Here is a 72,089-nt window from a genome sequence, read left to right on the forward strand (position 1 = left end):
TCGTTCATTTATTTTTCTCTCACCATCAGTAATCTAGGAAACAGATCTCTTCCCTCTCATCTTGGGTTGTTCATCCTCAGGTGGAAGAGAGATACGGCATGCAACGGGTGTCATCAATAGCCGTGTAGCATACATCATAGGAATTAGCTCGTATCATATTGCGTACACATAATTACAAAATATGGTTTAAAGTCCATATTCAGTCAATACAAGGGTCGACTCTTGGACATGAATGCTGCCCCGTTGTTGCTTTATTCTAAAATATCCAATTTATTTGGTTTTGATAATAATAGGTTACGAAAACACAGATCAGCACCTTGCAGAGATTCTACAGATTACCCGTCATTGAATAGAAAATACTCTACACTAGGTAGCTTAGATATGCGAATGTCTTGCTACATTAATTTTTAGCAACTTAATCACAGAAAAATAACAAAAACGTTTTGGAGCTTACCAGAACCCATACATTCTTTTGGGACTGGGATGGTTGGGGTGGGGATGGGGGGGGGGGGGGGGGGGAGTGCCACTCAATCCTACTGTACGCCCATTCTAGTTATATTAATTCAATAAGGGGGTTATGCAGGTTTCACCCTTAAGCTGGATATGCATGCCACTGAACCTATATAGATGCAAACATAATGTCTTCTAAGTTGCACTTTGGTGCTTCATATTCTTACTCTCGTGTCGTGTGCATGCGTGTGCGTGTGTTATTTTTTTCTTCATTTGAGGGTGATTTTGTTTTGTTGCTGGTTCGGGGTAAATTATGGTGGCATTTATGTTCCGTACTAATGGCTGTTATCTTTCAATAATAAAAAAAAAATCAAAATCCAACGAATCCATTTTTTTAACTGGTTTTTCATTTTGATCATTATTTTAATGGGTCTGAAACCATGGAAACGGAATGGTTAAAGACCTCTTAAAATGACAAATGATAAAAGTCACCTACTGGGTAGACGTATTAATGCCTTTCTCTTAAAAATGAAGATGAGCAGAATATTTCAAGGAATTAAACTTCAAATTGTTTAAATCAGATTTGAATTTGGATTTAAAAATCGAGGCACTCATTTAACGTGGAAATCTTGTAAACATTGTTGTTGCTGTTTCTCCGCTATAGCACTATGAAGTATTTGTTCGCATACAGGAAAACCTTTTCTTCATGAATATTATATACACATATAAAACATCAAATTACAACATCAATTAAAGATCACTCAAATCATTATTCATATAGGCCTATATACATGTATATAATATCCATTATATTTTTCTTTCGTGTGATCTTTACCGTTAGTATAAAAGAAGGTCGAGTCTGAGTACAAGATTAGAAAGACAATGTTGTTAATTTGCGTTAAACCTTATCATCCTTCAACCCTTTCCGCTTCCATCACTTAGCTCAAGTACAGCGATCAAAAAAAGCAGAACACAATTTGAATACATGCAGGAATGATTGGAGTAATAATTACTTGAGCTTCTATACCCACTCCAACAAGCATCAGTGTATATCAAATTAGGCGATTAGTTTCATGCTTGAGGGACGCCTGAAATTGTTTTAATCATTATGCTCTGATTAAACCTATCCCTATCATTATTGGTGCCGATTGGGATGATCAAAAGCTCACACTTTTATATCTTTATTCGCTATGAAAAAGTCAGATATAGGTTACACAGTTTTGATATCCATAACAATAATTACTTGGAGAGATATATTCGTTTATTATCTTGTTCCGTTGTGCCCTATAATTGTACTGACAAAATGATGAATAAGGTACGGTTAGGTGAAAGTGGTCGTGCTCTATCAAAATTGAAAGGAATTCAATTTTGCGATTCAGCTTTTTGTAGCATGATTTATGCTATCCATTCCCTAGCATAATTTGATGAATTATGTAGGTAAAGCCGTGACACCGAACGAATTTTCTTGACAAACCGTGTTGCAAAGAGACGTAATCTTGTGAATTATCTGATGGGTTGAGAAATAAGTGACCTCCATCCCCTGCTTCATGTCTTTATACATCCACATTATTCTCTCTCTCTCTCTCTCTCTCTCCTTCTCTTTCTTCATCTTTCCACACTAACATCTCTCTTTTTCACGCTGCATCTCTACCTGAATCTCAACAATCTCCCTCCTCTCAATTCATTCTCATTCTTTCTCATTTTCTTTGTACATGTATATCTCTTTTTCTCTGTTATATCTTTTTTCTCTTTAATATTGAATCGAATTGAATTGATATCTTTATTTATACACGGTTTAAAAAGCCCAAACAGTTACAAGACTGATTTCCATTGGGGCCGTGTGAAACAATGTAAATACATCGAATTAACATAAAAATGACAATGGTACATCAAATGACATATTTAAAACAAACAATAAATAATCAAGATAAATATCTAAAAATATCTCTCTTGCATATCTCTTCGTCTCCCTATCTTTATATTTCTATTATTTTGCGTGCCAAAATCTCTCTCTCTCTCATATCCATCTTGATCTCTTTCACATGTCTTTATATCTCCTCTCCCTTTTCTCTCTCTCTCTCTCTCTCCCTCTCTCTCTCTTCCTCTTTGCTGATTCCCCCCACGCACAATATAATAAAAACTCGCGGTTGAGAAATAAAGTCCTAAACGGAACTTGTAAACAGACCAACTTAACTATAAAATTAATCTATATTTTAGCGTAACAGGTTATAATCTTTTATAAATCATATAATTGAATGTTCTGTGTGCATGATCATTTTTGTGGGTTTTATGTAGTTCATTATTAAATCTTTGTGCAGAGAGCAGAAGAGCATCGAATCAATGTAGGCCTACACTCTATAAAACAAACTTAAATCACCATAAACAAGGGCAGAGGAGTGACCATGTTTCTAAAATGTCAGATTAACACTTTTAACATGCTAGATCCAACCTTCACAATGTTGGATCCAGCATGTTCAAAGTCTTAGTCCACCATTTCGAAAAAATGGTCACTCCTCGGGCCCTTTTAAATGGTTATTTTTACATTTTTAGTTTTTTTTATATAATGTAAGCCTTCATAAGTTATCTACGATGTGTTACCTAGTTTATATTACTGTTATGATTTACCAGACGTACATGTCATTTGAAACAAACTTCCTTAAATGTCTTTAAACTGAAATTTATTTTATGGGGGGGGGGGGTCTAGTAATCATAAAGACGGAATACGCCTTACAAACACTAAATTGACACTTTAAAATATAGATTGAACCTAATCTTTTGGAAGCTTCTTGTGATTCCCTGATACAAAAACAAAATGTCTATTAATTTAATAGGCCTATTTTACATTGGCTAAGACTGGAATGGAGGTAGAAAACGGCGAACGACGCTCACCCATTTGTTGCAAATATATTTAACGATAAAAGTTCATATGACCATACTTTTGCGTTCGTCTTCCGTAGAAAGAAATAAGCGAGTGGCGTTTGTAAATTAGGCCCATCGTTGGAAACGGCGTCAAAACTTACTCTCCACACCAAGGGAATGTGCACCGCCCGACACCATTTCACCCCTGACCAATCACAGCGAGGTGAAGCTAACGTGAATATTCATGAATCAGCATTTTAGCCAATCAGAACGCCCGTCTAACTTATCTCTCAAAACACCACGAAAGTGGAGTCCATTTCACGGCGTGCATACCGTACACGACCCAGTGAAAAGCGCTATACACACAGAGTGTGTTTGCTCGCGCGCCGACGGTAACTCAGTGGCGTACAGTAATAAGGGGCCCTCGAACGGACACCTGTGTTAAGTAGAACTCCTTAACAATACACCATCATCGATTGGTGCGTAAGAAGGGACGCATCTCTGTGGTATCCACACAGTTTTTTTTCTTTTTGACATCTATCCCATTCCCGCATCCCTTTATTCATCTATAGGTTCATTTTTTCCCTAAACAGCGACTGGTTTATGATTGAGGCTTCGTCTTGTGCGCTTCAGTTAAACCGGTGTGCACTTCCAATCACGAAGCGCATTGGTAAAGGGTAATACTATTTACTTAACAAGAGGGTAATCGGCAAAATCTGCTTAAAGCGTCGGTGACTTGTAAGCAGTGATCCAGTGTCTAAATAGACGTGGACCAAGAAACATCCATTCTCTGCTTGTTAACTCATCATCAAAGTCTTGTTAACTTGGAGTCACTTAATTTCATTTGTCATCATCTGAATTTTAAGTCGGAAAATAATGTTTTCTGTACCGACTTTTTAAGGGCTATTTTCAAGAGTGAATATCGCATTTTGATCCTTGAGGTCATAGTGTGACAAACTTCAAGTTTTTTCTTAGCTGATTCGAAGCAACCTTTACCAATTTTCCCTTAAGTGTGTGTGGATTTTGGAGGAAAAACAATGCCGAGATCTTTTTGAAGACAGTCAAAGTGAGCAAAAGGCCCCAGCGCTATGCTTTGTCACCCAGCGAATACTCAGATGAGAGCTCCCCCGCATCTCCCGGGATAGCTGTCACTGCTGAACCCAGGACTGGAAGTGCCTTCACTCCCGTAACTCCCAAGAATAAAGGTAAATTCGTGACTTTACTTTTCTCTTTTTTAATGTTACAATCGCTAGTACAATCTTTATATTGTTGTTGAAGAGTAAATATTCTGTAATTTGTTATGTAAATTTTTTATCAAAACTACTTTGAAACTTTTTGTGTAAAACTTATCACTTTTGGATAAAGCATTATATTAATCTTAAGAATAGGATAACTTTTCATTGTTAATTGATATACTCGTGACTTTTCTGCATTTATGTGAAACATTGAATTTACCCCCTTTCATAATGTGATATTATTTTTTTTGTAATCAATTGCTTTGCCAATTAAGTGTACAATTCTGTATACGCAAAAATAAACGAAGTATACATAATATTGCAATATAAATGAATGATGTAGGGACATAGTTATATTGCCATGTCGGTAACATCTAGTTAAGTCATTATCATTAATGTCTTTAATGTACATGAGGTTTTAACGTCACGATAATCTAGTGAAATTATACTTATGAAAAGACCACTCATAAAAAAGCATTATTATATTTTTTAAACTATACCAAAACTATGTATTCCCTTTAATGGCATAAGCATACTTCTAATACGAATAAAGAAGTCAGTGCATACCTTATTTCCTTTGGTATCGCATATATTCGAGTAAGTAAATTCTAATTGTCTTTTAATCATAATAGCAATTTCATAATTCCCCCACCATGCGGTCGAAACATGTAAAAAGTTCTTTTATGTCGCAAATCGAAGCAATTAATAATAAATATCTAATTACTTAAAATAACATCTAGAGTGTGATCTCCCTCCTGCAAACTGTTTCAAATTAAGCTGCCTGCATTGTTGCTATCCACTGGCAGGGGCGAAACACCATACCCGTTCATTATCAAGTCAGGTTGCGGTTGCACGCCCAAAGACCCGGAGTTATTAGCGCTATGTTCAAGTTCGTGCATGCGTAGACTTCCCGCAGGCAGGCACGCTGTAAACCCGTTGAGAGCTATCGCTTGTTCTCAGCGTACGACACTACACATTTTAGTCAAGCGTGCATCATTTTTTACCCTTATTATCTCAAACTGCCAGTCTCCTCTCTTGTGAATGCTTGCCTATTCAGTCACCAAAACAAATCAGTCACAAATCACGTATGCTGCACGTCTAAAGGACAATTTTTTAAACACACGCTTCGATAATTTCTCTACTGGTGCTATGTATAACATTACTGCGTCAAGCTAAAATATAAAGTAAATATTTCATTCCTTGTTGATATTATATCTTTCAGAGGAGCGATGTAAAATGATTACGATTGTTCCCCCTCCGAATATTATTTCATTCCGAGTTGTGAGTTGTTGAATATAATTTGCTTGACTGGGTCAACGCGTAGTTCTAATTAGATTGCAAGGAAACACAGTGTACACACGACTTGTCAAATAAATGCGCTAATTGTTTCGAGCAGTGCTGGTGCTATATTTTTTTTCGGCGCTCTTTGGTTAGACGAGAAAGAACGCTTGAATTATAGAAAAATGGTGCATCTATAAATGCAAAGTGAAAAGAAGACAGTTGTCGAGATAATTTACACCAAATCGTTATAATTTCCACCGACGGAACTCTTTGCTTTAATGATTGTATAATTACATCCATTTCTCTATAATTTCAAGTTACGACATCATGTTTATTATCGTATATTACTTTGAACAGACAGAGAGTGAAGACGAAACGAGAAATTTAAAAATCTTAAAATGTGGAGCAAATTCAAATAAATTTATTCAGAATCATCAACTGTTGATAACAAATAAAAAATGATAGGTTATGCAAAAACCAGGGGAGAATATGATCACAAAATCACCAAAAGATTTACATTAATACTTCGCAAGAAAATGCAAGTAAAATTTGAGGAAAATGCGAGTTAATAATATTTGGATATCGAATCTCTTCTGATCACTATCATTATTAGAGGAAATGTATTTGATAAAGAGATGAACGGTATGCCATTAACAAGTAATGTTTTCTTTTAAAAAGTACTAAAACACAAAGGACATAGCAAAGATTAGTCTATGAAAACTATAAGTGGAATATTTATCTTCTCTAAGATCAATTTTTTTTTTAGCTGAGAAGCATATAGAAAATGGAAACCAAAATATAGATGAATAAGGAGAAGACGAACAGTCAATAAAAATCAAAACGTTCGAAAGTTTTTTTAATTTTCCCCAATAATAAAATACTGTACATAAAAGGTAAAAATGTAGGCATATCATTAAAGGAAATGTGGCAGTTCTATGCCTACAAATTTAATAAGAGATAGTGTGAGAGAGGGTGTGTGTGTGTATGTGTGTGCGTGAGTGCGTGTGTGTGCGTGTGTGTGCGTGTGTGTATGTGTGTGATATAGACAGGCATATACAAAAGGAGACAATTTCAACTCAATTCATGCGCCTAGACATAAATAATGTAGAGATGTATCATCAAAAGAAAAGCAAGGAAAACGAAAGAAGCAAGAAATCTGACTGGGAGAATGTTAAAGAAAAAAATACGTAGAATACAAGGAGGTGCAGACAGTAAAAGGGAAAAAAATGTGTCTAAAGTAAAGCATCCGAGTTTAATTTGCTCTTAATTGGCGCGATGCGGTCGGGCAGCGAACGAAAGATGACGAGTCCGTAGAGAGAGGCGCTCCGCATCGCACGTGTAATGTATCCAACAGAAAGTCTGCTTGCCTGGGTTTGTACACCAATAAGGCAACGCACACGGGACATGTGCGCGAGTAATGAACTCGAAATGGCAAAAAAAAAAAAAAAAAATAGTGTGGGAAAGTAGAGAAATCAGTGCTTTGAGGCGGGATGGGAATGGAATGAAACGATACCAAATGAAATGGAATGAAGCAGAACTTCAATAACTTTCTAATTTTAATCGCTTCACAGAAAACGAACCAAGTTAGTGTCAGTGATTGGGATGGTGGGAAAATCGCTCAATTTGACTGACTCAGGAAATGATCTCGATATAAAAAGCACGAAATATTTAATATACCGGATAAAAGGCTCTAGTTATATTCGGTTTACTATAATTAAGTAATGAAAAACACATCATCCATGTCTATAATATAGTTCTTTTAGAAAGGAGGAGAAGTAGCAAATAAATGATATCAATACAACATTTAATCACGATTTATATTGTGTCATGATATAAATCATTTTCTATTGCTTACATTTTTATTCTAATTTTTAGTTACATTAGTATCAGAACTATTGATTTCTTTGAATCCCATAAGTATTTCAAAACCATACAATTGTGTTGTTGACACGATTAGAATAGTGCTAACTAAACATGATCTGATCAATAGCCTTATACTGTGTGTATCGTCAGTTATAGGTTTCATCTCGTTACAACATTGTACTCAATGAATTTTTATAGAATTACTAAGGCATGCATGCGTCATGAATAATTGTGCTATAGCTATTTTCCAAATCATCATTGATTCTGTATTCTTAAGGGGGCATAAAGCGCCTTTCTAAAAATAACAACCAGTATAGACTTTTCAAATAATTATTATCCAGTGATCATATACGAAACCTCTGCTTCATGCAGACGATAAATGTAACTTATTCAAAATTCATTTTTACTTCATAAACTTAAAAATGAGTCGGTAAATGTTCTAACCTTATTCGAAACTTGACGTTTACAGTATCCTGATACACGAAAAGGGGAAAGAGTTTACAGTAGTTAGATTATGGAAGCTCTTAGATTTGAGGTATCGAGAGAACACTTAGTTTACGATTCCGAGGTAAAACAAATATGTTATGAGGAACAACTACGAGAATATATCACAGCATGGGAGGTTAGGTTAAAGGTGGTATACTTTGTTATTTAGATATAGTCTGCATTCATGTCTCAATTTTACAAGGATTTTAAGTCATTGAAATTATAGATTTAAAACATGTTCTGCATTTATTAAAACTAAATGATTTCAGAATGGAATAGGTACGACGTTACTTATAGGGAGCCAGGCAAGGAAGGATTTTTACAGAAAACTTATTATAAATAACATTAATGCAATTATTTGTGTTGAGCCTCTTTGAAGAATAAATTCAACATATCTCTTTTAACTTAAACTGCAACTCTAAAAGGGAATAATGCGAACATTATTATGAATTGATCATAGTGACCTGACAACCAGTCACTGGACAAGGAAAACCTTAATGTACATCAGCTTTTAGGGAAGTTAGGAAAATCGTTTCTATCGTGTCATATATACAACCGATCAATCAAAATCAAAATTCAGATTTTTGTTTTGTTTGTGGCTCTAATTTCAATTACCAAATCATTACAATATACACATTTTCCTTGGCATCTAGTAGCATTATATAGACGCGGACTTCGAGTAGATAAAACTCAGTCAAGGTGTCGACACGGACCTCGCCCACAGGGATCATACACCCCATCATCGTAACTATACACACCGTGGTCGCATACACTCAATCCGTGTCTGAGTCGTCAAAGACTATTATCCAACAAGATTGACACCATAATTTTGGAGTTATCTAAATCATGTACGCGTGTGGGTCGTGTGGCGTAGATCCCACAGGCCAATCAAAACCGTTGTGTTTGCTAATCTCGGTCTAGTTTCGTTGACATAACGAGCCCTTGTGTTCCTCTCCTTCTCTCTCGCTCCCCCTCCGTCTCCCTGTTTCTTTCCTCGTCTTGTTCGATAGTTTATACACCTTATCTGGTATTGATAGGCTATATGATGTGTGCATAACAGGCAGGTGTCTCCTAAGCTACAAATTCCAACTCCTTATAACCAATATTGTACCAAGGAAACAAAAGAGTTCGGTTGCTCTTCCGTCAATTCAACCCATCCTTCTGTTTGATACACGCGAACATTATCGGCTGGGGAAGGGGCGGGGAGCCAACAGGGGTCGTGTACCCCTGGGAGTAAGCAACCACTTCTTTGCTTTCATTGTCAATTCTAAATTCTTATTATCACCTCGTTAGGAGCACGTACACCATTTCTTTCAGATAAACTACGTTAATTATTTTGCTAGTCAGATATTGTGCCCCTACAATATCTCGTATGATCCTGGCTACGCCATCAGAGATAGCCCAAAAGTCTTATCAAGAAATGGCTACGTGATAAGAACTAAATGCGTCATTACCTTCAACTTGCAATCTGCGCACGCATAATCATTCTGTTTCGCATGCAGCTCCAGTATTTATCATTCAGAAATAAAGAATCCTTCTTTTGATATTGATTTTAGGAATCCAAAGAAAATGAGAAGCTGTAAACTTTGATTTCTCAACTATACGTTGTTGACAAAGGTTTCGTCAGCGAGGCTCGAGTTGTGTGGGTTTTATCAACAGGTGGTGGGGAGGATGAATGAAGGCTATCATCGCTGTATTTCTTGACTTTGGGTATTGTGACGTGTACCGAACAGCATGTGCTAATACCACTGTCACACTAACGAGACCGATACCAGACTGACAACAGGCCGAGACAATATAGGCTAGGCATATCACCCCCAATTACCAAGTTTGGAGTTGCGGTGTAGTCGGCTTGACGGTGTGACTGAGCTATAATGACTCTCTATACAGGCTTTACAATATAGCCTACATCGCGTTTGATTTATGATATGCAAATATACAAATATCCCTATCAGGCCTTGCTAAAGTAAAGACATTATTATCCTCCTTTCGGCCTAGCATTGTGCGCCTCTCGAAATAGATATGAATGATTGTCGAAAAGATAGAGTAGGCTTTGGGCTTTGTTAAATATCCTTTAATCAGTGCAAGTATTGATTCAATCTGTTCTCATGTTAGTAAGATAATACTCAATCATTTTCCTTTTTCCTTTTCTCTCTTAAGACGGAGGAATCCTTTAAAGCAACTACGAAATCAAAGCTGCATTTTGGTATCCGCAAATGCTTTTATCAAATGCTTATTAATGAAGTATCTTGTAAATTACAGCCATGTATATCAGGCGAATCTATGTCTGCCTTGAATATTGAATAAATATTATGTTTTATTACAGTTATTATAATAATCAGTACTTGTAAATTTGCACCAGCATAATAATTATAAGGAGTCAACTATTCTGCTGCAATATGTTCCAGTATTCTATACACTGGTCACTGGAAGTTCAAAGTATTATACCCAGACTTGTGTTCCTAACAATCGGTTGGACGGGATATATAAAATGATTCATCCACCCTTCCCTATAATTCTAAGAATAATCGTCTTGACACTTGGTTAAAAAAAAAATGTTTGAATTGTTCATAGAAAAATGATGAAGCAGCAGGGTTCTTCTAGTCATGAATTAGATTATAAATCGACTTCAATGACAATAGAAAGGGGGAAATAATTGATTGAAAGGAAGACGAAGATTTGTATTTTTAAAATTAACAAAGCGAGAATCAGAAATCATTACGGTTGGCGGGAATTCTACATAGTTGCAGCAGGCCTGCTCAACACACTATTGATAACAGCCCACGCCGAGTCGCGTGCCGACCAGCCTTCCGTAAACCACAGTGTCGGAATTTCCTCGCCCGCCTCTCTCTCCCTATCTTCGTTTGTTCTTCTTTGTTATCTTTTCATAGCGATACTGCCATAGACACCTTTGATCTGATGCTAATGAAGTGCAATAAATGATTTTAGAAGAGGGAGAAAAAATACATTACTAATCTTTGAGCGTGCTTTGAGGTTATAAACACACTGCAGACATGCGCTGGTAGTGTTTGCATGAGAGAGAGAGAGAGAGAGAGCCAGAGAGAGGGGGTCTGCTGCCAGTTGCGCGCGTGAGTCAGTGATTTTGAATAGCGCGGGTTGCATGGCCCGAAGTACAAAAGAAACATTTCTTACTTCGTCGATTTCTGATAAAGCAGCGTGAATGAATTAGATCAAAAAGAAATAAATCAACAAAAGGGGGGACGTTAACTTTACAGAGTTTCGGGAGGATAAAAAAAAACGGTAGAGAGTTTGAAACAAGCAAGGAAACGCGAAGCAGATGAGAAATGCAGACGACGCGTTTGGGTCTACTTCACAAGTTTTCGCGGGAAAATGCAATTGAAATAAGACAATGCTCCGGTCATTATGGAAAGAGTGATGCATCAAAAAGACGATAAAATAAGTAGTTGCTTCGCTTCTATCGAGGTTATATTCTTCAACAGAATTTGTTATCCGATTAGATTAGAGGCACAAATCTCTGTAATCGGATGCTTCTTGTCTGTAATTTCAATGCGAATCCAATCCCCCTTTTAACCGCCTAATCCGGAAAGGCCTTTAAATAAAATGGCACAAACAATCGACAACAAAAGGAACGGATAAATAGAATGGATACCAAAGTGATGAAAACACGGAGCAACAATGTTAAGAACCGTTGAATATTAGCTCTTCATCTCGTCCTCTTTGGCCGTAATTACAGTGGTTTTTAAAACTTCTGCACTGATTGATTCTAAGGAGGGTCATCCACCTTGAATCAGTTGTTCTGGTGTGTGTAAGGGTCTTGGTATGCAGGGGAAGTCCCCTTGTGGTGGCATCAGACGATGGTCACACAAAAGAGACATTCCACTCTTATGACATCTTTGATTTAGTTGAAGAAAAACATCTTTTAGCCCTCCAAACATTTTGCTAAGGATTTCTCAAAGCAGAAACGGTTTATAGGCTTAGACATAATTCATATAAACGTACAATGTGTACTATCATTTAAATCTTAAATCTGATAAGTTTGATCAAACATTACAGAGAAGAGATGAAAATGACTACCAATGAGATCAAACCAAAAATAAAGTTATCCTCAAATGATAAATGTTGACACTGTGGAGGTAGGTTGTTCAAAAGACGTAAAGCGTATGAGACCAGTCGCGGCAATCTGGAATAAGTGGCTCAGTCAATCAGTCCGTGTTAATACCGTATGACAATGTTTGGAGTCACCATCCATCAAATCCCGTGTTAATCATCTATTTTCTCCCAACAACCCCTCTCTCTCCCCCCCCCCCCCCCCCTGTTCTTCCCTTTCATCTCCATCGTTCTCTCTCTCTCTCTCTCTCTCTCTCAATTTACCATGTTTCCTGCATTTGTCTGTGTCACTATGGTCATTAGTTAGTAAATTTACCTTTTTTCGTTCGTTGCAATTATTATATTCTTCACTATCAACTCTTTGTCCGTAAACTATACATTTATCAGTTGTACTCTGTCCATCTATATCTTTCTCCAAATTTTGTCTTTATACTTTTTCATTTCATTCTCATGCCTTTTCATTCCAACTAATCACACCCTTTCCACCTTTAACCTTCAATGGTCATTCTCTCGCTTACCTCACTCCATCTCACTATGGACCTACTACAAAGATCTCATCCTACTCCTCTCTATCTCTTCCTCCTTCGTTCGCTCCCTCTCTGCTCTATCTGTCTCTCCCACCCTCTATTTTCCTTTTCATTTTGACCATCTCTCTTTGTCTCTCCTTTTCCCTCCTCGCCCCCCCCCCCCCCCCCTCCCTCTCAGCTCAGCCCTCCCCTTCTCTTCTCCCGATTGCAAGCTTTCTTTCCGCCTCTCTGAATGATGAAGAATCACTCTTCAAGTAAATGATCTCTGACTGCCCTGTTAGTAAACCCTCTTCCGCTCATGAATAATGTGTGTACACGGCACACATCGAAGCATGGTCGAATCAAAGTCATTAGCAAAAACGGTTTCGTGTAAGACCTTAAGGTGGGATGTTATAGTATATATTTTGTTAGAAAAACTGTATATTTATAGGATCACGAGGTACATCCAAGCAAGACAGAATCAAAGTCATTAGCAAAATGGTTTCGTGCAAGCAAAAGATTCTATTCATATCCTTGTATACATTGTACAGGCTTTATATTTGTTACTTTATTTTCCTCTCATTTATTCAATTCTCAATAGAATGCATGGCAATGAAAACAAAATTTATAGCGTTTTTGCGAGGAAAAAACAAACAACATACACAAATTAATAAGAACTATGTGAAATAATCTTAAACATCTTTTGTAATTTGAAGACTGGAATTTGTTTAAAAGATTGACCGTGTCTCTAGGAAATCTAAACAGGATTTATTTTATTAAAATAATTCGATACCGCTATGTACTCGTATGTGTCACTTAAGTCTGCCATCCCTCTATTTATTGCCTAATATAAAAATGTGCCTACATTCCCTCGTTTTATTTGCCGTTATTTTTCGACGACATTCTAGATCGATTTTAAAAATAAGAAAATGTTTATGTTGTCTTAGTTCCAGCTGAGTGTTTCAAATATCATAACGCCCCCCCCCCCGCAAAATGGAGGGCAACCAAAACACATATTTAAAGAAATATTGTAATTTAAGAGTATACAGGAAAAGAGGGTATAAGACAAGAATAACAATTTTAGAAAAGTATAAAGTATGCCCGCTTTGGGACGCAAGATGCATCACTATAGCATGTTGGACGGGACGTGTGCGTCGTTGCATCGCCCGGAACTAAATCCTAACCACGATGAATAAATAAAGAGAAGATTGAAACAATCATCCCCCATCTTTCTCCGTTGCATTCCAAAATGGCTTGTGGCCTGAAGTCGAAATTTAAATGACCCTATTATCGCCGTGATATATCCTCGTCTGTTGATTGAATATCATAATTGCGAGGTTTCGAGCTAGATTAATTGGTTTAATCAATTATCAAGGAGCTGGGCCGCCCGTGTCGAGCGCTCGACGACCGGCCATCATTCCTTACCCAGTCCCACACCTGTCAAATTTTGTTGGGTATCACAAGAAAAAGGCCAACGATGTGTTGTCGCACTTCTGGGACGTGTAGACTGAGGCATTCACGGGTGGACGTAGGGGAATTTGAGATTGAAAATCTTCATCGAATGCTCAATCATATTCAAAACACCTGGGACCAATCGAACGGATTTGGATACCGGGCATGATTCGTCATTTCGGTTCACAGGAATCCTCACACTTTGGGTAGATGAATGCTGAAAGAAAGAAAGAAAAAAAGTTCCCTCCAAAGAATTTTTTTTCTCTCTTGATACTCTGGTGTCATGTTAGGGACTCTATCTCATATGTCAAAGGAACTCTGGTCTGGAAAGTGAAGCGTAAACATGTTTCTTTACCATCAGTCAAAGCAGTCTGCCGGAGGCTAAGCTCCTAACAATCCACTATTAACATGAAAGTATAGAAACATGAATTTGTATGATATTAATCATGGTAATATCGTACTCCGACCTACATGATTATATGAAATTGAGCAATCAGTTAACCCAGTTCACCTATATCATGACAAAAGTATATTTGGCATCTCATGTTTTAAAGTGAATGAACTTCTCTGATATTTTTATTCTTTAATATTTTTGTTAAAACTTTTGTTCTTAACATCGTGATTTTCCATCGACTTTTTTTTGCAGATGCGTTGGACCTGAGATTGCCAACCAATGGCGACATCAACCCTCATCACCGGTACCTCCTCGTCCAACCTCCCCAGTTATCATCACGGCCCTTCCCGTTCACCGACTCGTCGACGGCAGCCGTCCCGACCAAGCAACACAGTCCCACTCTCAGCATCGAGCAACGCCTCGCCGATCTCACCAACGCTCGTCGTCATCCAGGCATCCCTGTCCCGGCCAGCACAGCCGGTAGTCCACTCCCTGGTCGGCCGTCGTCCGCCGATGTCCCTTCTTCCGCGGTGCCGCTGACGTTGACCGTCCCGAAGCTGCACACCAATACGGCCAGTCCGAGGCTGAGGCCGGAGATGGCCCCGTTGACCATCGGCGATGTCAGTCCAACCAAGGCGGCCGGTTACCGGTTCCAAGGAGAGATTTCAAGCTATGATATTCCTTCACCTCCATCAAATGGTAAGCTTCGAGCTTTATGGAAATAATCTAATTTAAATCCTGTCTCGTCCCACTTATCTCCTGCACCGTTACAATTATAATTGCATCATGCACATTCCACCTCTCTCTCTCTCTCTCTCTCTCTCTCTCCCTCTCTCTCTCTCATGCTTCTCCCTCTTCCTCTCTCTCGTTTCTCGCGCTGTTTTCTCCCCTCATCATTCCATTTTCACATGATTTTACCTTGCGAAAGGTCATTGAATCTTTAATGCGTTAACATTTTTTAATTGCGAGCATAATCACATAATGGAAGTGAAGATGTTGTTTTAAAACGTAGTTGACAGAGTTAGCAAAGAACTGATAATTGGGCACACAGGGTGAACCCCCTGCATGCAATCATTTCCTAGGGCTAGGGTAGACAATAATCTCATATAATAACCATAAAGTGTAACGTGAGAGGCAGGCCCTTTGCGCTCTGGTTACCGCGAAATCAAACCTTATTTGATGATGCTTGTCAAATAAAGATTGCTCCCACCATTTCCATCTTGTCTCAATACATCTTTCTCTCTTCATTTACTCTACCCCCCCCCCTTCCCTTCCCTTTTACCGCCACAAGGGGAGTCACTTTGATTTCAAATTCCGCCACGCTTTCGCGCCCTCGCCAAGGCCTCGGAGCTAGCGTTTGCTCAAGGGAGAAAAGAACATCGCGTTTCAGAAGCAAGAAACAGCCGATAAATTTTTATCCTTTTTCATTCCAATTCGTTACCACACTGATTAGTTCCAAAATATCAGAAGCTGTGACGGGTGGACAGACACTGAATATATCTCAACTCGACGACGAGCGGTTTTCAGATTAAATCGAGGGAAAATGAGGGAGGAATAATTTCGGGTGCTCTTTATTTTGGGATAGGTCAAATGACTTAAAGATGCACTCCTAATCGTTCCCGTCACTATGGACTCTTAAGATAAAAAGGGCAAAAGGAATACTTAAAAAGGGATGATCAATGATGATGTAGTTCATGATCAAATCAGATAGATGGGCTAGAGCATATTGATGTGACCCCTTCAAACAAGAGGTATATTTACACAGATGGGGCAAAATTACATTCTTGCAACCGACATACTTATAAATAAATTGTACAGATAAGAGTACATCGAATGTCTTTTTAAAAAAAATAAAAAAATAAATGTTTGTCAACAGCTTTGAATTATATACGTTTACTGATTTCTGTGTACATATTTGGGAGAGTTATAGTAATCTTAGCATTTTTATGAATTGCATCATAAAATCCGCACTAAAATGTTCAGGATACCCCCCCCCCTCCCCCCCCCCCCCCCCAGGCACCCCCTCCTCCTTCGGAAAAACTACGAGTCTTAAGTACGTTCTATAATCCACCCTTAATGATGATGGGATGCATATATTATTATTTAAGTTTATGTTTTCTGAATTCAACTTCACACACTTCCAGTCAGAAAAATCTCTGCCATTTATTTTCGAGTCGGGCTATTTGGGGATGGCACGAATCAACCCTTTAAGGCAAAGAAAATTTATCTCTAAAAAAGAGTGGAAAAAGTGGGGAAGGACAGGAGGGGATAAGATGAACGCGCGTGAAAAATTGTGAGTTGGCCGCAGCGCAATTACAATGACAGGCCCGGCCGTTCCAAGCGACTGGACACGGCTGGTACGAGAGGGTTAGATTGACTTGTCTCGGAGCTGTCAAACCCTCTCTTTCTCGGCTCCCATCCGCTCCTTTTCTCTTTTCGTAATGGCGCGAGGACACGGAGAAACAATATTAATTGATTCGTTATTCTTTGGTTTCCATTTCCTTGATTTTTCCATCTCCCATTTGGATCCTCCTCAATACGCTAGTAGAGGTTAGACTATATTGCCAGGAGGGTGCAGCGTTATCTATTATTCATGGTGACGATGCAGGCGTGCGAGCATATGGGTGGGTGGACGAAGTGTGCGTTTGCTGTGTCGATGTCACATTTTCCCGCGCTTTAAAGATTCAGTGTTGTGATGACAATGATGACGATAATGATGATTGGAGAGGCGATTGATAATCGTTCATGATGAATAGCAGGTTAGGTCGAATGTTTATTCCAATCGCTAGTTGTTAATTATTGAAGTATTGATGACCTCCAACCGAAAGAAGAAAAAAAAACGACAAAACATATTCAGAATATTGACGAGAGAATAATGCATTTACTTAATCAGCACCATGCAGTAAGTCGACGGAGGAAATTGTTTGATGTACAATATTTCATGTAAAAATGAGCATGTTCACTTCACAACAAGATATCGATACAAAAACTGTATCTTACAATTGCCAAAGGTGTGTTTTTAAGAAAGGGAAAGTAATGAAGACGTACCAGTTTCGGCTTGCTTGCTTTAAACTTAAAGTCAATCACAATCATTTACATCTAAATCAAGAGAATCCAGTGGCAGACTCCTAATTAAATGAATCAGTGTATAATGACATCCGGGATCGTCTGGGGAATACTCGGCGATCATCGGCAACCATCGTTAGCACTCGGGGCACGTAACCGTCGCAAACTCGCAAAGTGTGAAGGTGCTAGGGTAATAAAGAAGATGACTTCATCATGCATGATAGCAAGAAACGGAATCGGGAAGATGAGCGGGGAGGAGATGAGAGAGAGAATGCAGAAGGTCCGTAGAGATGTATCGCTTTACTTATTGCCTGTAATGTGTCCGACGATGATGTTGAGTGGTGTTTTGGTATCCTCCGTGGCCATGCCGTGAATGAATACGGCGATGAAATCGGAGCACAAAGAGGCTCCTGTATTAACCATACAGTTGAGAATATAATATTGCCTCTATGATATGTATGCCAAGGGCATGCAGTGCGAATGCTAACAAAATGAAGGTGTTTTTTGTATCAGAGCTTGGATATACGATGATGAAATTAGAGCACAAAGAAGCCCCCATATCAGCCATAGGCCTATATTGCATCTATGATATTTGCAAGTTTAAACCCAAAGCACATAGTGTAAACTTGAAAAAACGAACGGTGTTTTCGGCATCCCTGGAGCACAAGAGGCTCCTGTACACACCCTCTAAGATATAAAGCGCATGGTAACGCAAAGTTGTACAGAATGGTCACTTATGGATTACAGATTTATTTTCTGATAATGTAAATCTATGGATGATTTTTACTTTTCCGATTGTAAAAACAATTTCATATTTTAGTGATCAACCTAAAATGTATCTACAACCATCCTTTACTGTAAGCTGATAATTATTTTCCAAATTTTTTGACGAAAGAATCATCATGATAAGATAAACTGTATCCATGCGTTATGAGTAAAATTCAAAAAGTTTTAAATCTACATATACAAGCTTCTGGTTATCAAAGAAATAATAATAATAATAATATTTAATTTTTATATAGCGCTTATTACAAATGTCTCTAAGCGCTTTACAAATATACTATTACCCCGGTCATTGGATTCAGTGCTCCACTCCCTGGGGAGCATTCCAGCCAGGCGTTACATAAAACCCCTCAAACACCTCAAAAAGAGCTAAACAGTACCAAACTCTATCTCATTTGATGGAAAGCGAAGAGTGCATGGTGTGTCCTTTCTATTATTCACGACCAAAAGAAGATTTTTGATTGCCTCGTATAACGTGAAATATCGGCACAAAACACTCTTAAAATCACTCCCTTCAATCTTCCCAAAACAAACGAAATCTGTAATAGTCACGATTCGCCTGGCAAACGATTCTTACCGTTTTCTTACCATGCTCATCATTTAAACATCGATTTCATCATCAGAGCTCAATAAAAACAAACTCACTGATTATTCTTTTTCGAAGAGGCTTTAGTACTGATAGAAATAGAAAATTATTAAGACGATGAATTCATTTTCCTGATAAATTTTGAACAGGGTATCTTTTTAATTTCGAAGTATACTAGAGTTCTCATTGTCAAGCTGCAGATTGTTCATCATAGGAGTAAACCGTACCAAAGCACCAGCACTTAAAGACACATACGGGACTATTGGTATGCCCAGCATTTCTCAAGTCTGCTCATTGTTTTCCCTTTTCTTTTAGGTTGTCCGTTTTTAACTTGTTTACGACTGAATTCTCTCCTTCCCATAGGCTTAATACAGCGTCCAACCGGTTCCAGTAGGCAATGAGTTAACAGGATGTATGTAATAGGCATGATATGCAAACTGCCGTTCGGTTATAAACTATCATAAAGTCACAAATGTAAACGCCTACATAGATCGAACGTATTGATAATTAAACATTTCTGATCATCACTGCAAAGGAATATTTCCTAAACAATCCTTGCATCAATGTTCAATACGTGTACTGATGTATGATAATTATGTTGACTGCTAACGAATGCATCGATGTTTTAAGCTATGAGTGTAATCAAATAATTATTATTCTCACAATCTGTACATTGATGGCCAACACGTCTGAGATATCTTCTTTGTGTAGAGTGCAAGAATAGGATTCGTACACAATAATGAAACCTAGAGAAAGAGACAAAATTCTCATTAGTATAATCATCCTAATTCCTTTTTTTACCAAGCCGTGCAGACATTAAAAAGAAGGCGTTACCATAAACAATGTTTTTGCCATCTTTTCTGAAAGATGTAGCGCATCGCAACTGTAAAGATTTGGTAGTCTGTAGTGCATGCCTTGGGTGAAAAGTGCGCATACGAAAAAGACGTCATGGTACGTCAATTCGGAGCTCAATATTCTCACATTTCTACTAAGAACCCACCTTTTCCGTCTCACTTAGTAATGTTTATAATACATATCCTTACTTATGATATCAGTCATTATTGTAGTTATATGTAATACACATGTAATGATATCACTTAGTTAGTCTAAGTTACATTTACCTTTGCTTCGTTGTAATGTAAGTTGCTCATGACTTTTTTTTTGTTTTTAATAAAATTGTACTCTCCCTTGATTAGTATTTCGTTCTTTTTAATGGGTACTATGTTGCTCATTTTGCTCGTTCAGGTTATAAAGAAACTTATCATGCGCTTTATAAATATTGTATTATTATCATCCTTATTAATATCAATGAATCTTGATACGTAGGTAAAGGGGCTAAGCCTTTAAGGATGGACACTGATAATTACATTTCAGCAGTGTTAACAGACCACTAATGTACACGAACGTCACGCTTCGAATTGGGTGTAATAATAAAAATGCATGAAAAATCAGCGCTCCACGACTCATAAATCGCGCTTCTCCTTTTATGGTCGCCATCAAGATATGCGGCAATATCAATCTATTGGCCCATTGTTCGCACTCCTAAATTACAGGTAATACGTTTTAACCAGATTAATTTTTGAAGCCTCGGAAGCAAAGTGGACGCCTGATTAGGCAATGTATATTAATTGAAGGACGACAGACAAGACAGTGTTGGAACGAAGATCGTTAATGGTCGAACTCCACAAGTGATTTGCAACCATAAATCGTCATCAGCTCGCAAGAACGTCGTAAGAGATATGTTATTTTAATGGCAGCAATTTATGGAAAATTCTCTCACCGCTTTTGATTTGATGTCACTTATGATGATGGCTAAATTTGGGAGCCCAGTATTTTCTCCTGCAATATCAGCTTGAGACTTTATTTTGTCAAAGATATAGGGTTAAACAATTATTGTGTTTAATGTTAACTAAAGTGTTTGGTCTCGGATTGAAGTTAGGGATTCTCTTAATGTTTCAAATTCGACCGCGGAGCAATTATCATCACAGCATCTATCGTAGAATCCTTAACAAATTGATGAATTTTAATATTTTTAAAATATGAACCCCATAAAACAATCCCTATCCAGGAAATCTTTCACAAAAAGTTTGCAATTTTTTTGCACTAGGATTCTCCAAAAGCACCACTGTTGAATGCAATCCAATATTGCAATTTCAACAAAATGGATACATGATTGTTAAACATTGATTACCTTGCCTTTGTGTAACATGAAATCCAAGCTGATCAAATTTTGTCACAGGTGTTTCATGATGGCGTAAACAGATGACGATGGAGACAATTTTAGAAGAAGGGGATGAATACTTGTCTCGTTTGTGTCGTTTCACTTTCCACACATCCTATCCACTCAACCAATACAAACGTGAACTCATACTTGAGATATTGATGACCTGTATTCATGATAGTCATGATACATACTCGAAAAACTCTTAAGGGATGTATTTATTTTGTGCTCTGAAGATACCATATTTTGCCATATCAAGTGTTTTCCACACCCTCAAGTGTAGCGCTAGGCTAATATTTGCATCGTATGGGCAATCTGTGCTCCGGTAGTTAAACATCTGTATTGGATTTCGGGAGGAATGAAAACTGATTCTATGCGCTACATAGTTACATGCAAAAAATCAATTCCATTGCTACTGTCCATATCGTGATTTTAGTACAAGGTGTCCCAAAAAGAGGCAACGTGAATAATGTCCATACATAATAATGACCTAAATTGGATTTCGGTATGAATGATTCTAAGAGCACTAAAGTTAAGTAACATTGCAAAAGAAAAACAGTTCCAATGCTTTAGCACTTAATTTATCTTGATTTCATTACAAGGTTTCCCTAAAAGATAACATGTGAAACATTTCCGTGCATAGCACTAGGCCTTTATTTTGAAAAAGAAAAAAAGAAACAAGGACTAAATAATATGTCAATCGCTTTCTTTTTCTTTTTTCAATATAATATTTCCTAGATATTACTACAATCTAAAGCTACTTCTAGGAGAAACTCTAACAAGATATACAAATGATAATTCTAAGTGATTTTTAGTAACTCGGGCATTTTACGTCCATGTCATGCCGTTCGATACAGAGAGCAAACAAAACGCAAATTGTAAGCTAATGTATGCATTGCACCCCCAAACAAGTGCGCCTAGCTGCCATGCGAAAACCCACAGGTGTTTCCAAATACGCGAATTATTAATGGCGATAAAACAGATTTATACTGTGATATGACGATAATAATAGCTCTATTGAGATTGCTTAACCCAAAATTCTGGTGGAGATATAGAGTTTATAAATCTATCTGATTAGTTTGTTTTAACAGCTGTTTATCAAATCATTGCAAGGCACGAGCCTTGTTCATGATTTTATGCAATATCAGATTGAAAATCACATTCGATCCGAAGACCGAACATTTCAGTAGTTTCATAACGGGTAAGAATAAGCTTGTGAAAATTGCAAAGAATAACACGAAATAGAAACGTATTTCAAACAGGACAGGAGCTCCAAGATAATCAAAAGCTTTAAGCCCTGTGAGCACTTTAATACTTAACACTCCTTTGTCTAAATTTCCTATGAGTTTAGGTTTTTTCCAATTAATTCACGACCAATTTTACACAACGGTCGCTTTACTTTGTCAAATGGGAGCATACCTATTTGTGCAGTTTAACTTGTAAACCGATCGATAAAGTCCAGATTAGAGGGTTTTGATTCAAGGTTTTCTCAACCCGCTGATAGAGGCCATCCTATGTAAAGAATGAGGTGACCTTAATGTGAAGTTGTTGTCTTCTATCTCTATACTAGCGGTGGTAAACAAATCTGTTTTTCTTGTTCCACATCAAGCCGTAATCGATTTTTGTGATTTCCCTTAATGAAAACCCCAATCAATATGTCTGGAGATTGAGGTGTATAATCAGATCAAGTATATAAGAAATTCTGTTCATATATCATTAATATTAACCCAAAGAGCTATTTTATAAGAATTTACCCACTAAACCATAATTCGGCAAAGCAGATCCTTCGTGTTGTTCACACATCACGGTGTTGATATCTGTGTTATACGAAAATCAGATTAAAGGCACGTAATACTGTTGAATATAGTTAAATGCTGTAGAGTCTGATTTATATGGGAATCATGCAAAGTAATCATTGTCATAAACAGATTTCCGTCAATTTATGATAAACTGCATAATTTCCCGGTTTTTAAAATTAAATTTATCTAACTTAATGGAAATGCTTATTTGTTTCTTAAATGTATAGGTACTAAAATCAGTAGTTACAACAATATTTTCTATGTTTGTTTTAATTCTGTTGCAGGTTTCATCAGCCGAGAGATGAATGAATTGCTCAAAGATGGTCGGTTAAGTTACACCGATGTTTACCGTGCTCGATTTGCCCAGCTTGAGAAGGATATCATCGGCACCCTAGCACCGGAAGACCTCCGCTGGTACAACGCCAAAGTGGGTCTCGCCATCCCCAACTTCGCCGCTTACCGCTCACCGTATTCGATGGTACATCATCCCCACGCGCGTCATCAGCACGAAAAGACGCTGACGCGAGACGGTATCGTCCACAGCGAGCCACCGCGTCTCCCCGGCGGCGGAATCCCTCTAACACCAAGCAACGTCCGCATCCCCGATCACCACCACCCGCATCATCTCCAGCAGCGGTTATCACCAGAGGTCGACGAGGTTAGCGAATCGAAGCTCCTGGATTCGCCGCCGATCGGCATCGGTCCGCATTGCACATTCAACTGTTTGGACTGTGGAAAGGTGTTCAGTACACCGCATGGGCTGGAGGTTCACGTGCGACGTTCCCACAGCGGTAAGCGTCCTTTCGCCTGTGACATTTGCCAAAAGACGTTCGGCCACGCGGTCAGTCTCAGTCAGCACCGCGCCGTTCACTCGCAGGAGAGATCGTTCGAGTGCAAGCAGTGCGGAAAGACATTCAAGAGGTCATCAACGTTGTCAACCCACATGCTGATTCACTCAGACACCAGACCATACCCGTGCCAGTATTGCGGCAAGAGGTTCCATCAGAAGTCGGACATGAAGAAACACACCTACATACATACAGGTAAATAATCGTACCACTTGTTATTGCTCGGGAGCTACCATAGTGATGCAAAACAGTTAGTTGAAAACACATTAATGCCTAAGGGGTCAGTTATGTTGACAATCAAGCTGTGCTCTTTGTGCCATTATGCTGCTTAGAGTCTACATCATCATCACGCTCCTTTGCAGTCCATTCTTGCAGTCAGGGAATATTCGTAGTCACTTAATATATATTTAGATTTTCAAACATGTTTACATCTACTCATGATTCCAGGTCATTCTTTTTTTTTGCATTGGATCTATCTGAATTAAATTATTAAGTTTACTTCATGGTATTATACCAATACGTGATAAAAACCCCGAGTAAGAATGTGTGTTCCTCAATATTATATATTTCAAAACAAAATAGTGAAAGAAAATAAATGTATAGGCTCTTAACCACGTCATAAAAGCACTTTATGCTTGAAGACTTATTGCTCAAGGCAAAGGGAAAGGGATGAACATTTGAAAGTTGTCCTGTCTTTCAATCATTCCCTTTACTTCTTTTCGACTGAACAATGTCGAGAGACAGAAAACAAGATACTTAAGGGATTGCTTTTCAAAGATTACATCATACATTCCGCAGTAGAGGGGAGATGTAAGAAAGGATTTGCGAAGGTAAATCTGTTTCGATCGCTCAAAATCAATCTTTCTTGAAGCAAATACAATTTGCAGGCGAGTCATCTGATCGATATTTCGCCCAAAAGACTGCATCGATTCGATTGGCGGGGCCGAACGAAGGCACGGGAGAGGGCGGACATAAAAGGCAAAATGAAAGCTCTAAGCAGATTTGTAAATAATCTAAATCTTAATCTGTTGTTCCCAGACTTTGTTTCAAAAGCCCTGTTCAAGAAACGGTCCCGTTATCGACCTCGATCGTCGCGATTTGAACCGCATAGCGATCGATGCATTCTTTGGCGCCAAAATGGGGAGGTGATTTTTTTATCGTCTTTTCGTTCATTGTGTAATGCGTTCACATGTTGGTTTTCGCACGATTCTTATTTTTACGATTCGGTGAGGTAGAAAGTTTGGTTTATGGTGAACTCTTAAAACATTGTCAATTCGCATAAATAATTGATTGTTATTGATCGAGATGACTTTAAAAATAGTTCCGTTTGTATTCAGATTACTTTCACTGACTGTCCTGATGTGGGTTGTGTGCGCATGTGTGTGTACGCGTCAGGCGGAGCATACACATCACACTCTTATACACCGTTTAAAGACATCGACAAATCAAACTCATATTCATTTCTCACACTAACGACGGCACTATCCTTCACGCATTTTACCCCACCCCCTCCCATCTTTCAAAGATGGTGTGAATTTACATCGCGCTTAGCATCTTATTCATGTACATGCCAACAGGTTTCAAGGGATGAGCCAACCATATCTTGTCCTAATCCCTTCGTCAATATCACAAATCTCTCAAACAGCCCAAACCGACTCTTTACTTCTTCTTTTTTATTTTTTATCCCCGGATCGATTTGATCCCTCTGCCGAAGCAAATCCTTCGACAAATCCTTTCACTGTTGTCATTTTGTGGCGTAACAGGCCCCGTGTTGAATACCGTTAATCGCAAGCCAAATCTCTATGTAACCCTCAAGAAAGAAATCAATACAGCATTCCAAAACGGCAGTGAGCAGTTTCCTAATTCATCACTTTCTGTATTATAATATATTACCACAAACAGTGATGAATATATACGTCATAGTAATATGTTCTCTATACCTTCCGTATGTTTTATTTTATTATTTTCGAATCACCAATAGCTGTTACCCTACACATTGTCCTGATCAAATGGTATTCACAAACAAATTAGTCCATAATCAGCCATTCCTTAAATAGAATATGTTTCTTAGAATCATTATTTACTCAGGCTACTTGGCATTTTCTACAAATAGAAAAAGACAAATTAAATGGATATTTCGACATTTTGACACGAGATGAAAAGAACCTGTGCAACGTCAGCGAGGTAATTATAATAGAGTAGTTTTAAGAAAATAAGCCTATACAGTTCCATTCCAAAAAAAACGTGTGCTATTTCCGAATGAAAATCCACGTTTGGATTTTATGGTGTCCTAAACCCGTTTCCTAATCTTTGAAAACACGAACCCCTAATTCCTTACAACATGGGTTTTTCTTTTGCCTGATCTTCACCTAATCGGATAACTAATATGTATAGTGGTCCCAAAACAAAATGGTGGCCTTTAGAACGAGCATATGTGATTCTTCCCACATAACAAAAGGCGTTGTTGTCAAAACTTTGTGACTGAAGCCAGCCAACATGGTTTTCAATCAGTACTTTAGCACTTTTATCCCTGCTTTACAGTTGTCCCCCTCTTGAACAAAAGACGTGTAGTCCGATTATCTTCAAGGGCCTTGGATAGGACTTGGACTTGGTCTTTAATAAGCAGGGATCAGTACTTTGACACTACCGACCGACTGGTTTCTCTTTCTCAATGTTGTAGTCCGATTAAGGGACAATAATTACAAGGCGATGAATTATTCTGTGATCCCCTAATCTCGGAGTAAATGACAGTAGCCTAACCCAAACGCAGTAATTTTGCTCTTTATCCGGGTGTACGTCACAATCGACACAAGCTCGTCCGTTATTACCACACACCGAACAATATCCGAACTGAAAACCTTGGCAAAACACTGTACCTAACTAGTTGTCGTGGTATAGTGGTTCGTTCACTAGACTCTCAATCGAAGGGTTGAGGGTTCAAATCTTAGCCCTACACTAATATCCTGGCATTGATCCACATTTACCACTCTCCACCCTGGTGTAAATGGGTACCTGGCAGTCACTGGGGTACTAATAACTACGGTGCCCTCTGAAAGAACAGCATTGAAGCCGATGAGGCTGTGCTAGGTAAACAAAAATATAATAATAAATATCATTATAATTGATATTATTCTTTAGTATCATCAATATCGTTATTATTATTATCATCTTCATGATCACCATTACATAAATAAAACCCAATCGCAACAATACCATAACCCTGAAGTTCTGATTAATTATTGTCGGTGGAGCAAACGTTAGACTTCCTTTCCGTCATTGTCCAATACCACAGATTACCATGCACTGTGTAAGATTATGCTCGTTAATAAGTCGAGATCACTTCCCGAGTTTCTGAAGTAGCGGGTAATGACAGGACGAGTGGGCAATTGACAGTAAGAGGCGTATCGCTTCGGGTTAGATTTCTCTTCGAGTGCTTCGGTTTATCTTGATGACACAGATTCAAGTCTCTCTTCGTGTCGCCCTTGGCTTTGCATTACATTTAAACTGGGTGATTTTTTTTGGCCGTAAATGCTATTTGTTTTGTTCATTTGTGGATCTTTAAGTTTGATGGCATTCTGAAATATTCGCAAGGATAGATCAAAATCTACAAAGTTTTTTTAAGCAGAGCTTCGCCTGGAAGTCTTTTATATTATCAGACATAACTCAAGTTGAAGGTTTAAAATTATTGTAATCAGACAGTGAATAACTTGGAAGAAAAACAAGCAAACTGCAGAGGTCAGTACCTCGTCATTAATTCAAATCATAAATTCTCAATGTTTCCTCACTCGAAACAATATACCCTACTTGTCTATATCAAAATACATAGTGGCCTACATATTGAAATACATGTCTGGTAATACGTCAGCAGTGACAAAACACATCGCAATGTCATAACATTCAGGTAAAAAGTGCTGAAGCATGGGAATGTCATAAAATTAAATATAAAGTAACATTTAAGAAGCAAAACCCAACAGATAAAATATCAGCGTTACTGTGTACATTGTCGCCCTTGAAGGGACATTAATTTACTACAGATTCGAGTATAAACTCCTCCAGTGATAGACTGAAAAGGAGAAACAAACTCTTATGTTAGGAGTAATCCTTCACTCGGATCATACCATTTAGATTGTGCAACTTTCTTGTTTATTCTTGTCTGAAAAGTGCCAGAGACAGCAAACGCAGCGGGTAGGAAACGATCATAAAATAACGCGGGAAAATAGAATCTAGAGTAGATACAATAGAACAAAGTACACGTATAGCGGGAATTAGCTGATGCTATCAATCAGATTACGCTGTTTCAAGATTACATTATTATTTCTCCCTCTCCGAGGTAAACCAAACAATGGGAAAAACTGCAGGTGGAAATATGGCGGTTGTATCATCACCATAACAACATCACTTAACCCATTCTCTCTTGGATGCACGCTAACAAGGAATATCTTCAGACGATTTAGGGAAGAGAGGGGTTAAGAATTCACCGTCTTCGCTGGTTGTAATAGGTTTATTTTCCATTATCTCTCGTTTTCATAGAGGAAGAAGCGATTGAGATTTAATACAAGCCTGAGAGTTTCTGCGTTGTCCTTTTTGTCAACTAATATTTGTATCTCCCGATTTTCTTTTTAGAAAATGATTGGAAAAGTACAGTAAATCTCATAAGCCGATTTTGATATAGAAATGAAGACTTTATTCATGGGGAGTAAAACTCGGTAAAATAATTGACGATTGGATATGAAACTGATGACATTTTAGCTGTATCGCTTGGAAAAGCCCTTGACGTTGTAACATTTGTTTCTTTTCCATGAAGTCTAAATGTCGAAATGCCAAGCTCTTTTCATATCTTAAAATGGTTTCCTTTCATGAAGAGATTGTCCTTGTAAAAGCACATCTCTGCCTCATAGCTTCCAAAAGAAAGATTATTTTTAAAAAAAACCTCTGAAGCGCCATTTACCCCATCCTATTCAATTCTTTCTATTTCACCCCTCTTCTCTCTATCTCTCACTCCCTTCTTTTCACTTTCTCAATATATTTTCATTATCCCATCTCTCACTCACGCTTCTTTCCTTTCCCTTTCTCTCTCACTCTCGCTCCTTTCCTTTTCTCTCTCTCTCTCTTTATTCATTCTTATACCCTCTCTCAGTCTCTCACATCTTCTTCTTTTAATCTTGTTCATCTCCTATTCTTTCTATTTCCACCTCTCTCTTTCTCAATCTCTCCAATCTTTTTCCTTTCATCTTGTTTATATCTATTTTTCTCCTATATTCAGTTCACCCTCTCCCTTCCTACATCCCTCTCTCTTTCTCTTTCTCTTTCTCTCTCTCCCTCTCTCTCCCTCTCCGTATCTCACTCGTGTATAATCCACTGCATGTATTCAACCACAGGTATCTAACACAATAACATGACTAAAAGAATCTGAATAACTACACATAATAAAAGGAATATCTAACCAGGCAATCGTCGACCATGCTTCACCAATTTGACAAAAAAAGCCCGGGAAGTAAGAGATTAAAAGCCGGGCGGACAAAACATCCCATTTTACAGAATAATCGTAATCAATGAATAAAGAGTGTAGGGTTAGTAAAGATATATCTCATGATGCGAAAACTATCAGTTAGAGCTTGCCAATCAAGTCCGGCTACAAGATACTGAGTAGACCGATAAATTTCATATTGCAAATTGATTGCACTACTGCATTGTCATCGAAACATGCGCATAGAGAGAAAAGCACGAGCGTCAGGGAGAGACATGTGAGCTTTTTTTTTTCAGAGGAGAGAATAATAGCCCCACCAAAAGTGAATATTTTTCACCACAAATCAATTGAGAAATCAATTTATATCTGAATTAGATTTATTTGCGGGAGAGGTGAAAAACTGGCCGAGGGATACAACAAAAAAAGCAACGTATATGTATATTGGGTGGTGAGCTTTTGTCCAATGCCTAAGTTAATTTGATTGAGTGAGTGATCAGGATAATATAGGTAGTCATTGGGACGTAATGGTCATGTTTTCATTTGGAAAACACCCCCCCCCCCCCACCTCCCCAATCTCGAGTTTTGGAAATGATGTATGACGTGTATCATCTTTTATCCTGTCTAATTCTAGGTACCTTCCACTAATCTGTCTTGTCATGATGAAATGTCCTTTGATAATAGTGCCTTATTACATTTTCATAATCGTAACTGGGTAAGATTGTTACACAAATATCTCATAATAATCGTTTTTTCGTCTCGTGAATATTGAAAACTATGATTGTGTATACAAGGATAAGGTGAAAAGGTCTGACTTTTAACATTTATCTTTCCTATTCAGTAATGAAAATGTGTAGGAGTGTGCTGCAGAAATGACATTCTACCAATTAGGATGATTACGTGCACCATTTCCATGATACAGTGCAATATAGTGACAAATGACAAGTTATACCATCTACCTTTTAATTATTGATGCATAAAACACCAATCAAATCAATATTAATATGAGTGTGTAAATAGATTGAATAGACCCCACAAGAATAGGAATAAAATACATTTTATTGCGAGTTTAACCCAACATGCCAATACATATTATCAAAGAAGCTATACCAAATCATTTTATTCTGAAATGTTTATATTTAACACATCTATAGAAAAAGAGATAATCGAAAACTCCCAAACGACATCATAGACATTTGTTATCAATGTTTGCCTGATTTATCTCTCTTTATGCGTATGGGGAAACAAGATTCACATTTATGGCAAATTAGAAAGCATTAACAACACCCGTTGTGCGATGTTATTGCTTAATTGTTGGCGCTCGATTAGGCTGGAGCGCCAGTTTCAGGCACGGTCGCATGTAACAGAACAAGAAGCTCTTTAGTCTGTCGTTATTTTGAGAAAGAACCAAGTCGCACAATAGCGAACATGTCCCGCGATAATTCTGTGAAATTAAGACCCGCACAAGCAGCGCACCAGGCAGGATTTCGCCTTGGTGAATTTCAGCAAAGGTTTGTTCCTTACAAAACTGATTAACTGGTTGTGTTGTAAAGTGTAAATCAAATGACTTCTGTGCCTCGCACGTAATCAAGAAAACGCGGGAAATCAGGCAGAAGGATCGTGCAGTGTGTAGAGGTAAAGAAAATGATGACAATAGACATCCAGAGTTGTTTGTCGATTTCAAGATTCTAGAAAATGCAAATGCAATGATTTTTAAGATCAGGCACTATGCAGTTGACACTACAATATGTACATTACGATTGCTAAATCGTATAGAGATTTGTGATATTATATTTCCGTTAATGTTGGTTTTTGTAACAATTGTCATAAGCTTTATCAAATTCATGACGGCTCAATGATATATTATTTTTGTTAAATTCAACATACAACATAATAATGCCACAATGCTGTAAAATCTATACAGCAAATATTATTACAATTTAAATATCACAATTTTATTCAGAAATAATCTGACAGTGCATGTTTTCGAAAAATCAGGAACTTTCACAATCGGGTCCAAGACTTTAACTTTAATTTCTTGCACCTGTGTTTGATAGAGTGTTGTACTGAGATTCCAATAGGTCACCGCATTAAAGGGGTTGAATATATACGCCGACCAAAAAGAAGAATAGAGGTATTACAAGTCTCGAGAGCACAGTGATCTAATTGTTATCAGATTACCACTGTGATTTGAGGATATCAAAATCCTCTTACCAAAATACAAATTTAGCTTTCTTCTCTACTACGTTCGAAGTATTGTCATCTCTCATGAAATCCCTTGTACTTAAAACTAATGCGCTACTATAGTCATGCCGGGAGTGTTTTGCGATACAGGCTCACGCATTATACTGCCCCGCGTTTAGTATCCTGCAGGTACTACACTCCCGACTTCATACCTGGACCTAGCCCTAACCCAACCCTTATCCGAATCCTTAAAGTAACCGAAAACCTAATTGCAACTCTACCACTTATCCTATGCTTTTGACGAAATAAAGCCCGGAGCAATTGGAATATACAAGATAGCGATAGGGAAAGTACAAGTATGCGCTGAAAACAGAACAAAAAAGAAACACCTTCGGTCACTCAAATACAAGGTACGACGACTTTGATCGACTTTCACAACGTACGGTATACCACCCCGCCCCTTTACCCCCAAGAAAACGTATGGAATACCCCCCCCCCCCCCCCAGGAAACTGGCCTATGATTCAGTACTATTTTTAACTCAATCTTGAGGTCGGCAAATTGCTACGCCTCCTTAGTCACGATTTTTTAAATGGAAATCCTGATTAGGATGTCAGTCATGTAACAGCTATATCACAGATATCGCTTTGATATGCTTTTCGATTTCCTCGATCCATTAAAACCATGAACCTGTGTCGTAATCATTCTGGTTATCATGCAAAGCGGTAAAAATTTGAGGATAATTTTCACGGTCGATTTACGGCGAAAAGGGGGTTACACGGACAGAGACCGACTGCTGGTGCCAATGACTCGAGATTGCGAGAGCATCGAACACAGTCATGGTATAAGTTGAAAAGTTTGTCACCTATACTGTATTATAGTTCACACGGCTTCCGAAACTACAAAAAAACTGTTTCGGCCGTGCACTTCAAATTTTGGAGATGTGGTGGCAAGCGAGATATGAGAGAAGGCACACACAAAAACGTACAAGCCCCCTAAAAAATGGCTTCGTTTGTACACAAAGGTGTTAAAAGGGTCACCCATTTTATCGTTTTTGTTTCATCATAAATGATCTCAATTACGTGGGGATGATTTTGCTGCATTCTCGAAAGTGATATGTCAATCTTGTAAGAGTAAAATGGAAGAGGAAACGCGCAAGTGGAATGCTTTATTCCTTTGAGAATTCCATAAAGCTACATCAATTCGATAGCACAAGATTGTGAGGAACGATTTGACGAGCTCTGGTCGACGTTTATCACCCTTATCCTCAACACGAGAGTAATGGTAGTACCAATTGGTCCGACGATCATTTTGGGTTTGCTTTTATTTCTTGGTGGTGAAAAATGAAATGAGCATGTCGCAAACTGGTAAATCTCACAGGTTGAAACAAGACATTAGCATCCCCTCAGCCGTGTTAAGTGGGTCGCTGTTACAGCAAATAGCAATCAGGCACCAGCGCGAAAAAGTCGCCATCACCACCCTTTCCAAAATGGCGGGAGTTGTCTGGTTAACTGTGTCCCTCACAAAATCCATTGGAGGGTGTGAAACCTTTGCACGCGCTCAAGATAAAGATTCATTGAGCGGAACAGAATACTCGACTTCTTGCGATTATGGATTTTGTCACATTTTCTTAGAGCTAGGCGGGAAAATAAATATGAGGTTTCATGTACTTTGGGGTGACGATTGACTTGTATGATGGGGTTTGGAAACGAAGGGTGATATCCGCTATAATGACATCCTCTGACCCGGCTAGACCCGGCTGGGTGGGAGGTGGCTGCCCGGCGAGCAAGTGTTGAGAGCAATCTTGGAAACGATTCGGAGGTGCTTAGCCGTATCGTGAAGCTTCATGTTTTATGAGATGAGGAGAGATGTTGCAGCTGAGGGAGGGTGAAAAGAAATAGTAACAGCCTGACACCATAACTTTCGACCACTCCAATTTTAGGGAATGAGGACTTTGAACTAATTGTATGAACCCTATTATTATGAGCTCTAGATTCTTGCCACATTCTGAAAACCTCTGTGTAAAAGCATATAGCAAACACCATTTTCATAATTTTCCTCGATAGATGCTGCTGCGGCATGTATGCCATCGGGGCAATAAAACTTGCTCTGTTTTCAACTCGTGCAAATGATCGTATTTTTATATTCCTGAAGAAAAAAAACATGGCATGATCATTGATGACTTTAAGAAATCATATTACGCAAATGTTTAAAAAAATATATATATTACTCAGGAAGAATATTGTTCACATTCAACATTACTTGGCAAATCTATTTTAAGACTGAAATCAGCTTCAGTACAGGCATCGACAGAAATTTATCATTCAAGATCGAAATTTAAACAAAGAAGCCTAAAAGGTTGAAGAATCTCGTGGGAATACAACACTTATTCATATCCGACGAACTGAATACATTAGGGATAACATTACAAATGTGTTCGCTTTCTTTCTCCCTGTCCTTTTCGAGGTGAAGCAACCTTCTTCTTTACCCCCCCCCCCCACCCCCACCCGCAATTATCTTATAATGTCATTTATACTACAATCACATCTAATTGCCCAATATCCGCCCTTATTTTCTCCGCATTTCTGATTCGAAAACTCTTAACACTAAACCACGCTCCTCAATGGATCTTGAAATAAAATAAAAAGAATTTAATGTCTACCATATCTACAGGTCTTTGGAGGGTTCTTGTTTTACAACATGCTGGCACTTTCCCGACACTAAATGTAATCTCAAATTACCTAACACATTAAAAGATAATGATTTATGATGTAAATCATTCGCACTGAATGTGATATAAGCCCGAATTTTTCATGGCAGGTTTGCAATACTTTTGCTTGGAAAATGGAGCTTAAGGGATTCGGAAAGGCCTAAAATAATATTGTTGTGGAGAGGAGGGAAAACCGCCCGTATTATTGTGTTACTTTTATGTTTCCTCAATCCGCATGAGTCCTACATGATTTACGACAATCTTAACATAGATCTACATGAACATGAACTTCAGTTACTCCGATCAGTCGGCCTCTCTCTCTCTCTCTCTCTCTCTCTCTCTCTCCCTCTCTCCTCAGTTGCAATGCACACTTCCCTTCTGGATCGTTTCCCCTGTCTTCCTCTCCGTATTCTCCTTCTCTACCTCCTCTGTTTCGCTCTCTCCATCTCTCACTTTGTCTGCTCAGTTTAACATTATTTTCCCCCTTTTCCTTCTCTCCATTTTCTACTTACTCATTTCCCTCTCTTCATCTCCCTCTTTCTCAGTCTTACGCACTTTACACTTTTTTCGATTAAAATCTTCTCCTTGCCCGTTTCCCTTTCTCTTTATTTTCCCTTTTTTAATTTTTATTTTTTACTATAAATTATTCCCCCTCTCGTTCTCTGTATATTACCATCGTTTTCTCTCCTTTCCAAGTCTCCTACACTTAAACTTCCCTTTCCTTCTCTCTCAATTTCTCATTAGTCATTCCTTTTCTCTTCTTCTCTCTCTTACCTAAACAACTCACACAGCTTACCCCTGTCTTCCCCCCCCCCTCTCTCTCTCTGTATATATTCATATCTCTCTCTATCTCTTCCTTCCCCTCTATCCCCCCTCTCCCCTATTACCTCATTTAAGTGACGCTCACGAGACAAGCAAACAACCTAGACCCCGGGAGGACGGGGAAAGGGTGGCTGACTGACACGCCTCCGCGCTCTCACTCGATCGGGCGGTCTAACCGCTGCTGATCAGCGGGAATATTAATTGGTATTTAAAATTTAACAGCATTCCTTTCCCTGCCCAGCCATATCCCAGCGATTCTCATTCCCACAACCATTTGCGACTTGTTCAGTCAATCTGCGGAAAGATTGAGAGAAGATAGAACTCTCTTAGGAATCAGTAAATAAGTCCTCTTTTAGGTCGAACACTTGTTTTCCCTTTTGAGGTACTATCCATGCATACTATCACATGGGACTAATGATCATAGATTAGTAATTTATCAAGACGTAATTTTACTCAATAAAAAACATATGAACAAAGAAAAAATTTGTAGTAGTAGTAGTAGTAGTAGCTCTATACAGAGCGAATTTATTTTTCATTTCTTTTCACATAATATAAACAGTGACAAACGATAATAAACGTAGCATCTACATTATTTTAAATCTCAAACTTTGGCTCGGTTCAGTGTTATGTTCTTGCGATTTAATTGTCAACTAAGTTTTTTAAGTTTTGTAAAACAACTTATGACGAACAAGATGTACAAATGGGAGGAGAGGGGCAAACATCTATATTAAAAATCCGTTTCAGAAGCTCATGTCATGAAGAAGCGAAGATTTATTTTCCCGTGGTTTCGCGTATCACAGCCACTAGGTTTAGGGCGCCTAAACATGAGCTGTCGGACCGCTGGATGATGGCTTAATCCGCCATCATCGGTCGCCTGCGATTTCACACCCTACAGTCCCCCGTGCGTGACCAACCATCTCCTGGTGTCAATACACTCCAAATCAAGCACGCTTTCTCATCCCTTCCCCTTCCCTCTTTTTCTCACTCCAAATCGGCTCGCCAAGCTTGAGCAAATTGTCTCTGGGCTTCTTCTAATCACTATATCCCCCAAATTAAGTCTCTACATAACCAGCAGAAACACTTACTTACGCATCGTTTTAACACCCAAGTCAAATAGCGGTTCGTCGTACTTTGCGGATGTGCATTGCCCGGGTAATAAAATGTTTGAGATCATCGTCTGCGAAATAGCTGCTATCTTCAGTTTGGGAATAAAGTCAATGCGCGCGTTCAATAGGCTCACGTGCTGAGACTAGACAACGATTAGAATACAGCAATTTGCGCGTTCCGATCCCGCGAGTGCGATAAAAACGAGACATCTTCATCGCCATAAAAAGCGCGGGCTACGTATATTTTTGATGTTTGTCGCCTGCTCACTTAAAATGCAAACCATTAAAACAAATCGGCGTGGCGTACATGGCCGTAGAGCGTTGATATGATTATAGATTGGATGTTTATTTCTTGCCTTTGTGTCTATTACCTTGGGCAAAAATGGATGATGAACAGATTGCATGCACGCACCGTCTTTGGTCAGTTGTATGAAGAAAGGCATTTCTGAGAATGTCAAAATCATGATGAGGGGTTCTATCTTTATCTCTGCTGCTCATCGCATTCCGCGGGGTGTACTCAAATTGATAACCGACAGAAAATAAAAACATAGAGGCCTAACGTATTATTAGCTTACATCGCTTGAGATTTGTTCAATGTACAGAAAATGAATAATATCCTCTATATACATTCTGCTCTTCATTTTCAATGCATCTTGCTGGGAATTACAAAAAACAATGTTCTACTTGATTATATTTAGGGGAAGAATCATGAGTAAATTCTTTCTCTCAAAATTGATTTCTATTTTGTACGACAAAACGCTATAATATATTTTCCTTCTTTCTTTTCTTCTTTTCTGCAGGTGAAAAACCGCACAAGTGTCTGGTCTGTGGCAAAGCATTCAGTCAATCTTCGAACCTCATCACCCACAGTCGTAAGCACACAGGTTACAAACCCTTCGGCTGCAAGATCTGCGGAAGGGCTTTCCAGAGGAAAGTTGATCTTCGCCGCCATTTTGAAACGCAGCATCCCGAGAGCGAGAAGATGTTAATGGCGCACTCATTGGCTGTCCGAAGGCCCATGCCACCTAGCATGGTCTCGCCCGCAGCTCCCATCGCCGTACCAGCCCACCACGGAACGTCGGCGTTGCACTCCAGCGTACCAATGATGGGGATGTGAGACTGATCAGCGCAAACTAAATGTTTTAGTTTGTATCACTCTCGTTGATACTTGGCAAGTGTTGTACGGGTGAACTTACTTTGAAGTTGTTGAACTTGGAAGAAGTTCCTTCGAAACTATTCTTCAGAAAGAAAATCGTCTTTTGAAACGCTGCAGTGACTGGACGAGACCGACGAGGAACTTTGCTGTGATTCAACTAGTTTGTATTATTTGTCTGAATTAAATGCTGCACGCGTATAAAAATCAATCAAGCTCCGGAACTGCAATAGGCCTATCTCGCATAGCAACAGTTTCATATCTTCATCTGATAGTAAAAAGAGTTTAACCTTTGACCTGAGAAACGAAAGGGCCCTCCTTGATTGTATAATGAAAATATTGTGCAATTAATTCTGTATGAACGAGTCCTTTGACATTCTTTATAACATAATCTGTTGGCAGATTTTGGTTGGCTTAGCAGGTTCATAAGATACAATGTTATTTCGCTCCTTCACGTCAGTCGTGAAATGCATAGATCATCAATACCAGCATTATAGCATTATTACAAAATTGCATCACCATTGTGTGATTTGAATTTTCAATCCTCAATATTTTTGCATCATCATCATCATGATCATATACATTAACGTATCCTCATCATCACATCATCATCATCACAAACTTTTGTCATCATGATCACCTTCAAATTTACTACTTGCATTATTATGCAAGGCACAATAAAAAAAAATTGAGAGCTATTTGGCAGTTTACATGATTTTTGTTTTGCTTTTTAATTTCTTGACTGAATTCCTATTTGCAATATTCTACATTCCACTTAATCCTTAAAGATATTTATATTTGTTACAGAGCAGTCAATCATAGATCTTAGTTTATGTTACTGTATTTAATAAAGATAGATGTGATTCATAATTGTATACAAAAACCCAAATATTGGATGATAGACAATAATTGGAAAAAGTGAAAGGCAACGACATTGCAACAAGAGTAGAATTGATTGTTTACAAAACACAGGTGTTTCGTCACTTTTCACAGAATGCAAATGTCACTTATTATCATGAAAGATCTAATTAAAAAATCTTTAATAATAATAATTGACATTTGGATTCTACTCTAAAAGGACAAGTAGGATAAGAGTATTGAAAAGAAGTGATGAAAACACTCTTTTATAAAATACAAATACATTCCATTTAGGCATAATGAGGCAAATGTCTGAAAAATCTAGGCAATGTGCAATGTCATAACAGCATATATAATAATTATTGATAATCATGATCATTTCAACGTTACAAATTGATAATATAGACAATCATTTATTATGCTTTAAGTGAAATACCATTTCATTTTGCTTTTGGACAGAATGTACAACAGAAATATGATTCAACAGAATATGTGATAATATGAATGGATATTTGCGATGAGCCGACAGTGCTAAAAATAATTGAATGAAATAATGTTCTTTTCGACAGAATACATACTTGAAAATTAATTCTCTATCAATGTAATTTATGCAACATGAATATATATAATTAGTATGTGAAAATATATACTTTGGTACTGACATACTTATTTTAATATGCTTGATGTGTTAATCATATGCAAAGTTCAGTTCAAATTTGGAAAGAAATTAAAAAAAAAAACTATTTTGAATGATGTAATCCTTGCAGTGCTTTTTTAATGAATGTAATCATTATTTGTAATAGCCACTTGAATCATGATATTTTCTATCATTATTTTAATACAAATGTGTTTAACAGGTTTGAAGTCAATTTGAACAATATTCATCTTTTAAATGTATCATTTCAATAGGGATTGAAATTGTTAAAAAAAATATCCATGTAGTTGAATGATAGGGTGATCTACAATATCAAATATTTATTTATTTCCCTTCAAACAATGCTAAGGGGAGCGTGTGGACTCTCTAAAGTTTCTTTTGTTTAAGATGTTATTATTTTTGTTGATACAAATAACTGTAGAGAAAAGATTGTTTAAGAATGTAATTTATTGCAAATATTTGTACATAATATGTTTGATTTTGTACCCCACTCTTGCATATAAGAATTGTGTGATTTGAATAAAAACCGAAGAAAACAATTGAAAATGGATACATATTCTATTCTTTTATTTGTGTAATATTAGTAATTTTTAAAGAAAAATATACAATTCGTCGCTGTTTTCACGAAGTGATGGTAGTGAAACAAAATTGCATTCACTTTGCGTTACGATTTTCCTCACTACCGTCACTTCGTGAAAATAGGGACGAGTTGGTCAAGAATAAAATCTATGTTTGCTTGAATAAAATAATGTTGGATTTGTATGGGGAAAATAATTATAATTTAATTCTCTATGTGCTAAAACAGGAAAATATCTGATGAAGATGGAGACAAAGAGAGACAAAGAGAGTTACATTAAGAGATGGAGAAAGACAAGCAAGAGGACAGAGAGCCAGGGAGATAGAGAGGGAGTGGGAAGGGGGAGGAGATAGAGAAGGAGGGGGCAGAGAAAAGTGAAATAATGATTAGAATCTCTTGACATACCAAAAAGAGAATAGGGAAATCCCCATATTAAAAGTACTACAGGCATGTTCAGATATGGCAAGGTAAAATGCTGCAAAAATGCCACCACATTAAAAAAACATGTTAATGAATGGCAGCTGCGCGAAACAAAGGACTTGCACATATAATAATTTTTTTTAAAGACCACAGTTTTTCTGTGTCGTATCTGAACAAGGCTTAAGAGTGCCTGGAGAAAGAGCCAATAGAATGTTAACTTGTATCCTTAAATACTGACTTAACATCATGTCCAACAAGAGACAATATATTCATTGTTTCAAATTTGTTTCTGACGTAAAACTGGTAGAGCAATTCAGATACCACAGTCACAGAAAGAATGAAGACAAGGGGAACAGAAAATATGAGAGAAAAAATATGAGAGCTTAAGAATGAGAAAAATATTCCTTGTTTCAAATTTACTCTTTTCACACCAGAGACAGAATGGGCCAGAAGAAAGTATAATCATAGACTAAGACAGTGAGCATATTGTGTGTGTGTGGGTGTGTATTATGGGTGTGTGTGTGTGTGTGTGTGTGTGTGTATAGCCAGAAGTGAGAGGAAAACGGGTTGATGTATGCCTGTTAACAACATAATGCAGGAAACCATGAGCTAAAGATTCATAGAATTACAACCCTAGATTTGAAGCATTTTCAGAATACTGGATTTTTGATAACATTAATAAAATAACAACATAATTAAACACCCACCTAAATTTCTTGTCTCATGTGGATGAGCACCTGTTCATCGTTCTGTGAATGGTGTTAACCGTTCCACAGTATGTGTATGTTTCGGGGGAAAAACGTAGAGAGATGATATCATTTCCTCTAACCAACATATATAATTCTTTGCTAAAATCATAATCATTTTCTAGAAAATGAGTGACTCGTGCAGTGGTCCCAATAAACATCACTTCTGAAACCAAATCTTGTGCATATAACATATATGACACCTGAACTTAAACATTGTTGAAATTAAACAAGGCATGAACAGTAGCTGTTAAAACAGACGACTCTTGATCATAAATGTCCAGTTAAACAAGCCATCAATACTAGTAGTTGAATTTCTTTGAAAGTGTCCCTCTATTCTATTCCTACATTTTTCTGTTTGGTGTTAATATTGTTTTAATGGACGTTAATACAGAGGAAGGGCATGCACTTTGAATAATGATCTCAACTTGTGTCTTATTTTTACTCCAGGTACTGCTGATATTTCACCGGTCATTATGGCTAGAGTAGCACCAAGTTCTATGAAGGACATTTAGTTTCAGTTTCATCTTTCATCAGTTCTAGATATCAAAATCATTCCCAAAATGTACAATTCACAACAAGATCATTCTCTCAACTACCATAAAACGTCAAATATCACTGTTTGCGCCCATAAAAGGCGACAAAAGCACTTTGCCACCATATTACTCAAAGTATTCCTACAAAGGTGGGAGTAATGGGGGAAATTTATGACATTGTCTTAATTGAAAGACAGACATTAACAGATTTTAATGGGAGGAAATCTATACACAGGAGATTATTTTCCAGGCGATTGCTTGTGTAGAGATATTAAGTTTTTATTATGACAAGTAATGGAAGCTTATACAAAGATTTAGACAATCTTCAAGCCTATCGATGAATAAAACATGTTGTATTTCTTGATTGGTATTTTAGCGCTTTTATCGCATCCAATAAGCCGAGTTATTGTTTTTCCTCCACACTTGTGGAAGCTTTTAAGCTGCTTTTATGGTTTGTCTTTGCCAATTCTTGAAGCACTTTAGAGGTTTCACTTCCAGTATGGCGTTTGTGCATTAAAAAATCTAATGACACTAGCAAATGTGTTTTGTGGTACAGGTAGGAGGAGGAATTGACAAACATTATAATTTGACATATGATTAAACTGCACCTTAAATTCAAGGATACTGACAAGTATACACAACGCTTGAAGATGAATTCATTTTTAGTTTTCATACAAATCGAGACCATTCATATCTATTTCTTGAATGTAAAAGGTGATTGTTCTGATAACAGCATGATTTTCTCATTCAGCTGTGTAAACTTATATTCATTAGATTTACCGTTAATTTCTCAGAAAGACACCGTACCCAAACTAAACCAAATGACCCTGAATAACTGGAGCGTGATAGAGTGTCTCTACTAATGTGATATTTGTGGCTGATTCGTGACAATTCACACCATCTACGTATTTAGATAGCCTTCAAGGTACTATTTCTCATGTTAAGGGCTATGACATGATACTAATCCAAAATAGGGACAGGAGAAAGAGTAACAGTCACTGCTCAATTTGGGCACCATTTATGCTGTAGTATAACATTAGGTTTGCTGGATAGAATATCTGATGGAAAATAATCATGATTTGTAACATAAACAATCATTTGCAATATCTGTATTTTCTATATGAATAGGTAAATCTTTTCCACATTTTGATAACATACCTATTTCCCCTTTACCATTTACATACATGGCATCTTGTTGGGCAATTTTTACAGACCAGAAAAATATCCACTGCCAACATATTGAAGAAATTCTTAAACAATTCAGCCAATTGGACATTATTTTCCTTGATAGACCAATGGCCTCCATCTTCAAATGCAATATGGAATTAACAAAGGATTTTTATGGTACTGCTAGAGCTTCAGGGGGGGGGGGGGTGTTTCGCAAAGATCCTCAGTTGAACTTTTCTCTAAGTTGAACTTAACAATTATGGAAAGCTGTTAGCATCTTTTGAAACATTTTGTAAAAGTCATTTTAAAGAAATAAAATGTTGATTCAAATTAGTCTATTATCGAGGAGATCTCATGTTCTCAATGTGGAATTTACAAAAAGTCTAAAATACTTTAGAATCTAATATATTTTATTTTAAGGCTAGAAAAGGCTCTCCATAACTTTTTAAGTCCAACTTACAGTTAAGTTTGACTTAGGGTCTTTGTGAAACACCCCCCCCCCCAAGTCTCTCTCCCAACAAACATGGAGCTCCTTGAATGAAGTCATTAAAGATTCCCTGTAGGACATCACCTTCGAAGTCCAGCTGGTTGAACAAGAATACTACATCAATCTTGATCAGTCTTAACACAAACCCCAAAGCGGTTCTGCAACAAGTAACACTTATAGGCTTTCTACCGATCAGCTTGAATTTCCTTGCTTAAAGTTCTTGGTGATTACCTGGACAACATCGGCCTTTAAGTACAGTGTTTGAACAAGCATATCATTTCTTCCTTGACCAGTCTATAGACAGACCTTAAACGGATCTGGTAACTTTGTCTCAGATCCTTAAACAAAATCCTTGATTTAGCTCATGCTACAATCATAATTATAAACCTTTAGGTCATTCAGGAATCCCATGACTTATACAAGACGATCGCCTGTCTGATTATCAAGTTAATTATGATTGAAAATCAACATTTTCATTTTGCGTTTTCCTAACGGTTTTCATAACACTACAGTCTATTGGGGAAAATGAGTATGGTAAAACCAGGCACTCAAAGATTGTTAATTTTTTGAGGCACTTCATGATCATTTTTAAGCTTCAATATTACACGTAGGGCCATGCATCTCAGATTTAACATTGTTAAACTACGCCTTTAACTTTGAAGAGATTCTCTCCAAAGCGACTTGGAACCTGCTGCAACAATTTCCAGTTGATTCCTTGGATGAAACCAAGTTCGAAGTCCAGCCGGTTGAACGAGTGTCTGGTCTCCTTTGATCAGTATCAACACTACCCTAAAGTAGTTCCGCAAAAAAAGTACAGAAGGTCGTACTGTAATAAAGAGTTAATGCCCTTTTTGCTCTCATCAACTTGGAACTCCTTGCTTGAATTTATTGATGATTCCTTGGATGACATCTAGTTTGAGGCCTAGCTGGTTGAACATGGACGTCAGGAAGGCTATGCTGTGATCAGACTCCAGAGACTCTCTCATGCTAGGCTCCTTTTCAGCCAATCTGAAGAGAGATGTCAAAGAAAGAAAATTCTAGAGTAAATTCACCTTTTCATAAAAACATACAAAACAGAAAACACAAGAATAAATATATGTTATACAGTATACACATAGGGCCATATTGTCTGTTGAGAGCCAACGAGGGTCTGAACAAAATAGAATGAATGCCCTTCTGATTCCAAACGGATGATAGACATATAGTACACTCTAAAACTTGAGTGTTTCATCAACATTTAAAAGGACTACAGAGTGGCAGCAGTTTCAAAATGGTAGATGTAACACTTAAGTGCTGGAGAAAGCCTTTATAAATGCTGGATCAAGCAATACATTAACACAAATATCAAAATGAGACAACAAATGTTGTCACTACTTAGACCTCTTTAGATGTCTACTTAACACACAAGGGTTTAGAGTGAAGGTTCACCAAGATTATGTTACTAAAAATATTTCTGTTGAAATTGAGAGAAGAATATATTTTAGAATTCAAGACATTATAGGTAAATTGAAAGCATTCCTCCTTCAACATTTCTTTAAATAAATTTCAAGTTGAATAACCTTGGCCATGCATCATTTTCTAAACCCCAGATCACAAAACAAATTAAATGCACGTCTTTTTCGTTATTGTCATATGTAAAATAGAAGAAGAAAAATCTGTAAATACACGAACGTTTGATGTACGGAAGCAATCTTCAACACATGAGCGAGGAGAGATGTAATTTTACAGGTATTAGCAGGGTATTACAAATGTCTAGTAGCATTGCACCATTGTGGGTATATTGTATGCTTGAGAGGGCAGCGAGATGAGAAAGTCGACTAAATAGGTCTCAAAAGGGTTGGCAAATTGGCAATCGTTGGTTGCAGTTGAACGAGGAAGCATTAAAGGCTGGCTGGCGTCGTGGATGCAGATCACAGCGAGGGATGACCAAATCAAAGCAACATCTCTTAGACGGCTTTGAGCTGCTCATTTTGACATTATTAGCTTGCATCAATCATTAATACATCTTTTAGAAGGTACACCTTATTCGTGGTAATATTGTTAGTGCCTTAATTTACATGATCTTTGCTTTGATGTTTTCCTTGTTCTAGAATCTCACCTTGTCAAATAAGATAAGAATGTCATGGTGAATTCATGTAGTAACCCAGAAAAAGTCCTTGCAAAAAGAGTAATCTGTAACATGTTCTTTATTTAATGTATAATCTTTGTAATTGTTTCCTGCATTATGTCGTTAACAGGCATACATCACCCCATTTTTGAGGTTTTCCTGCCCTAGCAACCGCCAGTTCACAAACACAAATGTAAAATCAGAGCTGGAAACAGATAAGAAACTGGTACAAATGAATAGCCCTCAATTTCCTACTGTGTCACGAAGCAGCCTACATGTTAATGCTTGCAGGAGGCTGACCTGACATGGCAACAACATATACTACGCAACTTGTCATTGGAAATGTATTAGAAAATTGATGACCAGTCCTAACACTCTTCCGATCAAATGGACAGAAATACTCTATTCATTTCGGGATTATTCTGAACTTCACTCAGGCTTACTTAGCAATACACTGTTTTCATACTAGTTTTAAGCTTGATTTTGCAACTTCAGAAGAATTATAAAAATAAATGTTTTCACGATGAATATTACCATTAGAAAGACGATGGTTTAAAAACAGTTCAATATAGCTCATAATATTTCATAAAGAGAGAAATAAGACAGAGAGTGGATTTTGCAACTTCAGAAGAATTATACAAATAAATGTTTTCACAATTAATGTTACCATTAGAAAGACGATGGTTAACAGACAGTTCAATATAGCTCATAATATTTCATTACAAATAGAGAAATAAGAGAGAAAGTGGATAACTCAAGTTCAAGCTCGTCTTTAAATCCATCTATCATTCATTGCCTTTTTATGGTCGCATCATGGCGCGGTGATGAGACAACGAGAACAGCGGCGTTGGCAACGCTGAAGAGGAGGAGGAGATGGGGAGTCACAGAGGCGTGTGGCGGCCGCGTCGGGGGATAGTCGCGTTTTGATTTGCAATCCTGGTCGGACCGGTCTCGCGGGTCCTCTTGTCAGATTGATCAGCCACAACCGAGTGAGGACGGGTTTGATACGCCTTCCGTGTGTCAATCCCCCCCATGGGAGGGAGGGGCGGAGGAGGGGGGTACATGGACTGTGTTTACACGGCACTGGGATGAGATGTAACCTATGGTGGCTGTGTTCCCACGGGTATGACATCGTTTATTTATTCTCTATTGCGTGTGGTATAATGTGAGGTATGATGTGAGGGATGATTTGAGCAACATAATCATATGTCGTATATATTCTCCCAAATCACTCCAATAGGAATAGATAGGATGTGTTGACATTTGAGATGTGCCCCATTGGTGGCTGTGTTCCCACTGTTACAATATTTTCCATTCCTTATTGATCAAGTACTGATGTAAGCAACATCATTGACATTTATGTTTTCTTCCGTCTAAATCTCTCTCATAGACATGGATAGGGTGTGTTCATACTGCATTAGGATCACCCACATGTGGTTGTGTTCCCACCAGTAAAACCATGTATAATGGGCGATATGACTGATAATGTGAGCAACGTGATGCACTCTCTCAATGTGAAGTACTCCATTGGGAAAGAGTGGGATGTGTTCTTTTTCTCTGAACCATGATGCTTGCCCTTTGCCTAGTTTACACTAGATTTGTTTTGCTGCTGTGTTAAAGGTATTCTTAAGATGAACAAGGGGGGAGGGGGGGATCCCCCAAATCTAATATGATCTACACTGAATGTGTACAACTACTACTGGGTAAGTCTTGTTCGAAACTGTAGAAAAATGCAATTTGGTTGCTTTTCTTGGTTTGTCAGAAGTATATTTACCTATGGACTTACATTTAGGTACTGCAAACTTGAAAATAAATCAGACTAACACAAAATTTCTGTTTTATGCCCAAGAGAAGGTTATTAAAAAACCGTAAAATTTCACACACTGAACATAGGTTAATTTTAATAAGTGGATAATAGAATTCTGAAAAATGTCCTTCTTTGAAATTCATTATTATTTTTTTCATTTTTTTTCCTTTAAAGTGGCAACATAAACATTTTTTTTTTTTTGGGGGGGGGCCATTTGAATATTTAGATCGTGTAAATAGTCGGATATAAGAGCTTAAAATTCCATTTTACATCTACTTCACCAAAATCAATGGCTTTGCTCAACTCGGGGGTAATACTAAAGTGCCTTGAGCGCCAAGCATGGTAAGCATGAGCTCTACACAAGAAACTAATATCCTTATAATCATTATTCCATGTGCTTCTTTCTATGTCACTGATAAATATGATAATATAAAATCAGTATGTCCATTAATCTATACATTCCTAAAGACTGTTAGTGACTCCTAATATACTTTTGTTTCCCTTCCCCTCCCTTCCCCTCCTTTCCAGCTCCCTGCCAACATCCTATGTACCCCATACATCCACTACCAACCATCTTAAGGACCACTGACATATCCACCAGTCCACCACACAAAATTCTCTTATTCCTAACTCTTATTTGTTCTTTAACCCATACTGAACCCTCCAGCAGCTTTCAACCAGCTTGCCCTCATTCTCTGCACACTATATACCCACTATCCGTCATCCTCAAGACCATCGTACACCATCCTATACCTAGCATCCTAAAAGACTACAATCCTCAAGACTATCGTTGACCCCTCCTGCACCTATGTTAACCCCTTTCCCCCTTCCCACCTTTATAATCCCCCCCCCCCCTCTTCATGCCACCTCGCCCCCATTCTGAGTACCCCACACCCACCACCTCAGCGTGAATTCCCTATAACGAGAGGCCTGGGAGTGATAAGTAAACCTCTACAGTGCAGAAGGGCTTTGACAGATCGCTGCTGTCCGGCGGATCACATCTCCTGGCGCATGGCAGCGTTTCACTTGCACGCACCGTTGCCTGAGATATTGTCGCGAGCACGCTTCCCGACGCGCAGCGCTGCACAGTGCCCGAACAATCCGCTCCCCATAGTATCACTTGTCTGCACGGCAACCTCGGCCGATCGAGCTTCAACATCCATCCTCCTGTGATGAGTAGTAGAGGATGAGAGAAGAGAAGGAGACAAGGGTGGGGGGGGGATCACCTCGCATTGCAAATCAGTGAATTATTCGAGGTCCTCATGCAATTCATGCTCCCGATCCCCTTGCGTGAAGGATACGATGACGGCTTTGCCTAACGGGTGTGACTAGTGTTTGTTATTACAAAATTCACCCTGTCAATCTGTCCGCAATTACAGAAATTAGCTTAGCCTGGTCCGGTCCCACGGGAGACCACTTGCTCTCCGTCTCAACGCTTTGCATGCTTTCATGATGCTACATCTCTGATTCCAAGATTTCTTTCACATGCTATTCATCAGATGAAAAGATTGGCATATGATTCCGGTCGATCATGAGGTACTCCAATTTGGATGCCTATTCGTGAAGAGTGACCATCAAAAAGAAAACTCCCTGATTCTCCATATTAGATTAGTATTTAATAGAGAGATGATTTCTCTATGCAAAGAGGCCCTGAGGCTGAAATGTTCTTTAGACAATTTGGGCAAGATTAGGAGTCCATACTTTCTGATTTAGGATGTCTGGAAACCTGTGACAAAGGACTTGTTATCACATGAAAACCCCTCAAAACAGATGAGTAATGCTCATTCATTTAGCTCATTCTACATTCTCTTCTAGTAAGCAATGTAGTGATCTAATGTGTTTTCTTTTTAATACACACATACACCTTGTTCTTTTTATTGTTATTTGTTTCAGGTACTCTTAGAATGCTGTATATTGGGATATGTCTTCAACAAGCAACAACAAAGAATGTCACGGAGGCTGTCATCTATCACCACCTAATACAAAATGTAGGCGAAGATTTGCAACTAAATCAGAGGACATTTTAATTATTGATTTCCCAACCTTCCTTTTTCTGCCCCTCTTGAATAATTCAAACATCGTGTTTATTTCATGAAGGGCTGTTTAATATTTAAAAAGTTATGAATCATTGATCCAGCAGTTGGCATTTTGGTCAAAATACCAAGCCCAGATTGATGGTCCTGGCATTGCTAACAACCATAAAATATGAAAACTGCAAGTTTGGCTGAAAAACATTTCCATGGAAGTGTCTGGTTAGATATTCTGTGTAATTCAATAGAGAATATTTTATTGATTTCCAACCATAATGTTGATAATGTATAAAATGAGGAAGTTTGGCTGAAAAACATTTCCATGGAAATGACTGGGTTTGCTGCTCTGTAAAGATTTACAGAGTGGACTTTTATTGATGATAAATTATCACATTAAAGGCTTGTACAGATATGATGCGGCGAAGCCACAGTGTTTTTTTTTAATGATGACTTAAAGTGTAATACTCATCACATTTCTGTATCTTATAACACAGTGCTCCATGCAAGTCTTCTACTGCATGTAGTTGCTGTTCATTTTTACATGAAAACAAATAAGAGCAATGGCTTTTTTTGGGGGGGCGGTTTAGCATGCTAATCTTAACAAGCCTTTGTACTGTATGAAATTGATGTGAAAATATGAAGTTTGCCTGAAAAAAAATAGGGGAGTGACTGGATTTTGTTTATTCTGCAATCATCTTTAATATAAGAGTATCTTTTTTAAATTTCACATTAAAATACTTATAGATAGTTCATGAATTTTTTTTTGAAGCTTGATGAAAAGAAATTGACTTTTTAAAACACTGTTCCTGCTAAATTCCATTTTACTGCCACTAAATATCCTATTCTTGGGTAACAAAAGGTCTCTCCTAGATTAATTCTTGAGGCATTTGCAGGTATTAGGAACTATTTTTTTTCCTTTTTCAAATTTGTAATTCTGAGAATGGCAGTGATACTGTCTGGTCTGAGGAGCTGCAAGTTCAACCAGACCGAAAACGGAGGGGTACAACAAATGCTGGTATATATATCAGTCTACTAAGGAGAAGGAGACACTTGTTAAACTGGAGGAAAGGGCACTTATGTAATCATTATGTGGAATCAAGGAGTTGATATTCAGTTATGGGTACCTTTTAGAATAATTATTATTACAGAAACTTGAATTCAAAGGTATTATTTTACAAATTGAAAATGATACATTAAAACATTTATCTTTCTTTGAATCTTTCCTCCTGATTACATTGATTCATACAGATTTCCAATCCCCCCCCCCTTTATCTCTCTCTCTCTCTCTCTCTTTCTCTCTCTCTCTCTCACTCTCTTTCCCTCCTCCTTTCTCTATCTTAAAGGTAAAGACCAGTATTGGAAACGCCCCAATTTCAAAAAATGAAATGGAAGCTCTCATTACCAATCATGTGAAAGAATATGTTTTGACTAATACATGATGATAAAAAATTTGCCGGGAAACCGCCTACTAATTCATATATTTGGTAAATTTGTTTCTCTCATGGTCTGTGAGAGATATAGGGTAGTCCCATATACATCTTTCTGCGTATAGTGCTTGTAACTTTACGAAGAATGGGCCAAATTTTTTATCATTTTGATGATTCCAGAACCTTGCAGATGCTAGATGCTAGATGATCAACCTTTTCTGATCGATTCCACAATGTTTCTTTCACAATGCAATCGCATGACCATAACTGGTCTTTACCTTTAATATATCTCTCAATCTATTCTATTTACTCATGTGCTCTCTTTCTCATATTCTGTCCTCTTCCTCTCTAACCCCTCCATGTCTTCCCATCTTTCCCCATTTTCTCCCTACTTCCATGCCTTTCTCTTCCTCAATCTTCTTCTCTTCTCTCCGCTCTATCATATCATTTCTTTCTTTCTATGTCTCTCATTCATTATCTCTTAACTCTATCATATCTCTCTCTCTCTCTCTCTCTTTCTCTCCCTCTCTTTCTCTCCCTTTCTCTCTCCCTCTCTCTTTCTCTGTCTCTCTCCCTCTGTCAGGTTATCTTTCTCCCCCTCCCCTTCCTCCCCATCCTTCCATTTCTCATCAATCCCAATCCAGTAATAACCTCTGATTTTTAATATAAAAGTCGCCTCTGATTACTGGACCGTGCAGTGTTTAGTCTCCCACGGGGCCTTGACTATTTGTCTAAAAATCATACACATTTTCTGCCAATTTCATGATATCTCTTCATCACATGTTTATCCAAATCAGCTAAATTTGGTGTTACCTCTAGGATTCATGGCTAATTGCATTACACAACCCAGAATTTTGTTTTCTTACTGTCTGAAATCTTGAATGCGATATACCTTTCTTCCTTTTCCCTCCCCTATTCCGCTTTCACTCTGTCTCCAATTTTTATCAAATCTCATCGTCAAATGTAAACAAAATTTGGTTTGTAACTTCAAGCAGAGGTTTGCTAATGTCCTCAAAAAGCTAATTTGCTTGTCTTCTCCATTTCATTCACATGAGTGGAAGTTGAGAGAGCATGAATTGATAGCTATACGGAATAAAGATATCTTGCATTATGAAGCAAATCTGAAATACTTTTATAATACAGTTGAGCTGACTGTACAATTCATTGTGGATCAAAAAACTACATGTTTGTTAATACTGTTAAAAACTGAATTGTTCATACCCCTTGTAAATGTGAGGTTTCAGGTTTTTTGTAACTCAAGAACTGAAAAGGGTCTTGTTGAATCTGAAATACTTTTATAATACAGTTGAGCTGACTGTACATTTCATTGTGGATCAAAAAACTACATGTTTGTTAATACCGTTAACAACTAAATTGTTCATACCCCTTGTAAGTGTGAGGTTTCAGGTTTTTTGTAACTCAAGAACTGAAAAGGGTCTTGTTGAATTATGGCTTTTGTTAAATACCTCTAGATGTAAGGTCTAATACATAACACATTCTCAAGAAACGTAAATCGGAACAAAACCATTTTTCACAAACTTAAAGAAAATTACAAAACTTGGTAAGGGTATGAATAATTTAGTTGCTAACTGTATTTGCACTCTGCAAGAGAAAAAAACATGAATCAAAATTTTTCAAAAATCAAATCAAGTCAATTCTAATACCTCGATGGATATCCCTTAGAATTCATGTTCGCATTTCGTAACACATTATGGTAATGGTAATTGTAATGAGAGAGAGAGAGAGAGAGACAGAGAGAGAGAGAGAGAGAGACAGAGAGAGAAGATAAGGGAGATAAATGTACCTGTATGTTCCAAAACACCTTCAGCTTAAGCCTAAAGAAATCTCAAGTAATCTAATCTACAAGTAATGAGTGTCTAATCTATTCCCTTTTATATCCTTTAATCCCTACTAACTTCCTCCTCTTGTTCCTGAGATTATCCTCCTAATCCCCATCATGAACCTCAATATATACCCTCATCCTGAAAGGTGACTTCATTAAGGAAGTTGTTTAGGATACCAGTAAGAGGGTAAAGTTCTCTCCTTCTTTCATTCCCTCCTTCCCTTTGATCTCTTCTCTCTCTATCTCACTGTCATTATTCTATTTCCCTATTGTAGTTTTCTGTTTTTTCACCTTTATCTTTCCCTCTCTTTTTTAAAGGGATCAGGTAACTTTGTCTCAGATTCTGAAACAAAATCCTGGATTTAGCTCATGCTGCAATGATAATTATAAACTTGTAGGTCAGTCAGGAACCCCATCAACTTTTACAAGCTGATTGCCTGTCTTGATTATCAAGATATTTATGATTGGAAAACGAAACCAAATTTTGCATTTGCCAAACGGTTTTCATAACAGTACAGTCTATTGGGGGAAACGAGTATGGTAAAACCGGTCACTCAAAGATTGTTACTTTTTTGAGGCACTTCTTGATCATTTTGAAGCACAGTTTTTTAGGGCTTCAATAGTACACCATACCACAGACACTGATAATATGTAGGGCTGTGCATCTCAGATTTAACATTGTTAAACGATGCCTTTAACCACCCCTGCTCTCTCTCTCTCTCTTCTTTATAACACATCCAATTTCCTTATTACATTACCCTTGTGATTTTGTCAATAGTTTGATGCATATCTTAGAGTTTGTTTGGGGTTAATCATTGTCTACTCAAAACTCTTAAAATGTTCTCCTTAACAAAAAAATGTATATGCAGAAAAATATACTATCCATGGAATTAAGTTCCGATCCCCTCCCCTAAAATACAATAAAGCAATACAAACTAAAAGACTACATAACTTGTAACCTTGAAGTTTTCCTGCCATTTATCATTCCGTATTAGAGTATATAAGAAGCAAACCTTTTCAAGAGGCATGGTATCGCAAATTTGCCACAAAAAAATCAATAGAGATTTAATCAAGTGCCCAATATTCTGAGATACTAAAGCTCTCTATTCTCAACACCAAATCATTCCAATAGCTACATATAATGATCTACCTGTTCAATACCACTCTTCTATAAGAACCTGGTTATTGGTTAGTTCACCCTACAAAGGAACCTAAATATCTATCATACATTAATCAATTAATCACCAATTCCTTAAAGAAATGATGAATAATCTGTTTGAAACGTCTCTTAAGAAGTTTGGATCTACCAAGTTCATTAAGCCATGGGATGTAACATTGCCAGCCCCTTTCTAAGCTGGATGTCTTTACTTTACCCCCATTGATACCACTTGAGCTCTTTAATGCAACATAAGGGGTGCATAATGAACCCCCTTTCTGAATCTTATACTTCATCAAGCACCATAATCACCTTCTTTCTCCAACAAAAACCTTAAAGTAGGATAACGTCACTGAGGCATATGTTGAAAACAAGACTAGATCAGTGGTGATTAATCTGAAGCTTTCACTACTAATAGCCTTTACAGAGGCCTATGCTAAGATTAATTAGTAGGTACTCCATGTTTATAAACTTTGAAATCCATTTCATTTTGGTACACTTAATTCTCTACAGATGACTGGAAGAGGCTTGGAGAGTCAGATAAAGAGCTTTCACAGACAAATTAACAGAAATAACACCTGATACAAAAAGAACATGAAAGATAGAGGAATTTTTACTGGGAGACACGGAGACACTTTAGAGAAATGGTAAAATGAGAGAAATGAGAAGAGGTGACAAATAAATGAAATATTCAGCGCAAAGAAATGGTATGAAAGAGAGAAAGATTTGTTTAAAGGAGATACAAAAGAAAGAGAGAGAAAAAAGAACATGAGATAGAGAGAGAGAGAGAGAGACAGAGAGACAGAGAGAGAGTGAGAGACAGAGAGGCATTTACAGAAAGAAACAAATGGACTTATTAAAAATGAGGTAAAAATGACAAACATAAAAACTGAAGTTGAGAAAGAGAAAAGGAGGACAACATAGTGCATATCAAATTTTAAAAGATTCATCATATTTAAAACTAATAATTTTTTCATGTGGAAAATAGAGCGAAACATTTAGATCAATCAAATGGGTGTTCCATTTGCTTGCCTAAGAGCTCTTAATAAGAATAAAAAGCAGTCAAGTAAAACCCACATGGGCTCACTCCACTTACTGATTTCATACTGGCTAAAAATATATATCGTATCAGCTCTTAATCATTTACTAATCACTGAATATTTCAGGATATCAATGACAAGGTGTAAAAGAGGTAATTACAACATTGTAAAGAGTTCATGCATAATACACAAGGTAATTTGCACTAAGTGGCAAGACCACACGCTATACGGGCTGCCTTCACTTGCCAAACCTGGCTGCCGAGCCCTGGCAGTTCTTTATACCCATCAAATCTCCAATTTTCTCTTCAGGTTTTTCCTTTTCCATTGCAGTAAAAATGAAACTGAAAGCCGGTAAGCAGTGGTTTGTGAATTAAAAATTTGGATCAGAAAAGATGATGTAGAACAATGGCCTTTTCACCTCGTTTGTAAAGTCGGGCGCAATTTCATCACACCGTTTTTGTCTCAGGTGCATGCATGGCTAAACATGAATAGATGGCGCAACAACTCATTTGCCAGTACTTGGCGGCGATGGTAAAAAGACAAAGTGAAGTGAAAAATCTGGCATTGTCGATCGAAGGGTTAAAAGAAATTCCAGCTCATCATAAAGGCCAGCAGGGTTCTAAAAACTCATCTCACCATTGACAATGAAAATGAGAACAATCACTGTGGCTTTTTGTGCGTTTAGAGGCTGATTAGATAAAGATGGAAAGGATTTTTTAATCTCATTTGGAAGGAAGATGAGGATGAGGGAAGGGTGGTGATGGTGGTGTAATTTTTGAATAGTTCGGGTTGTGGTTGGTTTCTCATCCCCTACAGGGGGTCCTTCTAATACCTGTTTAATTAGGGATGATATTTTAATCGTGGAAATATAGTAGTGAAGCCACAGAGAGTACGAAGGGTGTTAACGCTTCATACAAATTTAAAAGTCTGGTGACAGTCAAAACCTTAATCCTACTTTTATACAGTGTCAATGATTTAGCAGGGTTTCTCAAAGTCAGGACCATGATCCACATCTGGACGGCCTGGTGGCTCTGCTTCTTTTCTTTTTGTTTTTAAACTGTAACAAATCCCCTTAGATCAAATATAGACCTAAAACAAGCTTCATTTCCTTCAGTATTACAAGTGTTGTTACAGTAAGTTTTAAGAGTAGACTGTCTGAGTCTCAAACAAAATTGAATAATGTTTGTGTTACGTCCAGCTTTCCAGCAACAAAACATCGTTCTACTTTATTTGACGTATACGATAGACCGTAAGAGTTTCGCGCCAATGGCATTCATGTTGCTGATCTTCTAGCTCTCATGGAAATGACATCTGGACCGTCAAAGAAAAAGTTTGGGAACCCCTGCCCTATAGTACTACTTGTGCTTAGCCAGGGAGGCTTCATCACCTTGAGTGCTATTCTTCCTGAGGGCCCTGCAATCACTATTACCTCAGCAATTGTCAGGTACCCATTTACATCAGGGTGGAGAGTGACAATGTGGATTAATGTCAGTAAAGTGTCAGGCTGGGATTTGGACCCTCAATCCTTAGATTGAGGTCTTTTAGGGTCAAGAGATTGAACGACTATACCATAAAACCTCTCTCCGTTTTCAGATTGAAAAGTTTACATTGCAAAGTGGCATGTTTGAGTTTGGCATTCTTTACTTCTTTCAAATAGCTAAGTTCAGATCTTCAGAAGATACCACTACTCCTACTACCACTACCCCTACCCCTACCATTACCCCTACCACTACCCCTACCATTACCCCTACCACTACCCCTACCCCTACCACTATCCCTACCAATACCACTTCCACTACCACTACCACTACCACTTCCACTACTACCACCACTACCACCACTACCACTACTACTTCCACTACCACTACCACTACCACTACCACTACTACTACCACTACCACCACTACCACTACCAATACCTCTACCACCACTACCACTACCACTACCACTACCACTACCACTACCACTACCTCTTCTTCTTCTTCTTCTTCTCCTTAGCATTTAGCTTTCACATTATCCTTATCTGTTGCAGTATATGCAGGCACTGTATAAATGCATCCCTAAATTAAGAGACCAAAAAAAGAGGAAAATCTCCCAAAACTACCCCCCCCCCCAAAAAAAAAAAATATATATATATCTTCCACTCCAAAATCATTGTATGGGCTAAGTATTATGATGCAAATACACTAACATACAGATACAAGGCAGACAAGATTAGAAAGAATCTACATGCTGACAGGACCTGACAGAGACAATCTACTCTGTATCCATCACAATACACTCAATACATACAATAGCTCTAGGGTGTGGACACTCCTTACCATAACTCATCACGTAACTAGTATGGTATAAGCGTCCATAAATGCAAATCAAGCATTCAGAAAAAGCTTTTTATCAGACAAATGCGTGTGAAAAGTGGAATGAACTGCTTAATTTTGAGCTGTCAACTGAAACTGATCTTTGAGCAAGTAAATGTCACCTGAAGCCAGTCTAAAAGACCATTTAAACCAGTACTCATCAGTTCACACTATTTCTTTAACCGTTATTATTTTAGTTCACACTAGGTTTTAAGCCAGTACTATTTCACTTCACGCAGGCATTCAAACTAAAAGTAGTCTGGTTCTCAAGATATTAAAACCAGTTTCATATTGATGACACAAGCATTTAATCAAAACTGTTTGTTTTTTCGACACCGTAAGAAAGAAGTATTTTAATCACAGGAGCTTTTTGTTAAATTTCTTTTATGAAAATAATATTTCCTTGCTGCAATTTCTAAGTCTGCAAATTTTTCTTTAAAATCAGCAATCTTAATTTGGGATTTACAGAGCTCTTTGGGAGCTTTCCAGAGATAATTTCCCACCTCTTCAGAGTGATTTTGTGTCACTGCTTTCTGACGATGGTTCCCCCAGAGCATGGGCATTCACAAAGAGAACAGATTTGTGGCCTCTTCAGACAAAAAGAAATTTATATGAAATGCTTAAAAAGATACTCATGATAAGCCCCTCCCGTTAAAACAATTTTTGTACGATACGACGCTCAGGTTATAACGGAATACTGAGTCTTTATCACGTTTTCATTTGAAATGATGCCCCAACAGGCATTTTGCAATTCGACATGATGTTATAAAATATTGTTTCCTTATACGACATTTACTAGGGAAATATAAAACCCTTCTCACATATCTATAGGATTCTTGTATAGCTCTATAGCTATATGATGAATTCTGGTGATGTGAATGCTGGGTAAAACTAGAACTATTCTGGTTCATACTTCATGTCCTACAGACATTGAGTTGAATGAGGCCTGAGGGCAACAGTGATTGGATTCATTTTTACATTCATGTATTTTGTAGCATATTATCCTGATCTATACAATGTGAATTTTCTTGGCATGCTAAGATTAACTAAGATTCAACCGATGATTACATACCTAATAATTTAATAATTGTAATGCTTTGAAAATAAAATCTTATTGGGTATATGATAATTTGCAGCAAATTCAGTCTTTTGACTGCTAATGAGAATGCACTGTGAATGTACCATTGTTTTTTTTACTCAAATAACCATTCCATAAATTCCACCAATTCACTAGAATAAGATTTCATATTATACACATATCAAAACATGATATCAAAACACCACTGTGGACACAGCCACAAAACAAATCCACTGTGTAGACCAATTTGCAATATGGACATATCCATACATAAAACCTACCGTATGGACACACCATGAATAAAGAAAAGCGACCTTTCTTTCGCTTGTGGCCCCTATTTTCTCTCCTTCTTCATCTTCTTTTTTCCCCTCTTCATCTCATCTCACTTTTGGGAGCCCAGGTTGCCATTTTCAAATCTGAATGCAATTGCCTAATTTCTCCTAGATTCCATGAGGGGGAAAAAATAACAAAAAATTCTGCCCTTGAGCATGACGCAGACGACTTTGTTGCGCTCCCGCTCTCCCTTCAATCTCTCTAATGAACAATGTGATGCAAATTGACAACAGTCTGCTAGCGTACTTTTTCTGAGAATTTTTTTTGGATGTTAATTCCGTTCCACTTTCAGTATCAACAACAATGGCAAACAAAAAGAAAAATGGCGTATACTTACTGCTCCAGTACAAGGGTTTTAAAACCAGTTTGCTTGTAATCTCTAATTTCATATTTGAAAAATATTGAACTGAGTAACAGACAAAAAGTACATCAAACAACATTCTTTTCTTCTATGATAAAAACCCCCAAACAGTGAATTAAGCAGACATAATTATACCAACACAACCTTCTTTGCTTTATAAAGAAAAAACCTATATATTTTCATCTCTTCTACAGTGATATGGAAAATAAATGGCAAAATATGCAGCATCAATTCATTACACAATAATGCACTTTGGCAATGACTTTTGTTTTGGGGGAAGAAAGGCAGGAAATAAGCAAACATAATAGTTTATCATGATTAGTTACTTGTATGATATGAATATGTGTTGAATGATGATGTCATTATCGTATTGCTTTATCAATCAGATGTTTTGATGTAATCATTTAATTAGTTTGTAAAAAACAGACAATATCTGTCTTGAGCCGGATGTTGTGTTGTTTTTAATAAGCCAATTCAATTCAGTTATTTTTGTCTTCTGTATTTATCTTGGGATCCATTATTGATTACATAGCATTTTCTGGAGTTTCATGATATTTTTAAAAACATAGGCCCTGCATTGTAAACCCAAACTATGCGCGCTAATGGTTTGTAGCTAGTAGATTTGTGTTGAAGCTGTGGCTTTCTTGCAGCTCCCAACTCTTTAATAATTCAAACCTATAGATTTTATTGATTCCATGGATTTTGGAATTACCCCCATCCATCGTTCTGGTCTGAGGAGGAGAGATTCCTTTTACAACACCCCTCAATCTTTCTCTCTTTTTCATCTGCAACTTTAGTTTTTTCCTTTGCTACTTCTTTTTCTTCTCCTTCTTTTCACCATCCTCTTTCTTTCACGATTTAACTCTCTCCCCCTATTAATCAGCTTCACTCTCTCATGATCCCCCTCCATCTTTTTCTTTCTCATCTCTCCCTTCCTATCTCACCTCTCTTTGTCCACATTCCTCTTTTGAAAGACTCTCTTTCTTTTCTTTTCTGTTGTTTCTCTCTTTCTCTCTCATTCTCTCTCTCTCTCTCTCTCTCTCTTCTCTCTCATTCTCTCTCTCTCTCTCTCTCTCTCTCTCATTCTTTCCATCTCTCTTTCCATCTCAAACCCTCTCACTTTATTATGCTCTCTCTCTCTCTTTCTCTCATTCTCTCTCTCACTTTTCTCTCTCATTCTCTCTCTCTCTCATTCTCTGTCTCTCTTTCCATCTCAAACCCTCTCCCTCTATTATGCTCTCTCTCTCTCTCTCTCTCTCTCTCCCCCTCTCTCTCTCTTTCTCTCTCTCTCTCTCTTTCTAACCCCAGGATTGGTCTTCTTCAACAAGGGGGGCACACAAGCCCCCATTCTTATTGTTTGGGGTACACACAAAAGAAGAGGTTTAATCTTTAAATCCTTGTAAGGCACTGTTGTTCAAGCACTTTCCCTCTATTCAAGGGGTTTGTTTCGCACCCCTGGCCCTGGGAAGGGGGCAATATGATGACACGGTGGGGTGGTAACTACAAGATACCTCATGATTGTGGAATTTCAAAGATTTCAAAGTCTCAGTTTAGACTTATTTAATTTTCTTAAGCTCACCTGTTTAAGATTGTTTGTGATGATTCCCTGGCCTGGCCCGCATATGACTCATATAGGATTTGTTACATTTTCAAACAATGCACAAAACAAAATGCATTCTTTTGAAGGATTTTCATTTAAAGTCCATTACATCTATTTATGAATTCAAAGTAAATTAGTCTCTGCAGTAAGAAACCATCACTACTAAAGATCCCAGACAATAGGGACTGGGGTTAAGAAGTTCAGAATATGTAATAGAGGAAAGACATCCAGATATATATAGTAACAAACACAAGTTGGAGATGAGTAATACAATAATTATAAAAACAAAGTACTAGTAAGTGAAAGGAATATAAAAAACATTAAGACAGACAAGAAGAAAATTATTTGTAACTGTTAGGAGATATGCCAAACTATTTTGTGGATATAATGGCAGAAATATCTGAATGAGAATCTAATCTAATGTTCTTTGTTGAACTGAACTCATGTGTTGGAATAATGGATATTGGAACAATTAAAGGGGAATTCCACCCTGATATTAATTTGGTTTCAATAGAAGCAAAAAAAATGAGAGAAACAGGTCTGTGAAAGTTTGAGCAAAGCCTGATTTTGCAAAAGATGTCAAAGTCGGACCCCAATACTGATAACTCTAAGATCTTCTGATGAGGCCATCAGTTGAGGCTTAGACAGAGTAGGGTGTCTTTCTTAGTGTATTTAAAATTAAATTTTATCAGAAACCATGAGCAAAATCTAAAGATATTAGGTACTTTAAAGCTTATGGAATGGTTAAAGAGCAAGTTCTACCATTTTCATTCTGAATCCAATTACTGAAGCATTACAAATAAATACATGTACGTTTAAAATTTGTAATCTGACAGACTTCTTGAGATCTTAAGGAGCAACATCCTCACAAGTAAGAGAACGAACCCTAGCTTGTAATCTTAATCTTAAGTCAGATAGTTGTTAAGATGGGAACTACTCAACCTGTTCAGGTATTGCCACCACATGCTGCAGGTTCCTTTCATACCCTATCCCATCTCCTAATCACTACCATGGTGATTATCAGGGGGCATTCACACAGGAGGAAACGTATCAGTTTGTAAAAAATCCAGTGTAAAGAATTATTGTATGTGAAAGGGTCATACACAGGAAAGGAATATGGTATAAAGAAAATAAGAAGAGAACATCACATAGTCTATTTAGAGCTAAAAGGACGTTAACCCACCAACTTTATTAAACATAGTTCATGCCTTTCAGATATTGAACATACAAGAAAAGGCTCATTTACATTACAGAGAAACTCATGTTGAAAAACCATTTTTTGTTTTACATTACCATTTTCACTACTGGAAGACCCATTAAAAACATTGGTGTTTGATAATTCTTTGTCCTTCTTTGGCGTGAATTACAATCACCAGACAGGAAAAAAAAGCAAACTATAACACAATCTCAAAGACATTCAAGAAAAAAAATCAACTCAAGGGCGATTTCAATAGTGAACATTTGTAATGCACAATGTCTGTCAAAATTGACACTCCTGGTGCGATTGTAGGAAAAATGGTATAATTGTGGGCATTCATCTATAAAGAAATGCAAAAAGAAAAGAAAACAAACAAACATAATTGATATCCCATATAAATCATGTTCAGTTCATGCAATACATAATTGTATATATGCACACATTCCAATAGGTGAAGGAAAAACCTATTGAAATTTGTTCTTTGCAGTCCAGTTAAAGCCCCTCTAAATTGTTGGGAGCCACAAATTCAATTGCAAAATTTCACTTAAACTGTATCGTAATGGAAAGAGGATGTCTTTTAAGACACACTTCTACACAGATTTTCCCCCAAATGTGTTTGAAGACAAATATTGATAACAAAATTACATAATTTTGGTTTTCTGTTATATTCAGAAAACCTAAATTCATCAATATTCGACTTCAAACACATTTCCTTGCAGAAAACCCAGAAATGTGTCAAAAATGACATCCACTTTTACATCGTGATACAGTTTAAGTGAAATGTTGCCATTAAATTTTGATTGCCATAAACTGTGATCGTCTGAATGGGGGGGGGGGGGGGGGGGGGGGGGGTGAGGTATGAGATGTTGAAGAGGGTATTGACCGTTCATGTTTAACCCACACCTTGACAAATCTCCTCAACTGGCCGGGGATAGATCTATATCAAGGGGATCTCTTGAAGAAAGTGTCAATCTCATGTCCAGTTAATTTAAGGGATTTACCAGTGATCCTCTTATGAGAGTCTTGTGATAGGATTAGGGGATAAAAGAAGGGTCTGTAGAGGTGGTAGAGGTGGTGGGGGTGGGTGAGAACTGGAAGTACCGGTAGACAAATTACTATCAAGTATGAGGAAAATCTTATGCAGGGGGAAACGGGGATGGAAATCTTTTAGAAAAAGGAGAGTAACACATGTAACACATGTATATAGTTTACTCCAATTATATATAATAAAAAGAACACAAGACTAAAAAAAAAGTAGCTTTCCTAAAGAAAGTAATGGTATGTATGGGATACTTCCATAATAGGTACCAAAAAACAACAACAAACAAACAAACAAACAAGATGGCGAGATGGCGAGCAAAGAAGTGTCTCCCAAGAAAACTGAGAGCTAAGGTAGTAAGGTTCACCTGACAGTCTGTTAACATGTTTAGGTTTATGGTTTTAAACTTCAAAGTTAACTTGTATTTAGGGACCATTCGAACAAACTTGAAGTTATGAAAATTAAAGTTTGCTCGAAGTTACTAACCATGAGCAATCGTCAGAGTTAGCATGACCTGTCAGGGCAGGGTCCCCACTCAAAGTTATGTGTTATATGCGGACTTTCACGAATCTGTACTTATAAACTTTAAATACTCATAGTTTGTGTCCCATGTGATCCCTTGTCGTGGTCAGTGGATCATTCTGTATAACTTTGAGGTTTCGCAAAGTAAAGTTTAAAACTAAGACGGTCCCATGTGAACAAAGATTGTGAGGTACAGGTAATGAGATGGACAATACTTACTACCTGTAAATAAAATACCTTACTCGATACACAACATCTATCGTGTAGTTATAAGTGACACAAACAAAGTGAACATGCTATTCCGTAGGACCCAAAGATAGCAACCTATAAAAAAAATCTTAAAGCCTCCGTTTGATTGTTATCTCTCTTTCTTTTTCCCTCTCTCTCTTCCCTCTCTGGCTCTATCAAACTATCTCTCTTCTGTCTCTTTATCTCCCTCCCCTATCTCTCTGTCTCTCTGTCTCTCTCTCTCTCTAGAACTCTCAATATCTCTCTATATCTTTCTATCACCGCCTCTATTCTATCTTTCTATAACTAGTGCCCCCCCTCTCTCTCTCTCTCTCTATCTCTCTCTCTCTCCTTTTGGTTATACAGATATATGTACATCCATCAACCTTTCTCATTTCTCTCTCCCATTTAACACCTCACAAATCACCAAACAATCAAACAGATACAATCGGGTAATGAATGATTAAACTTATCCCGCCTGTTGTAAATATGGTCAAGGATTTGCCCGGCTCATTCCTCCTCCATTCCACCCTGCATTCCTGCGACATTTGAGATTGCTACCGATCATCAATATTCATGGATGCGATCCCTTGCTCTCCCAACCTATCATCATCAGCATCTCTGTTACATCCAATGACTAGATCAAATCATGTCTCCGGCAATGAGGGATGAATAAAATATCACCCAAGCACAGAGAATCGGCTCCTATCACCTTAATATTTGACTTCACCCATGATTAGGACCATTTTTCATCGAACATTTTCTTCACCTACGACTGGTGAGACATCGCCCTGGTTGGGACCATGGTGCATGCTGGGAGGAAGGGAGGGATAATCAGGAGACGTTTGAGGTCATCTTGTTTTGCTTTTGCTTTGTACGTGTTATTTGGCCATTTTGGGATGTCATGTGGACTTTGGAGGGATGGGATGTGATGAAGACATTTTCGGGGATGAGGGTAATTTTCGTCGGGAGAGAGAACGATCTGCCATTGTGCTGAATAATTGAGAAGGCAATCAGCACACTGTATGTTGGGAGAGGGAGAGAGTCAGTGGAGAGAATCCAGAGAAAGAAAAAGAGTGAAAGAATGATAAAGAGATAGACTGAGAAAACAAAACAGGAAGGAGGGGAGGAGGGAGTGGTGGAGGACTGGAGAAAGAGAGCAACAGAGAGAGGAAAAGAAGTGAGAGAATGATAGTATGAGAGAGAGAGAGAGAGAGTGCAGACAGACAGAGACAGAGAGAGAGACAGAGAGAGGAAAAGTGAGAGAATGAAAGAATGAAAGTATCAGAGAAAGAGAGAGAGAGAGAGAGAGAGAGAGAAGGGGGAGGAGGAGAGATAGGGTTTATAGACAAATTACATGAAATTCACTAATATTTACATTAATTTAAAAAATCATTTTTCTACTTTTTTTAAAAAGTATAAGGGAGCGTAAAAAACTTGCAATAGACTATCGATGATATCGAAAGACAAAAGTACCACAAAAATTGTAGAAAGAAAAGATAAACAAGGAACTTAATACTAATACAGATCGACATAGTCTAGCTGAAAATATCAACAATTAAAAGATATAGTAAGAACAAAATACACTGAGATCAAAGCTACTATAACAAAGTAATTTCACTGAATGTTATAACCTTTAGTATCACACAGATCTTCATTGGTTAACAAAATTATCCTGATTTTAATTTCACAGACATATAGTTTACAAATCATATAACACCATTGTTGTGATAAAATACCCCACCATAATTATTTAGATATTATCTCCTGTTGTATACCTTCATGCCAAAATCTGCGAAAAAAAAAAAAATCCAAAATCTCTTACGTTTAAAAGGCGATCCAACCCTTGTAACAGGTTCATTTGAATTAATGCACAACCAAAATTTTAATAGTGAAACAGAATGGCAAAAGTTTTAATTGAAGATCAAAAATAACAAAGTTATGAATGTTTGATATATGAGGTCACTACAGTTAAGCGAATCTCAATTTGGCTAGTTTGTCAGTGGATTGTGACCTTGTTAGTAATAACTCTCCAATTTGTTGTGTACAAAAATATCACTTATTTCTGTTTATCTCCCAAAAGCCTTTCGACCTTGGGTTGATACTCCCGATTATTTTAAAATTGATAATTTTTTAATTTTTTCAGATTTCATTCAAACTTTCACCAGTATGCTTCTCTGATTTCTCTACGTTCTTGTAGAGTCGTTTGCTATCAAGTTTGGATTTCCCTTTAAGATATAGCAAACATTGTCTCCAGTACAACAATCCAAGGCCGAGGTTTCCTTGCATTAAGTTTTATGACCAATATCTAATTTTCATTATTCTTTTGTTCAGTCTTGTAATAAAATCAATGAATCCTGGGATATAATAGACTAAGATGAGGGTACAATCAGAGAAGCAAATCTCCTCATGAAATAAACCGGGGAAGCATTAACACTTTGGCTGCACGCCACATGATCAGACAATCTTTCATTTGAGAAGATTTTTAAGACAGAATTAAAGTATGAAGAGTGGGGTAATAGCGAAAACAAAATTGTTGGACTGAAATAAATAATATTTATATTGTGCTAAACAATTCCTGTGCCGTGTTGTCAACCTGTCATACCAATTATCATTTTTTTTAAATAACTGTTTCGAGCCTCTGCTAGATGTTTTGCCAAGATCAAAAGGGTTAATTCCTTCCGCGCCACAGATTCCTTTACATGTTCACATGATACTAAGATACTGGTGGGTCCCAGAGCATCTAGATCTTAACCCTCACAGTGACACACGCAAGGGATGTTTGTAGAAAGTCAGTGGATCTTAGGAAGCTAGATAAGTCAACTGGCAGGGAGGTATTTAAAGAAAGCATTAAATGTTACATCATTTTAGTGACGGAGGTACTCAAACTGGGGCAAAGCAGATTGAATTCATGGAAAATACAAATCACATTGGGATTGTATTGAGTTCATAGCCCTCTAACTATTCAATGCTGCTATGTGGGGTTGCTTCAAGCCCCCTCTTTCAATTGGTAGAGAAGAAAAGAGGCAGAAAGGGGTGAAGGGGAGGCAACACAAATTTTTTTTTTTTTTAAACAACTTCATGAGTCTTCATCCAATTTCATTTTTCACATTTAATATGATACAATTTAATTTAATTTTGCCATCAAATTTTTGGCGAATTTAGGGCTCCCAACATTTTAGACTGAGAGGACTTAGAGGCAGAGATAAATGGGTGACCAGCCATTTACTCTGGCGATATTTGCACTGGACCTTCACAGACATCAGATTAGGGCTCACATTGCGACTGGGTTTGGGATTATGGATGTATACTGAGTAAAGTCCTGGGGTGAACCTGGGAGTGAACTGAATAAGTGAACGCATGTGACTGGAGAAATTGTTGGACCAGCCTGCCTTGAAGCAAACAGTGACAATAAATTCTGAAATGTAACACTTCACAATGATATAAACAAATATCATTATAAAAGAGAGTAGGGAAAAAGAAAGAATAATCCTGATCTAGTCCACAGCGTGTTTCCGTGTCGCGCACCTAATCAGCTGAGAAACTAATACACCCTCAACGCTGAACCGGTGACAGTACTAGTCCTTGCCTGTCATCATGGACCTCCACTCTCTCATTCTGTCTTTTTGACGGTTGTTTTGGGGGATCGCGCGATGAGTGGGAACACTGCGCTGTGTGGGGGATGCGTGCGATTGAAGAATAAAAAATGTCAGAATCTGGACTGATCATGATCATGTTACATATCTTCCAAGGTAAAGCAAAGTACAGAAAAAGAAATAAAAAGTTTGAAAGGAGTCAAGGACACACGTATATCACGCGAACCACAGATTAGCATGCAATCATTATAGTTACATGATATTCGTCTGCCCTTAATTAAAAAGTTGGCATTATGCCGACCATAATAATTTAATGTTTCGAAGGATTTAGTGAACTAATGCAGGCACTAGATGCACAATGGGCATCATGTGACGTGGCGTGACATGAGAAGAAAAAAAATCTATTTGATGCTTTATATAAGATCACAAAAACAATTAAGAAGAAATTATCAAACAGACAGCAATAATTTTGGGTCAAAACATTGAGCTACAACTATTGTATGCCATTTGTAATTTTGAACTACACATCCGCTTGCAACAATGGTGACGTTTAATTTTCAATATTAACAAATTTGACAAGAGTGGCCTTAGACCAAACACCATCATCTAGCCCTTACACTAACCCTAAAACTATCACTAATCCTAGACATAACTCTAAACCCAACTGCAACCCTAAATGTAACCATATATATTTTGATAAAATAAGGCAGGAGCAATTTTTGCTTGAGGATATATATGTCAGAGCCTCCTCGTGCAATGAATAGTTGTCTAAATCTAAACATTATGTTAAGAGTACATCCATTTCTCTTTGTTAGGGCCCAATAGAGGCTTTAAAGGCATCCTGAAGAATTGATTTCATGATTCCACCCCCTCATGTAAATGTAGTGGGTGTTTTATCACTAAATATGCTAGGAGAATAGTTCATATGAAATGGTAAAAGATATTGATATAAAACTTTAGGAAGTAACACTAGTGTTCAAGGCTCCCTCCACACAACGTCACATTTCAACATGAAATGAAGGAGAGAAAGGCAAATTAATGGGCACTTCCTTGAAAAGGCGCTCTAGTGATCATTGATGTTACAGGCTTTACATATTAGAAAACTGCACAACATTGGAATGTTTCTACAACACTTTATGCTACGGCCAAAAGTGATTCGTGATCAATTTCGTAAACCTAACTGGGTACTTGTTTGGTGATTCCAGCTGATTTAGTTGCCCAAGATGGTGAGACACATGGCCCTGACAAGCATTCCTTTCATCAACTTTCTGACCTGTGTAACCTTTGTTAAGTAACTCCTATAAAAAAAAAATATAGGTTTTCAACATATACCAGTAGATAATTTTATGGTTAAACAATAGACAAAATTTTATGGTTATTCAGTGGACAATTTTTTGGTAAGAGAAAGAAATCTGATCATGTATTCTGGGAATCATATACTTGTGGTCAATGTGAGATTTTGTAGAACAATGTCCTTTGAACATGCACCAATTTATCAGATTGTCTTTATACTTCCTCAAATTACAGGTTTTAATAGTACATCAACACGCAAGGCATGTTCAAACAAACTATATATACTCAATAATGAGAAAACTAGCATATCATCTGCTAATTATGAGCCAGGAAAGCCCCCTCTAAAGTGTTGGGAGCCCAAATTTGCTGAAATAATGGATGGAAAAATTTCACTTAAATTGTGTAATGATGTGAAAGAGGATGTCATATGACACTCAATTCTGCAAGGATTTTCAAAACAAATGTGTTTGAAGACGAATATTGATGTAAGAATACAAAACTTGGGTTTTGTATTGTATGCAGAAAAATTGTGTATCCTTTTATCAATAATCGTCTTTAAACACATTTATTCTGAAAATCCTTGCAGAAGTCAGTGCTAAATGACATCCTCTTCACTTCATTATACAATTGAAGTGAATGTTTTCCATCAAATTTGTTTGGGCCCCCAACCCTTTAGAGAGGCTTTATTAACAAAGAAATTAATCCCCCTCTGCCTTTCAAGGAACAAATCTTCTGTTTGGAGTGAATCTCTATCTGTCTGTCTATTTATCTATGTATATATGTATGTATCTAACTATCTATCTATCTATCTATCTATCTATCTATCTATCTATCTATCTATCTATCTATAAGTATAGTTCATGTATATTTCAAGTATGTATCTCACTATCTATCTATCTATCTATCTATCTATCTATTTGTCTATCTATCTAGCTATATATCTATCTATATGTCTGTCTATCTATGTATTTATTCATCTATCTATCTATATATCTATATATCTATAAGTATAGTTCATGTATATTTCAAGTATGTATCTAACTATCCATCTTATCTATACATCTATCTATATATCTGTCTATCTCTATCTCTACACAGTAAGACAGAAGCTCATAAATAGAACAGAAAATAATCACTCAAGTATATTTCACAAGTATTAATAGAAATTAAACAATGGACAATTTTGTTATATGCAAATGATTTAATGAAAGATAATATGTTCCACATGATCAAGCTAGTGGGCAAGCTATTCATCAGCAACTCTTTTCGCTTGAGAGGTTTAATATCTAATCAGAAAGAATTTAGCTTGAAGGAAGAAAGGACCGGCTCACGGAGCGATCAATAAAGTCACATCGATTTGTTGGACAACAAGGGCATTAGCAGACAAGGCATGCTGGAGTATTGATCAAATCAATGTAAGCCGCTGCCAGAAACAAGACCAAAAGTTGTCCTCTGTGAAGGCACTACACTGAATTTCAAGGCACGGGACTATTGGGAAAACAATGGGTAGAAAGTTTATCTGGTATATCTTAAAGGCAATCTTGAGATCTGGTGGAGAGGGTAAATTCATGAAGTCGCAAGATTCAAACTACGGTTCAATGCTTCAGATTAATAACATTTACCTTACAGATTTGGTTTCAAAATGATATTATTGAGTATGGAGCAAAGAAAGAGAAGAAAGTTGAAATATTGTAAAATTTCACAACATGAATTTCTTGGGCAATTCTGTGCAATGTGTCCCAAAGAACATGTTACTTTTTGTCCACATTTTATATCAAAAGGCAAATAATCTCTTAACATGAACATCGAATAATGATGCTTTCTTGCATCACTACCATTAGTCTTTGTCATATCAGATTTTGAATACATGGATGTAATATATAAATGAATATTCTCTGGGACACATTGTAGGGAACTGCCCTTTTGCAATTTGTAAACAGCAAAACTTTAAATGGTAACAAACTTTCATGAATCACATACATTCATCGTTTTGTTTGTTGCGATTTAATTATTTCATGGCATGAATCTTTTATGAGTCTTGGTCACTTGTGGAATTCAAGAACATGCACAAATTTCCAACAGCTGGTTTTACAGTAGTTTGCCTGAAGAAAGTCATTTCCACCAACAATGATAATAATTTATTTACATTTTCTGATCAAAGCAACCAATATCGGGCATGGTGAATCATTCAGAATTTCTAATTTCTCTTGAAATGTTTAAATATAAATTTGAATTACATTTTTCTTTATTTATGATTATTTGTGATTATCCACCACTTTAAAGATGAAGAGAAAAGCTTTTTGATTGTATTACTGGTTGTCTGACCATTGCACTCAATCATTCATGATAGCAAGCTTAACATGGAGAGGAACAAAGAAAGAAATCCATAAATCAGTGAGACAAAAGAAAAATCTATGGTCCCGTAGACCACCTGAACCAGCAACTCATGTCCCCTTTCAAATCAAACAAAATGGCTACACGGAAGATACTTTTGTGGCCGTCTTGGATTGTGCGGCTTAGACAAAAAGTGGTTAAGGAATGTTGTCGCATTATTGATCGGTTATCGCTACGAACCAGACTCGGAAAGGAAATCTGTCCTTGGTGAGCTAGCGGCGACTGGTTGCGAACTCTTGGCATGGACCGGTCGCCGAACAAAAGCCCAATTCCTGGCAGGATAAAGGGACCAGCACGCTTTTTTCGTTACCTTTCTCTTCTTTCGTCAATTTAAAAAGGCGGAGATAGGGAATGAAGGTATCCCTTAAGAACAGGCTTTGATAAGTTAATGTAAGATTTGATAGCTGTTGTCCAGTCTTACCAGTGTTCACTTTCAGAAATTTAAAACTGGAGAAGTAACAAACAGAAACATCACAATCACAAAGTAATCAAGAATTTTTAATTGAATCAAATTCGCAGCAAGATGGAATGTCAATATGTTTAAATTACAGTCCTTGATAAGTGAATATATGACATGATATATCTGTTACCTTGAGTGTTTAATTAACTGGAGAAGTAATAAAAGCAAACATAACAAAAACTACATTTATTATAGACTTGCAGCAATTTCCAAAATATCAGGATTTTAGCCCCTTCTGAATTGGTTGAATTAGGGCCTTTGTTGAATACCTTTAGATGTAAGCTTTATTACATATCACATTCTCAAGAAACACATCGGGACAAATACATTTTTCACATACTTGAAAAATTACATAACTTGGTAAGGGTATGAATGATTTAGTTGTTAACTATATTTATCTATATCGTAAAGTCAATTGTAAATTATTATTTATTTGGGTTATGGCTGATTGAAGGAGATACAACAAATTTTTGGGAGACACAATTAATTCTAACTTAAATCTTCATGTTTATGGGCCCCAGTCTATTGAATTAATTTTTTGTGGATAAATAACCAGTACCTCTTTTTTTTGTATGTTTTCCTAATTTTTTTGTATGATCATTTGTTGAGGATGAGGATGGCGACATTTTTTGTCTGTTAAATGATATATCCTCTTTGATGAATGATTATTGATTTATCTAACTTCATCTCTTTCTCTCTCCCCTCCCCCTTTCTCCCCCTCACTCTCTCTTTCTCTCTCATACTCTCTCTCTCTCTCTCTCTCTCTCTCTCTCTCTTTCTCTGTCTCTAGCACAAAATGACCATATGAAGGACTGGTAGATTTATCATCATGAACGACGTGCCAAAGCGCCCTTCATTTTCCCCATTACCATGTACTTTAGCCAGCGAGACAGGCAACCAATTAACAAAATGTCCCTGACCTAGAAATGCTCATACAATGTTCCTTGATCAATTACTCAAGTGATTTATGATCCAAAGACTATGTCAAAATTTCAGCATAGATAAAGGGGAAACGGTAGGGTGATTACCCATTAATAAATCTTCTCTATTGTCCAATGAACATTTCAAAACAAGGGGGCTAAAAGGGTGGGAATTCATGTCCTTGTACAAATCATTATGAAACCCATTATCATGACAAGTCATCAGATAAGTTATAATTATAGTTACAAAGGTACATGAATATTAATGCATGTTTATGTTGGGTGTTACTATCATGTTCAACTTCAACACTTCAACACATAACTAGTGTTTGGTGTTCAAATTTATATTCATAAAAATCATTGTATTCAATCATTTATTTATGTTTCCAACAAAACATTACAAATCGATTATAAACGTTTACAACAAATAATAAAATTAACTAGTTACAGTTTGTTTGTTTTTTAAATAAAGAGCTGGTGAGAGCAGCAGTATTAAAGG

The 72,089-nt window shown here is 37.4% G+C and overlaps 1 protein-coding gene across 1 annotated transcript; it reads left to right on the forward strand.

Annotated features, from left to right (window-relative positions):
- The first annotated feature begins 4,074 nt into the window (after positions 1-4,074).
- On the forward strand, positions 4,075-38,069 carry LOC589099 (zinc finger protein 764-like). Its single transcript, NM_001281752.1, is given in 5 exon segments — positions 4,075-4,355; positions 4,358-4,514; positions 14,868-15,314; positions 23,355-24,113; positions 37,003-38,069. Coding segments are annotated over 5 exon segments (1,689 nt in total). The 5' UTR covers positions 4,075-4,346; the 3' UTR covers positions 37,320-38,069.
- Positions 38,070-72,089: the final 34,020 nt, after the last annotated feature.

The sequence above is a fragment of the Strongylocentrotus purpuratus genome, unplaced genomic scaffold (genome assembly GCF_000002235.5).
Source record: "Strongylocentrotus purpuratus isolate Spur 01 unplaced genomic scaffold, Spur_5.0 spur5_scaffold_4, whole genome shotgun sequence".
NCBI lineage: Eukaryota > Metazoa > Echinodermata > Echinoidea > Camarodonta > Strongylocentrotidae > Strongylocentrotus > Strongylocentrotus purpuratus.